Source organism: Ornithodoros turicata, unplaced genomic scaffold (genome assembly GCF_037126465.1).
Source record: "Ornithodoros turicata isolate Travis unplaced genomic scaffold, ASM3712646v1 ctg00001167.1, whole genome shotgun sequence".
NCBI lineage: Eukaryota > Metazoa > Arthropoda > Arachnida > Ixodida > Argasidae > Ornithodoros > Ornithodoros turicata.
Window position 1 is genome coordinate 47,889 of NW_026999485.1, and position 72,089 is coordinate 119,977.

At 43.6% G+C, this 72,089-nt stretch overlaps 1 protein-coding gene and 1 long non-coding RNA gene across 2 annotated transcripts; both read right to left on the minus strand.

Annotated features, from left to right (window-relative positions):
• Positions 1-26,748: 26,748 nt before the first annotated feature.
• LOC135376583 (uncharacterized) lies at positions 26,749-30,901 on the minus strand. The gene is made up of 3 exons (XR_010417754.1): positions 30,859-30,901; positions 28,327-28,389; positions 26,749-26,889 (listed from the first exon to the last, which is right to left on the minus strand). It is a non-coding gene; the product is annotated as an uncharacterized LOC135376583 (long non-coding RNA).
• A 17,374-nt stretch (positions 30,902-48,275) lies between these two features.
• On the minus strand, positions 48,276-52,157 carry LOC135376586 (uncharacterized). The gene is made up of 14 exons (XM_064609117.1): positions 52,025-52,157; positions 51,805-51,963; positions 51,179-51,247; positions 51,004-51,069; positions 50,876-50,944; positions 50,760-50,819; positions 50,600-50,632; positions 50,455-50,499; positions 50,346-50,378; positions 49,321-49,359; positions 49,002-49,198; positions 48,770-48,929; positions 48,468-48,585; positions 48,276-48,403 (listed from the first exon to the last, which is right to left on the minus strand). Exons 1-13 carry the CDS (start codon positions 52,092-52,094, stop codon positions 48,473-48,475), a joined length of 1,113 nt encoding a protein of 370 aa, XP_064465187.1. The 5' UTR covers positions 52,095-52,157; the 3' UTR covers positions 48,276-48,403; positions 48,468-48,472.
• Positions 52,158-72,089: the final 19,932 nt, after the last annotated feature.

Genomic DNA, 72,089 nt, shown 5'->3' on the forward strand with positions numbered 1-72,089 from the left:
CCCCTGCAGGTGATGGATGCAACCATTGGATTAGCATCATCCGATAGGTTTAGATATGACCTTTCATATGATGTAAAGTGACTGGGTTCAAGCGCATGGATGCCAAAAGGATTACTGAAGACCACACCGAGGGTTTAAGGTACCTACGGCTACTGGAAACGAGGGATTTTAGTTGTGCGTTGTTCTGTCGGAAATTTTTGATTCCCACGGTTGCACTGACACAGCTCGTTGAGGGCGAACGTGTTATACTTGAGAGCAGCAACATACTGTCATCACAGCTGTATTACGGGCTTTGTATATAGTACTCGTCGTGGTTTCGAAATAACGCTACGGGGCATAAAACTAATTAAAGGTAGCATGGACAGCTTCGGAACTATCACTTATTGCGCCCAAGCTAAGAGACGGCTGCAACCAGGCGGCCACAAATTTGTATTCTCACGTGTTGTAACTTTCTGTCCCGTGTGGCCGTAGTTCTGCATTCCTAATATTAACTCGCACGACAGCCAAATAGCGTGCGTATGGGCATTGCCTCAAGCACATGTGCGGAAGAATAGTGAATATGCGCACGTGCATACGCACACGTCGTGCGTGCGACTCCCATGAAAGTCGTAATAGCGAGTTCAAGGCGCCTACGAAAGTATTGCCCTGCGTCTTCAAAGGAAAAAATAAACATACGTACCATAAGTGCAACATAAGTACAGAATGCAACGTCTGGGCAATAAATTACAAAGCAAAGACTACAAAGCAAAGCGCGCACGTAAACATACGAGGAGCGCCTTTGTGTGGAAAAATCGCTCCACGGTAACGTAGCCCAGCATCTCAATCACAAAGAGAAAAGATACCTACCTTACCAGCAGCGCAAAGTACAGGCATAATTCTGCCCCTGTGAAATTAATCGTGAAAAATATTCTGGCGTTTTAGAAATAATTAAGATCGAACATGCAAAATTTTCGCGTACCGCTCGTGGTTTTGCGATACTAGGCGGACGAAAAATGCGCTTGAACCTAGTCACTTTAAATCACGTGAAAGGTCCTGTAAAGCTTTCGGATGATACTAATCCAATAGTGGCAGCTATCATCTGCAGGGGTCTCGCAATGGCCACACTTTATGTTTTTCGAAGCTTCCACAACGTTCGTTTACCAATGAAAAGGATGTGAATTTCACACTGCCCAGGGAACTGGCGGCAACCTGAACCAAAAGCTACGATGTTACCATTGGATAAAGATCTTCACGAAGCGCTTCATTTCTTCTCACTACTTTGTCGGTATGTTCGCGGACTGGGGCTTCTCGTCAATGGCGCACAGACAACTCATGTACTCTCCCACGGTTTGAATGAGCCTGACGGAACTGGGATACCATTGGGTAAACGTAAAGTAATGCTCTGGGGATACTACAACAAGCTCACGAAGTGCGGTCATTCATTTCTCCGTCAGCGGGAGACCTGTTGCAAAGAAGAGGTTGAAGGTTGCGTGCTCGTACGTGGGGTGTGCAAGGCTGCAGTCTCGTGGACCATGCCTGACCAAAAAAATCACTGCGCGTCTTTCAGGTAAAAATAAAAGATTGTCTCACTTGGGGTCTAAAGTAGAGACATGACGTTACCTTTTCAAAAATAATGAAGGAAATCGAAGATGGCATTTTTGAGAAAATTGAGATGCAACATTGGCAATTTTCGCCTATCATGTGCGATTCTCAAGCTAATAACACAAAAAACGCTGGACTGAGAAAAATGAACTTTATATAGCACGAAAGTTCTTTCAACGTCCTATCGGATGGCACTAAGCTCGATGTCCTCAGACGTTCCGTCATGAAGCAAATTGTTAACAAAGTTCGGCCTTTTTGAACGTTTACGCCAAGTTTGGCATTTTTTAACAGAAAATCTGTGGTCCTGAGAATTCTGTGGGTGGCTGTCGAGAGTGTCTATGGTGCAGCCTACAACGACAAAAAACATCCAGTTCCTAGGCAAAAAATCAGCGGTGCTAGATCCCGTCAAAGTCGGTCCAGAAGAAAGCGCGCTCAAGCAGCCTCAGACTTTCCTCCTCTCCCACGCGGAAAGTACTCCACGCACGAGCGTCGCACGTGGCGCGATTTGCGCCGTATGAGCTGTCATCTAACATATATTTTTTCTAGGCGAATTAAAAAATACGACTTTCACACGTTGTTCGATTTAAAATGAAACTACCCAATAACGGTTGTAAAGTACGCACATCATGTTGTGCGGGAAACACTGGACATTGTCATATAAACGAAACGTGTTAACGAACAACAGCTACGTGCGGAGTCCATTGGGAGGGCGCCATACCCTAGTAAAACGGTCACATTAACCAGGTTCGTCTGTATTGGTATTGCGGGATATTTGTTTACACTGCTTTTGCATCGATATATCCCATTTCAGGGAATGCAGATGACATCATCTTCAGAGAGAGGGAACCGGGTGACGTGTCATGCCATTTCTGCAAAGACCTCGGATGACAAGAATTCCTTTGTCCTAATTTAGTACTAGGACCCTCACACACTCGCTTGAATGCGTTCTAAACCATGTCCTAACCTGTCTGCACACATTATGAATCACGCAATACTAGGATAATACTGGGTCGGTAATATAATTGCATATACTTGGACAAAATCCTTTCAGACCGTCACATCATCTGGCGGTTGCCTATATTTTGGCGCAAGTAGATCGCATGCTATACACAGCTTTCGGCACCATTTGGACCATTTGTCCGATGAACAGCAATAATAATGGCGTTCATCGTGCTACTATGCCGCTTTGACGCTGCTCTGTGTTACGCAATTAATTGGTTTTGATAAGTACCACTAGCACTAGTAGTATAGCCAGGCTGTCCAGCAGGTTGTCCTCTGATCAAAACAAACGGTCTACTGCAACCCGTTCTCGAAGACGGTGAACAGCACAACGAATAGAAATACTTCTTACACTCCCCATATTGGTGTAATATAGTGGTAACCTTGCCAACCCACATGGGTTCAGTATTGGACCAAGCTGCTTGGGAAGTGACGGTCCTCAATAATGCCAAAAAATGACGCTTAGCTATACAAGAGGGTCGTACCGATACTCTGGTGTTGCAAGTACTATTTCAAGTGGCCCGGCTTGTTAACGGGGCCTTAGCCTCCTACAAACTTCTCTGTATATTTCCGTCTCGTTGATTTCTTCTCATAACCATTCTTATTATTGACGACACTTACGACATACGACCTGTCGCAGGTGTTGTCCCCGAGCCGACAAATGCAGGTAAGTATATTTTTAGAGGCTTTCTTTGATGGCTTTCGCTTCTATGACACTGCTAACGTCTTCATACTTAGGTGCTCCGCTTGTAGCAGAAGAGAACGTAGAACAAGAAAGTACGTATCTCTAATGTAGAATGTATTGTCCTACAACTTGTACCTCGATTTCACGCCTTTAGGTTTCGATTGTGGCTGATGCCTCGAACAGAGACAATAAGCTTGCACCAGAATGCAAAAGGAAGAACGAATCTTGTTTATATTTACGTCACAAAAACCCAATGGTTCTTCACGGATAGTGTGTGCGTATGGGTGTGTGAAAAAGTCGAGAGAAGTATAGATGTCATTGTTGCAGACGGAGTATGGTGCCAGGTGAAACCTAAGTATCTAAAATTTCCATCGAAATATTTACTGGCTCAGTCTCGAAAACATCAAAATAGACATCGAACTGACGAATTTTAAGCAAACAAATTTAGATGCAGAAATGCCATGAATGCTGTTGTGCTTTTTTGTTTTGTTTTTATCAGAAGCAATTTGCGTTTTTTTTTTTCTCCCCGAATGCATGACGGTCTGGTTAGCCGAAGTCTCGCTGCTTTCTGGTTGGCGTATAACGAATGCCTTTTGCTGAGGTTCGTGACTTGGTCGTGTTTTGTTCACCTAAGGTGACAATGGTATACCGGAATACGAATGGAGTCGATTACAAAGAGCTCATTGCCACAGTGGTTGTCACAGGGAAATGAAATACACGCAGTTCGGGTAAACTGTTGCACGTACTAGACAGTTTGACACTTAACAACGTCCCTTTGTAGAGGTAGACGCAATGCACAAAGAAATCTGGATGTCTCGCATCACAATCGTCTCGTGCTCCATGCTTTGTCCTATGACTTTATGCTGAGTCGTTCCACAACATGAGAACAAAAAAGAAAGGAAGAAATAGCGGAAGAGCCACATTTGTAGGGTTAATCAAAGCACGTCTCGACCGCTAGTCTGGGCAGCCATCCCGTCAGAACGGGGAGTCTGGAATAAGACTCCAACAACTACCCATCCAGCCTATAGCTGGAGGGAGTGCACACAACACTGCGCATGCTACCAATGAAATTGCCATATTGGACACACTGTGCCTGTATCCGGCTCCCCAGAAGCTTCCTCGTGTGGATCACCATTCGACCTGTCCTGACTATAATCGACTTGTACTAGCTTTCAAGTCTTCCGCCGTTATTAAATATAAAGGAAAGCGAGCTTCAGCCGAAAGGCATTCATTTCGCGCGGAGTAAAGGAGTAAACATGTCCGAACATCAAGGAAAACGGACGCACCGTTTAATTGCTAATAAGCAGAGTAACTGCTCATCATGAGCATCTTATTTCGCTGTTTGCTCTGCATCATGTATTGCAGCTAAACGCAAAGCGCTTGTGTCGTCCGTAATGCTGTCCTTTTTGTCAGACCTCGAAATCTGACGGCACACGAACGTATCCTTCGCGTTCAAACGCATGGCTCTTAGTATGATATCAATTGCATTGATAAAGAGCACAATATGTGTTGAGCGACTCTAATGCACTCGCGAAACTATTTCTACAATCAGTCTGTCAAGTGTGAAGCCACCAGAAGATTGAACACGAGTGAACGCCCCGCAATTTCGAAAGTACCCCCAAACGACCGAGACGCGGCACGCAGATGCGCGCGGACAAAATTCGATTTCAAAACATGTTTGACCACTAGGGCGCGCACAAGCTCTCGGCCAATGTGGTTGCGACGTGGTGACTGGATGCAGCTGTACATACTCTATTACCGCGACAACGGGTACCTGAGGCGGACTAGCTCGGACAAGCTACAAGAGCGGTGGCCTTGTTCTCTTAGATAACATTGGCAAAATCAGAGTATTGCTTTCCTACGTACTTTATTTTATATATCGTCAGCTACGACGTTTACAAAAGCCGCACCAATGAGAATGTAAAAGCAAGAGGGCGGGGGCGGGGACACAAACGTTTCGACCTTGCCTGTAGGTACTTTGGTGACACTTGATGCATGTTCCAGTTGAAGAAGGGTTTAGGCTTGTGAGGGGTTGAGGCAGTTGAGCTTGGGCACTAGAGTACCTCACTCTGTGTCAAGCATTCGGTCTTTCTTGTACCCAGGCCCAGGCATAGTGCCCGAGAACTGTGAAATCTATCCACCTGCTCTTATGCTGTGCTATCATGTATATCCATCCTATTCTGAGTTTCGTTACCGATTCCAAGTTTTTTCGCTATTTCAGAGACAAAGTAAGTTCCGTGGGATAATATTATCTCATTGAATATTCTCATCCCGTGTCAAAAATTCTGAAACGCTGTTTACTGCTCAGTTACACTCATCGTCATATGTGAAACCCACAGAAACCAATGGGTGCTGATGTAAACTCATAAACTATGTTTCATTTTTACTTTGATGTCCATATATTATATGATATATATTGAACCGTCTGAGATACGAGTGAAATGTCCTCTTAGACTCGTCTCTATCTGCATCCCAGCTCAGTTTTATTTATTATTTATTATTTATTATTAGCTATGTTGGAACACCACTTTAATGTTGCGCAGTTCTCGAATATATATGGTAAGCGTCTTCTGCGACACCAAGGAGTTATCAAGTGGAACTCTCTGCCTCTATATGTTATAATGTCCAACAATTTAAAATTAGCTGTGCGAAGGTTCCTACTGAATAAGTGTTAGTATTACTGTTTCTTGCTATAAGTGTTAGTTGGTATGATTACGTTTTTATGTTTGCTGTCGACTGGATGTCGGTAGCTTGGCACTGACATTTGACTGTTGCTGCTGTTAAACATTGTTACTGTATTTTTTCTCTCTTTACCGGATCGTACTAGCCTTAGGCTATGATCCGTATGGATTATGCAGTTATGTTGTTTAAAGCATGTGTCAAAAAAGTAATAATAAAAAAAAAAATTACAATTGCGGCGGCTGCGTTATGCATCCTATTGATCTCTTCAATCGTCGGACTAGGTAAGAAAAAAAAAAAAGATCAGTCTATTACTAAGTGTGCATCATTTTTGCTCTAAATCCCGTTTGCTTAACGATCTCAGTGACCAGCTGGTCTGCTCTCTGAATCCAGATTCCAGAGAGATAGATAAAAAATAAAAAAAAGAAAAATCGCGCAAAAGGCGTTAGCATGTCCGTTTGAACAAAAGGCCGGGTAACATTTTATGGTTGAGGCGAGAGTAGTGCCTTCTACACTTTGAAAATAAATAACTTTACTCCTCTTGGGGACTAAATAGAGTTCTAATAAATAATTACTTTCATGGGTAAATGCACGAGAGTAAATAAATGTCTCAGCATGGAGACAGCAGTTCACGCTCCGTTCTAACAATACCAGGTGTAGAATTCGTGAGCACGCGTGAAAATACTTTGAATCAAACCGTCAACCATAATATATGGAGTGAAATAAAATCTTGTGACATACAAAGGGAAAGGTACGCTAAGGAATGAAGAGCGAGCTGTGGGTGGAAGATTGCTAAGTTGGCTAAGCGCCTTACGGTATCAAATTGACCAAGAGTGCACATTTACGTCGAGTGTTCCATTCGGAAGGGCATTTGCAAAGTTCCGTGACAATTTACAGTCCTGGGGAGTAAATGTCGGGGCTAGGGTATTAACATGGGGAGCCTAGGGCAGTAGAAACTGCAATTACTCTATATTTTACTTTTTTTTTTTGCTTTTAGTGTATGAGCCCACGTCGGTGTGCGAAACTCTTCCCTTACTGTTGCCTTGTTAGTGGATGAGCCATGTGTGTTCTCTAAACATACTGCCTTGTGCAGACACCAACTGTCTTAGTCAATTCCATCATATTAGAGGAGAGAACTCCACCAACCACGTCATTCTGAGGGGAGGCGTTATGCTGCAGACTTCTATTCTTTATTATGTAGACCTTTTTTAAATAGTACCAGTGCTATGGAAGTTGTCCGAAAAAAAAAGGGACCCAGCGCTACCATTTCCGAGTATTTCGCCTCTTCATATCCTCCCCCCCCCCATCTGCACACGGGAGAAAAATATTCGCGACAATCAGGGTTTTGAGTGTTGTCTACAATTGATACGATCTGCTATCCGACGCGAAAGGGAGATTTTTAGCGTGAAACATCTCGGGGGATTCTGTGGACCTTTTTTAGTGCATGTCTAAATAACAATTAAAACTGTAGAGGACGAGTGGACTTTCAAGTTGAGATGTCTACTAAACGAATTCACCTAAGGGGTCTCCTAGACATCTAGTAGACCCCTTCATGAACATCTAACTCCATAGAGGTCCAGTAGACGTCTACTTTTAGACGTAGTCCTAAAGTGTCAACTTGTCCCTGGGTTAGACGTCTCTTGTCCCACCATGTGCTACACGGAAATTAAACGAATCTTTTTACGAGCGGTGAATCTATTCACTCCGTTCACGCTACTGATTCCATTCACTCTACGTCCATCAATAGTTCACCCTGCTTCGAGCTACACAAGAACTACTTCGTGGCTGATGTTGCTTCTGGTAATTCGTGCCTCAGCTTGTCTATCTGCGATTCGTGAAAGGGTAGGTTGGTTAACACAACTTTTGTGACTGAGCACCTCATTTCAAGTACCTCACTCTCAAGTGTATCAAAGACTTGTCTTTCTTCATGCTGCAATTCATTTAGACTGAAATGGGCCGAGATTCTTTTCTAGATCACCAGAAGAACACGGACTACAGGGACTCATATTGCCTGTTCGTTATGCGATACCCTGTGACATTGAAACGTCTATCAAACAGTCCCCAATAGTCTGCGCATGTGTATGAATGTGTCTACACTGGACAGCAGTTTCCAGGAATGTATTTTCCTAATAAAATCTAGCGTGTTGCTAGATTTCCTTTTGTAAATGTACCTCTTGCTCACGGATACATGTTACTGGGCGTGGAGTGGAGTGTTGTGATGGCTGTCTGCTTATAGGCGTTTTCGTCTTGTTTCATCACGGCGTATACCAGCTCAATACCTTGATTGGTTCATAGATATCCTGTGTTGTAACGCCACACAGTGAGGAAACAGAACACATGGACACATCAGTAAGGACGATGAGTTGGTGCGCCTTGAACTGTGCTGACATTAAGAGCCTCCGCGGAAACCCACAGAAAATGTCGAACGAGGATCTAATGCAGTCTTGACATTGTGTAGCGGCTAGCGAAGTGTGGATTGCTGCACTGCTTGCCCAGAGTCTTACCAATAAGCGTTTTCTGTCGCCTAAAGTAACATTCTGTATCAGTAGAACCGTGAGAAGTAATTACTAAGGGACGGCATCAGATAACGCCACAGGTGAAACATCCTTGCGTCACAAAACCACAGGTTTCACTAGATAGACGCAATTCTCGCAATACGCTGAGCCCTCGTTAGCATAACTCCCGATAATCTGACAACCTCACTTCATGACCGTTTTTCTTGGGAACCGTTCAGCCGCCACGGAAATCTACATTGGTGGTATACACTGGCTTATGTGACTGCGAACGAGGTTTTTGTCAGAAGTAGGGTAAAACGCAGGTATTATCGTCTCGTAACTATGACCGGTCACATGACCCGGAGAGTAGTCCCAGGAATAGGCTGCAGAGGGTAACACGTGAGGAGCGCAAATATGATACTGTTAGCACTGCAATGCATAAAAAGGCCCACTGGACCCGGCTACAGAGTGCCGCTGCTGTCGAGCACGTAAGAATGACTGGGAGAAAGGGGTCACTGTGGTCGGCAGAGGGCGCGTTGGTACGACAATACGTTTTATGACCAAAATATGCGGGAACGGTGGTGGTCATATTATGGCGCCCCGTAGACGACGATGACGACGTGCCTCTGCTGGAACGCGCTGCGGCGCTGGCACGGCAGTTCTACCGACACCGTCCTAGCGTGAGGCCACCCACATCTCCCCGCCGGGACATTCCATCATCGCCGGTCAGGACTCATGTAGAGGAAGACCATCGTCCTCTACATTTGGTGACCCGAACAACGAACACCATGTTCGGCGTAATTCGGCCATGCAACATCCTAAATTTTTCGGCGAACCAGCAGCGAACACCAGCTCTAGCAGTCAAGGCGCTCCGGGATTACTGTTCCACCGGGGACCCGCAGGGAGACCACAGTAAGCTGACTTTCTGGCCTCCACCTGCTTCATGATGGTCCTCCCCGGCACTTCTCTGGCGGCGACCGGCATCATGCTGCCGTACCGGTCGCGGTACTGTCGCACACTCATTACTCAGGAACAATCAACGCTCGGCAGCAATCTCTCAGCAAGCACTCAGCGCAGTCAACAAGGGCTCAACGCACTCAGCAGACAATCAGCAACCACTCAAGCACCCAACTACTCAACCAATCGGCATTCACATCTCATCCCTGGAACCCGCCCGGATCGCAGCACTCTTGTTCCCGCCATCCCGCTGCTGCTGCATCAACAGCCACAAGCACAAGCCGTACGCCCAGCCGTCCACCATCTACGAGCCGTCATCATTCTCCTCTTCGTGGTATCGACGCGAACCTCAACCGCATGCGCCGCTCCGCGTCTGAGGGGGGAGTGATGTGGCGGCCCGTGGACGACGATGACGACGTGCCTCTGCTGCCACGCGATACGGCGCTGGCACGGCAGTTCTACCGGCACCGTCCTAGCATGAGGCCACGCACATCTGCCCGCTGGGACATTCCATCATCGCCGGTCAGGACTCATGTAGAGGAAGACCATCGTCCTCTACAATATTAAAGGGGGTTCACCTTACAGGTAAGGATTACGTGTGATTACTCCACCTAGGGTAGCAAACGTAACCATGGGAGGGCTCACGTGCAGATATACATATTGCATTGTCCATGTATAATCGAAGTATGTAGTTACAGACTGCTTTTTCTTAGACATGCATCGCACAAAGACAGTACAGCTACAACGGGGGCTACGTCCTCTTCGACAGTGACCACAGCGACGTCGAAAACTTACGTCGTGACCCCAATTTTACCGATGGTTTTGCAGACGCGCATTACGTCAACAATTTGTTTGCGCACACATCATTTGGGGACCGCAGTGCGCTTTCAAGGTCTGTGACTACTCTCATATGAGACCGTGGTGTGGTGCTATAAACCATATATGTTATGTACATGTACAGTGTCTTACTCTGTCTTGAGGATGCCCGATTGCCTGAAAAGGAATTATTTTTGTGGACCCTTGTTCGTTTCACGCCTCGCAAGAGAGAATCAGACACAATCTTGATGCCTGCACAGAGCTATTTCGTCTCGAAACCGAACATGGAACAAAAAATATGCTTAGGGGACATTCCTCGAAATAGTTCCACTGATAATAGCTGAGAGCGGCACGTAGCTGGGCCTGTTTGTACATTACATGAAAGGTAACACACCGGCGAGAGACGCGAGACTCACATCGTTTTCTTTTTTTTAATTTACTTACCAGCTTATCAAGACCAAAACGCTGGACAGTCAACAGATTGAATGACAGAACAATTAATGATAAAGCTATATCATACGGCCCTGGATAATAAAAGTAGCGCCAACTCCTCCTTCTCTCAAAGAGAGTTCTCGCCTCCTCGACAGTGGTGCCGCCTGGATGGCTGTACCGTAGCAGACAACAGCCGTGTTATAGCCGTGTTCGCGCGAGCAGAACATTAGTGTTTGTTTTGATTGCTGGGTCTGGATATGTCTCTGTCATATGTCCTCGTGAAATTTAGTTACGCGGGGAAAAAACACGTGTCAAGGGGAAAATAATTAAATACATTAAATAAAGCGCTCACGTGTTTGTGACATTGAATAGATACATTGGAGTGAGGCATCACACGTCTTGTAGGCGATAGCTGCATAAGGACACCCTAATACTCGTTTGCTTTATCTATCTTGCTTCTCAGTTGTTTATCATTTCAGAAAGCATCTACTGTGGAAAAAATCTCCTTCCCATAGTGAAGATATGTCGGTGGCATAGGTATAGATTTGGGAGTAGCTGTCACAAGCCATACCTTAAGCAATTAGGCTCTCATTTATTAAAGATACGATAAGTAATAATTTGGGTTAATTGCAACAATTTCAAAATTCTGGACGGCCGGCCATGTTGTCAAAGCACGTGGAAGCCACTTAGTTCAAACAGCACCCTTGCTTGGTTAAAACGAATTCGTTCAACTCACTTCAGTAAAGTGAAATGGACAGGGACACAAAAAGTAGCTTGCACTAAAGGCATCACACGCAGAGGCGCCAAGACAAATTAGTTGCGGGGGTCGTTGACGCATCACCGCATCTGCCGCACGCTGGAAAAAATCCTTGCGACGCTCATGATCACACGTGAACAGTGATTTCATCAAACGACTTTGTCCTGTGACGTTGACTTACAAACAGGAGAACAGTATACTGTACGGTCATGGAATCTGCACAGTTTTACCTTCTCAACAATGTATGCGGGGTCCATTGACCACATAAGTGCGGCTGATCCGTGTAATGGTATTGTACACAACCAAAAATTCGCACACAGTGGCACAACCGAAAGCAAAACGTGGCTACTCAGTGACGATAAAAGCCGGTAGTATGGCTAAGCGAAGATGAAACCAATAAAGCTGTGTACTAGATAAAACTGGAAGGTGCAGAGATGCACAGGAAAGGGACCCAGAACGTTCTGGCCTTCGCCATATGCGTTCGGCATTGCCCTAACGCAAAGCAACAAAAATTTTTGCACGAAACACTGACAGGGTAACTCAGAAACAAGCGCAGTTGTATGGTTTGCCATTGACACACCCTGTAAGTCTTCCCGCTTTCTGCAGCCCAAATGGCGGACACGAAGGAGACTCAGCACCACGTACCGACCTCGATGGCTCAATCGGTAACGCGCTGGTTCGCTGAGCTCAAGATAGCGGTTTCGACCCCAGCCAAGGGCGGTACTAACGTAAGGGAGGTCAGCATCGCTTCCAGTACCGTGTGCATCTCCTTTCTGGGCACCTCCAAATTATTCGCGGTCCTACCCTACGTCACGTGCAAAATGTCTCTGTGGTGCGCAGACAAACTTTACGCGTAACGTTACGGTACTATTATTGCCATTATTATCACGCACCACGTGATAGCGAAAACTCAATGAAAATGGCAAGAAACCGTAGACTGCCTGGGAGGAGGAAAAAGTGGCGATCCTCAAAGGTTACTTTCATGAAGTATACGGCTTTAGTTTGCAAGGATCCGCAGGGCCACCTGTAGGATGTACGATATAAAAAATCAAGACAAAAAAACGCAGACTATTAATGGTAGGAAGACAAAATTATACAAGCGGTAGAGGCTAGTTATTAGACGCTGCATGAAACAGACATAACCGTATAAGAACGAAACGGCAAGTTGATCAATACGGGCTCAGCCCACTTTTAGATCGTTCCCAGGATTGTCGACAAAGCGTCAAGGGAAGAAAATATGCTTTTCTGAAAGGGTGGTTTCTGTAGAATTTCGACTAGAGGTGGTAACCAACAACTTCAAGGAACATTATCTTATCCCCGAGTTCGTAGATGTGATTTGTGAATGTCTGCGCAAAGACCTCCCAGTAAACCATCTACGTCCAAGGGATGTCAAATGGATATTAGATTCTGGATACCTGGATATCCACTGGAGTATCCTGAGCACCCATCCGACGTCCAGTGAATGTCCATTTTTATGGGATCTCTAGAGGAGGAATTTCTGTCCAAGCGCATAAAGACGCCCATGCTTTAGAAGCGGTTCCTCGACGACATATTCATGGTGTGACCACACTCAGAAGCTGACCTAATTACATTTACCAACGACTTTGACCAAGCACATCCGCCATGATTGAAGCGGTCTGCCTGCCCAGATTGGCGGCACGTTACTCGGGGAAGCGTTGAAAGCAGGTCCTGTTGGCCGAAAAACAGAAATAAATGCATAGAAAACGTAACTTTGAGACCTTGTCTAATGTTTAGTGGCTGCATATAATTTTGTAACATATTACAACCTCGAACCGGTTTCGAACCTCTTTACAGCCTCTGACCTGGATAAATCGAGCAGATGTATGCGAACTTTGGACTCGAACTGGAACTGAACCTTTATGGCCGTATCCGAACCCGAAATAACCGAAAATGCGTTTAGGTTCGACGCTCCGGCGGCGCCTACATGAGCAACGGACCGGAAGCCGTACGTTGCATGAGGTGCTGTTAAGTGATTCCGGAAGCGAATGAACTGTTCACGGAGCACCCACATAACGAAGCCAATGGCGGCACTTATACGAAAACGAAATTCTGTGACTAACTGGATGTGACACACGCTCATTGGTCCTTAGCGAGTGATGCTTTCTCGTTCTTCCAGGCAACGAATTCCGGCTCACTCTCACCATCCGCCGTCTTTTCTTATTATGCATTCTATGGAGTGACAATTAAACTACACCACGATTGTGAGATTTTCAACGCACGAGGAATAACGTGACACTATAGTTTCGAAATCGACGAGAAAGTACCCAGAACGGTGCTTAAGGTACAGTAAGTGTTACTTGGGTACTTGGTAGATTAATCCCATACACTAAAGTGCCTCGCGCGTTGATTAAACGTGCACACGCCGTGAGAAACACAAGAAATACTCCCATACCTCGTCTTTTTCTCTTCTTTATTGGTTGTAACATCACAGTGGTTGCAGTGGAAGACGTCGCTTCAGAGGTCTGAAGCTGATTGACCAGCTCCCGTGGCTCAGTGGTTAGCGTGCCGGCCATGTCGCGTCGAGACTGGGAAGTACCCGGGTTCGAATCCCAGTGCCGGCTGTGCTGTCTGGGGTTTTTCCTGGGTTTTCCTCAGACGCTTTCAGACATATGTTGGCACACTTCCCTTTGAAGTCGGCCCAGGACGCACTCCCCAGGGCGTCAGTCGTGACGTAGCCAATAGTGCTGGGAATTTTGCCAATTGTGATGCCAATCAGGTGAAGGAGAAAAACCCAGCCGAAAATCCTTCACAACCTGTAATAAAGAAACACAACACACATAATAAAGAACATACTTACTCATTACCAATTTCACAGATTCCATATGGATATGACTCAACGACATTAAAGAGGTATCTCTTATCAAAGTGGGCCAACTTCTTTCGTCATTTTTCAATCTGCGCCGATTTTTTTCGCGACTTTTTTCCGTGCGCGACAGGCGGCGCTCGGGTAGAGGGCTGCTGCGGTGGGCGGAGCGTGGACGGAGGGTTGCGTGAACGCTTACTTGCTCACATTTTTCAGCCTGGGCCGACTTCTTTCATCATTTTTCAATCTGTGTCGACTTCAATCACAATTTTTTCCCGCTACAGCAGGTTTGCAGTAGGCGATTTACATGCAAAGGATAGCCATACACAAAAGTACAAGTGAAAATATATCTATTAAAGTCATTAGTGTCAGGAATTATGTTATGACTCCGTGTGAAGGAGAAAAACTCAGTCAAAAAATCTGATGCAATAGCATTGAAGGGGTATTTTATTAGTAATAATCACGCAAGTTTTCAATTAAGCAGAAGGAGTAGCACATTTTTAATCAATATGATTACAATCAAAATTAAAAGTTTTATTATAAAAAGTCTAACATTATTATACGTGACCACCATATTGGAGCTTTAATTACAAGTGCCGATGTATGTATGTGAACAGCAGAGAACCTGGAAGACCATGAGACACGAACACGAGAGGAACTAAAATCTATAACAATACATTGGTTAATCAAAACAACAGAGGAGGAGAATAATCTATCATTTTAACTATCATAAAATCATCCTCGTGACTTCCCCATACAATTTTCATTCTAAGAGACACTACAAACCTTACTTTGTTTTATGAATTCAACACAGAAAATATATTAAAAAATGAACATCAACACATAACACGCTCCTAGCCAACAATCAGCTCTAATAATATCTGCCCTGATTTGTTGAAGACGGAGGCGTACACCTGACAGCTATGAACATTTTCGAGCGCAATAGGGAAGATTATTCCAACAATACACAATTAATCAATTTCTTATTAAGTAAACAGCATAGACATACGGAAATAATGAGAAAAAACGATCAACAGCTAATAGAGAACCAAAACACATCACATAAACAACAGACACATGCAGGAAAATAAATGAAAAAGAATCTATCAAAACGATCAACTTGCATCAACATGAATGAACATGATGAAACAACATGATGAATAATTTAATACAGCACAGAGTTAACGCTGAATCGCAGAGAATCAATCTAAATGGCGCATCTGCCAACGTGTAAACAACAGACAGGAAAATATTACTGAAACAAGATCAACAGCTAAAGAGAGCCAAAATCCAACATGTAAACAAGAGGTACACAAAGGATAAATAGTTGAAGAACAATCTAACAAAACAAGAAACATGCACGGATGAATAGCAGAGAAACACTCTAAACGGTGCATCTACCAACGGTCAACAACAGACACATGCAGGAAAATAATTGAAAAAGAATCAATCAAAACGATAAACATGCACGGATGAATAGCAAAGAAACGCTTTGATCGATGCATCTGCCAACATGTAAACAACACACCGGAAAATAATAGCGAAACAAACTATCAAACATTACAATTTGAAATAATATATCTTTTGAACTATCATAAAATCAACCTTGCGAGCTAACAATATAGAATTTTCATCCTACTCAGGCACTATAAACATTACCTTGACAGAGGTATCCAAACACGCAGCACAACTAAGCTTTCCACTCTACAACCAGACTGGAGCCCGGCGGGGTCACTCTTTCCCTCTATGCAGCCCGGTGGGGTTACTCTCTCCATCTATACAGCCCAAAGTGTGGAACCTGTTGTCAATCTGTGGGGTTGGGGAAATCCTCTCTCTTTTTCAAATTATTTTCTCCAAAGGAAATATTCTTAGGATCGGTGTACAGAGACGAATTTTTTATTGATCGCCCAAATAGACATTGGAATTATTCAACTCTCAAGAACACAATAAGAACTCTATCAAAAACAATAGAACACAAAAAATCTAAGAATAGACTTTCTAAGCAAACGAGAAAATATTATCGGCGCAAACAATACTCAACGAGAAACGTTGCATTTAATGTGTTTCATATCAGACACAACTATTAGGCAATCATTATTCTCAACTTACAAAATATCAATCGAGTGAAAGTCAAGCTTATTCAGTGATAGAAACAATACTAATTCGAAAACGAGAAAGAAATTTAATTACATAATTTATTAATGATAACTTTGCAATACACGCAGAAGCCACAAACAACTCATATGAATTGCAAATTATTGTGTTTGCTAAAGCGGAAATCAACGTACACAACATTCCAATCTAGTAGAATATTTTTATTAATATCAATCGAGTGATCATCTGAAACAAAGTCAAAAGCAGTAATTAATTTAGGCAAACATTTTTCGTAACCACGCAGCGCAAATATACATCACAGAAACACGTCTTTTTCATTTCAGGACCCACTAGTGGAAGCAAAATATCAATCGAGAGAAAGTTAAGTTTACTATGTGATAGAAACAATACTCATTCGAAAACGAGAAACAAATTTAATTACATATTTTTTATGATAACTTTGCAACAATAATTTCTACACGCAGAAGCCACAATCAACTCATCTGAAATGTAAATTATTGTGTTTGCTACAACGAAAATCAACGCACACTGCTAAAAAATACATTCCCAACTAATAGCATATTTTTATTAATATCAATCGAGTGATCATCTGAAACAAAGTCAAAAGCACTAATTAATTTAGGCAAACATTTTTCGTTATCACGCAGCGCAAATATACATCACAGAAACACGTCTTTTTCCTTCAGGACCCACTAGTGTAAACGAAGTGAGAGAGGGAAGCTGAGTTCCCGTACACTTTCGTTAAGTTTACACCCGCAGGGAGTAGGGGAATCCAACAACGGTCTTGGTATACAATGCCATAAACCGACTCCAGCAAGTCAAGTTAGGGAAGGATGGGCTCTAGCGCTGTTTTGTACATAGAATCATTGAAAGCAAACATTTTTTTCCTTACACATCACATTTTTTTTGTAAATTGAATTTCATAATTCTCGCGGCAGGTGGAACATTCTAAACGCGATAATTTTTTTAAATTAAATGTCGAGGCGCACTACAAAACAGAACAGACAATTGCTATACATTGAAGAGATGGACGGATTTTGTACTCGTTACCATACGTCATGGGAGGACCTCATCAAAAGCTGCTTCGAAAAGGAGGAGCCGCGAAACGATTCATTTATCGCTGCATTTCAATACGTCCTAGACATGGTCGTATTCGGAGATATGGCACAAATTATGGAATTCAAGATGCGAGAACTTGTATGTCGAATCTACAATAGTTATAAAAATATTTGCACGTCAACATCGGAAGGATCGTTTGGATTGATGGTGGAGTTTTTGAGGTTTGCTAACGAAGAATTGAAATACACTAGACCAAACGTAATTGTAATCATTGCAATGGGCATTGCATTAATCAAGAAAGCAATCAGATCAAATTATCATATACAAGCAGTCTATATCGCACGATTCATTACGGATTTGTTGAAATTACACCTAACGGTTGAAATGGAAAGTACATAAAAAATCTTATCACGTGGTATATTCCACCCTAGAACCTCTATACATTTATTTTATTCTACCAGTCAAGGATGTCGAATGAACAGAAGTTCAATATTGTCGTGCAAGGTCTGATGTATCAGCACTTATTGAAACTCAACAAACATATCAATTGCGGTTGGCCACCGGACGATTTTCATCTAATACTCTCTTGTACACCATTCAAGAATCTTCATACAAAGAAAGGAAGCATCAATAAGAGACTGTGCAAGTTCATCGCAACAAAGTGCAAGTTGTTGAAGCAATACAAACACGGCGACAACATATCACCTGCGTTAATCAACACTGGATTTAAGCGCCCAATAATCAGAATAAATTACTTGATGTCTTCGGAATTCATCAATCAAGACAACAAACGAAAACTTCGGAGATTGGAATAGAACTGTAATTTATCGAAATAAACAAGTGTATAATTGAAATAATAATTGTATTATTTGTCATCATTGTAATGTATTCTACACAGCGCAACGAAAACAGCTTATGACTAGATTGAAGATTGCTAAGGAGACACTACATACAACGATCTTCGCACGGAATCAGCGCTGGCAATCAAAGAGATTTTTACACGACCACACTCTATACAACACCGACACCCGAAGGAAAGAATTGTAGAAGAATCGATAATAGAAATTTAGAGACATGTTACATCAATCTTTGTTTACAAAGAGGATCACTAATATTTTGCGATAGCTTATTTTACGAATTAAATTGCACAGCGTATATATTTTCTCAAACAATTGGACAGATGACAATACTATATTGAAAGGAATCTATTATCAAATGACGCGATGCAAGTGATGGACATGCATGATGCGCTAGCGGAGTCTACAATTCTAATCATCATAACATGCGGCACTCAATTCCAATAAGATTTGGGGTGAATCAAATCACGCAAAAGTCATCAGAAATGTTTAACCAATATACAATGAAGATGAGCACTATCCATAAGATACATAATTATAATAAGTAAATATTCCTTTTGCAAACTTAACCAAAGCAGCACCCATAAACGGATCTCCAATTCACAGAATGTACCCGAGGTTTTTCATTAGCCATACTGAAAAACTATGAGTCTGTTCATTATGTCACGGCATATGAGGCACTACAAATGGGAAGGGCATACTTTAATTTTAGAAGATTTTATCTGATAATGAAACAAAACGCAAACTCCAACACCAAAGGACCTTGTTTAAATTTTCAAAGTCAAAACTGTATACTCTTTCTTACAATTTTTTAATATATACGTTAAAAATTTCACAGCTTTAGCTGGCTCACTTAGATACGCGAAGGTTTTAAGAACTATTTCACGATGACAAAGAATTTAATCGAGTGTATTGATATTTTCTATATACTCTATAACATAATGTGAATTCTCCATGATGCGAATAGTAAAAGTTACGAATATTTTTCGAATGAAATTTACTTAAAACTCGAAGAAACGGTGATGGTCAAACATGTTATGATGATTAGAATTGTAGACTCCGCTAGCGCATCATGCATGTCCATCACTTGCATCGCGTCATTTGATAATAGATTCCTTTCAATATAGTGTTGTCATCTGTCCAATTGTTTGAGAAAATATATACGCTGTACAATTTAATTCGTAAAATAAGCTATCGCAAAATATTAGTGATCCTCTTTGTAAACAAAGATTGATGTAACATGCCTCTAAATTTCTATTATCGATTCTTCTACAATTATTTCGTTCGGGTGTCGGTGTTGTATAGAGTGTGGTGGTGTAAAAATCTCTTTGATTGCCAGCGCTGATTCCGTGCGAAGATCCTTGTATGTAGTGTCTCCTTAGCAATATTCAATCTAGTCATAAGCTGTTTTCGTTGCACTGTGTAGAATACATTACAATGATGACAAAGAATACAATTATTATTTCAATTATACACTTGTTTATTTCGATAAATTACAGTTCTATTCCAATCTCCGAAGTTTTCGTTTGTTGTCTTGATTGATGAATTCCGAAGACATCAAGTAATTTATTCTGATTATTGGGCGCTTAAATCCAGTGTTGATTAACGCAGGTGATATGTTGTCGCCGTGTTTGTATTGCTTCAACAACTTGCACTTTGTTGCGATGATGAACTTGCACAGTCTCTTATTGATGCTTCCTTTCTTTGTATGAAGATTCTTGAATGGTGTACAAGAGAGTATTACATGAAAATCGTCCGGTGGCCCACCGCAATTGATATGTTTGTTGAGTTTCAATAAGTGCTGATACATCAGACCTTGCACGACAATATTGAACTTCTGTTCATTCGACATCCTTGACTGGTAGAATAAAATAAATGTATAGAGATTCTAGGGTGGAATATACCACGTGATAAGATTTTTTATGTACTTTCCATTTCAACCGTTACGTGTAATTTCAACAAATCCGTAATGAATCGTGCGATATAGACTGCTTGTATATGATAATTTGATTTGATTGCTTTCTTGATTAATGCAATGCCCATTGCAATGATTACAATTACGTTTGGTCTAGTGTATTTCAATTCTTCGTTAGCAAACCTCAAAAACTCCACCATCAATCCAAACGGTCCTTCCGATGTTGACGTGCAAATATTTTTATAACTATTGTAGATTCGACATACAAGTTCTCGCATCTTGAATTCCATAATTTGTGCCATATCTCCGAATACGACCATGTCTAGGACGTATTGAAATGCAGCGATAAATGAATCGTTTCGCGGCTCCTCCTTTTCGAAGCAGCTTTTTATGAGGTCCTCCCATGACGTATGGTAACGAGTACAAAATCCGTCCATTACCTTCAATGTATAGCAATTGTCTGTTCTGTTTTGTAGTGCGCCTCGACATTTAATTAAAAATTTATTATCGCGTTTAGAATGTTCCACCTGCCGTGAGAATTATGAAATTCAATTTACAAAAAGATGTGATGTGTAAGGAAAAAAATGTTTTCTTTCAATGATTCTATGTACAAGACAGCGCTAGAGCCCATCCTTCCCTAACTTGACTTGCTGGAGTCGGTTTATGGCTTTGTATACCAAGGCCGTTGTTGGATTCCCCTACTCCCTGCGGGTGTACCTTAACGAAAGTGTACAGGAACTCGGCTTCCCTCTCTCACTTCGTTTACACTAGTGGGTCCTGAATGAAAAAGACGTGTTTCTGTGATGTATATTTGCGCTGCGTGATTACGAAAAATGTTTGCCTAAATTAATTACTGCTTTTGACTTTGTTTCAGATGATCACTCGATTGATATTAATAAAAATATGCTATTCGTTGGGAATGTATTTTTTAGCAGAGTGCGTTGATTTTCGTTGTAGCAAACACAATAATTTACATTTCAGATGAGTTGATTGTGGCTTCTGCATGTAGAAATTATTGTTGCAAAGTTATCATAAAAAATATGTAATTAAATTTGTTTCTCGTTTTCGAATGAGTATTGTTTCTATCACATAGTAAACTTAACTTTCTCTCGATTGATATTTTGCTTCCACTAGTGGGTCCTGAAATGAAAAAGACGTGTTTCTGTGATGTATATTTGCGCTTCGTGGTTACGAAAAATGTTTGCCTAAATTAATTACTGCTTTTGACTTTGTTTCAGATGATCACTCGATTGATATTAATAAAAATATTCTACTAGATTGGAATGTTGTGTACGTTGATTTCCGCTTTAGCAAACACAATAATTTGCAATTCATATGAGTTGTTTGTGGCTTCTGCGTGTATTGCAAAGTTATCATTAAAAATTATGTAATTAAATTTCTTTCTCGTTTTCGAATTAGTATTGTTTCTATCACTGAATAAACTTGACTTTCACTCGATTGATATTTTGTAAGTTGAGAATAATGATTGCCTAATAGTTGTGTCTGATCTGAAATACATTAAATGCAACGTTTCTCGTTGAGTATTATTTGCGCCGATAATATTTTCTCGTTTGCTTAGAAAGTCTATTCTTAGATTTTTTTGTGTTCTATTGTTTTTGATAGAGTTCTTATTGTGTTCTTGAGAGTTGAATAATTCCAATGTCTATTTGGGCGATCAATAAAAAATTCGTCTCTGTACACCGATCCTAAGAATATTTCCTTTGGAGAAAAGAATTTGAAAAAGAGAGAGGATTTCCCCAACCCCACAGATTGACAACAGGTTCCACACTTTGGGCTGTATAGATGGAGAGAGTGACCCCACCGGGCTGCATAGAGGGAAAGAGTGACCCCGCCGGGCTCCAGCCTGGTTGTACAGTGGAAAGCTTAGTTGTGCTGCGTGTTTGGATACCTCTGTCAAGGTAATGTTTATAGTGGCTGAGTAGGATGAAAATTCTATATTGTTAGCTCGCAAGGTTGATTTTATGATAGTTCAAAAGATATATTATTTCAAATTGTAATGTTTGATAGTTTGTTTCGCTATTATTTTCCGGTGTGTTGTTTACATGTTGGCAGATGCATCGTTCAAAGCGTTTCTCTGGTATTCATCCGTGCATGTTTATCGTTTTGATTGATTCTTTTTCAATTATTTTCCTGCATGTGTCTGTTGTTTACCGTTGGTAGATGCACCGTTTAGAGTGTCTCTCTGCTATTCATCCGTGCATGTTTCTTGTTTTGTCAGATTGTTCTTCAACTATTTATCCTTTGTGTACCTCTTGTTTACGTGTTGGATTTTGGCTCTCTTTAGCTGTTGATCTTGTTTCAGTAATATTTTCCTGTCTGTTGTTTACAGGTTGGCAGATGCGCCATTTAGATTGTTTCTCTGCTATTCAGCGTTAACTCTGTGCTGTATTAAATTATTCATCATGTGCTGTTCAAAGTGTTTCTCTGCCATTCATCCGTGCAAATTGATCGTTTTGATAGATTATTTTTCATTTATTTTCCTGCATGTGTCTGTTGTTTATGTGATGTGTTTTGGTTCTCTATTAGCAGTTGATCGTTTTTCTCATTATTTCCGTATGTCTATGCTGTTTACTTAATAAGAAATTGATTAATTGTGTATTGTTGGAATAATCTTCCCTATTGCGCTCGAAAATGTTCATAACTGTCAGGTGTACGCCTCCGTCTTCAACAAATCAGGGCAGATATTATTAGAGCTGATTGTTGGCTAGGAGCGTGCTATGTGTTGATGTTCATTTTTTAATATATTTTCTGTGTTGAATTCATAAAACAAAGTAAGGTTTGTAGTGTCTCTTAGAATGAAAATTGTATGGGGAAGTCACGAGGATGATTTTATGATAGTTAAAATGATAGATTATTCTCCTCCTCTGTTGTTTTGATTAACCAATGTATTGTTATAGATTTTATTTCCTCTCGTGTTCGTGTCTCATGGTCTTCCAGGTTCTCTGCTGTTCACATACGTATATCGGCACTTGTAATTAAAGCTCAGGTATGGTGGTCACGTATAATAATGTTAGACTTTTTATAATAAAAATTTTAATTTTGATTGTAATCATATTGATTAAAATATCTTCTTTTATTAAAAATGTGCTACTCCTTCTGTTTAATTGAAAACTTGCGTGATTATCACTAATAAAATACCCCTTCAATGCTATTGCATCAGATTTTTTGACTGAGTTTTTTTCCTTCACACGGAGTCATAACATAATTCCTGACACTAATGACTTTAATAAATATATTTTCACTTGTACTTTTGCGTATGGCTATCCTTTGCATGTAAATCGCCTACTGCAAACCTGCTGTAGCGGGAAAAAATTGCGATTGAAGTCGACACAGATTGAAAAATGATGAAAGAAGTCGGGCCAGGCTGAAAAATGTGAGCACGTAAGCGCTCACGCAACCCTCCGGCCACGCTCCGCCTACCGGTAAGAGACTCCACCCGAGCGCCGCCTGTCGCGCACAGGAAAAAGTCGCGAAAGAAGTCGGCGCAGATTGAAAAATGACGAAAGAAGTTAACCCAGGCTGAAAAATGTGAGAGGGTAAACGCGCACGCAGCCCTCCCCTCGCCGATAAGCGCGCGGACAACCCTCCGGACTGGCGCCGCGCAGGGAAAATACGCGACGGTGTCCCAGACGCTGTGGGGTTCGAACCAGACACCCATGTCTCTAACTGGACACCCCTAGAGTTCGGCCAGGCCTCCTACTACTTTCTGCGCGTCCTTTTTTCGAGTGACACTATCGTCTTTCTTGACAATTTATTTCTGCCTGAAGGTGGTGACTAAATATAGCTGCCAATCACTATTGCAGCAACCTTCTTCGTTCACAAATTGTGTTTACTTTCTGTTCTACTCTGATAATTTAATGTCTGAACTGACAAGGCCATCACTAATAAGCAAGGTGGACCGAACAAGATAAACCGACAAAAATATTAAGCTTTTGTCCGCTACGAGGTGCTCTCTGATACGTTAAACTGTCAGCAGAGAGAAAGTGGGAGCTGAAGATAAAGTGGGTAGCGCATTGTACTCAGGCAGAGTTGTATTATTGTGGACGTATTTTAAGTACCCAAGTAGCGTTTCAGTATCAACGTATCGTATCTGGCTCTCCGTAGCCTGGACGTGCAGTCACGAGACTTCCAATTCTCAGCAATAAATGCATCATGGAGCGAACGTCAATTGCCCGAAGCCTGGAAATGCGCACGCGTTGTTCCCTCGCTGAAGCCGGACAAGGTACGTCCCCAAATGACCTCATTTAGGCCGATGAGCCTGGCCACTTGCCTCGGAAACCTCTTGGAGTGCATGATACTCCACAGACTCCAAGGGTGGCTCCTGAAGAGAGATCCTTCCTCCGCCAAGAAATGTCTGGCTTTCGTCGCCATCGCTCACGCTGGGTTCTGTCCACAGCACCGGGAGTGGTGGCTGTCAAAAGGATCGCGGTGGGTCTGTTCCTCGACCGCGAAACGGGTGTATGATACACTCAGTCGAATTTCCATCCTTCATGTGTTTACTTCTGCTTCTTTTTGCATCAATGGGAAAGCGTTGGGTCATCGATTTCCTTTCGCCGTATGACCCTGTTCATCCGCACAGAGGCACCCACCCACAAATGAAGCCCTGACATATTTTCTTCGTAATTACGTCCTCATAATTCAGTTGAACTGTTACCCACCCAAAAGGTGAAGGTGAGAAGGGTATACCGCTGACATTCTTGCTGGACGATGGCTCATCTCCTTTCCTTTCTGTCCGCTCTTTTCCTCGCGAGTAGTCTTCCAACGTAAAACGACGACAAAACCCGAGACACGGAACATAAAAAAAGACGTCACGACACGTTTCTCAAGCACAGCGACCCATTTAATGACGGCCTACACTCCGGATAACCTCCTGACGGGTGGACATTTCATTGTTGACATTACATCGTTGGAATGTCACAATTGTTTCTCGCTTTTCCAAGAGACCAGTGTTTTGAAAAAGGTGCCTGACACGTTTCTCTTAGCTGAGTACAAAGAGATTAAGTCACGAGGCAGCTGTGTTAGTGTTCCCTCTGTTTCCCCTTTTCCACCCACAAGGAGGTTATTGGAAGTGTATGCTGTCGTTAAATGGGTTGACAAGGATGCAACCCGATGCAGGGAATTAAGCAATAGACAAAATTTCCTCAGACACAGCAACACAATTTAATAGCAAAACCAGCTTGTCTGCGCCCTCTCTGTGTTGTCAATTAAATGGGTTGCTGTGTTTGAGAGCGTGTCCTGTCGTGTCTTTTTCCGTTCCGTGTCTCGGGTTTTATCGTCGTTTTACAATGTACCAGCTCGCCAGACCCCTTGCACTTCTACCATTCGTCTTACAACGCCAGACGGAGTGCCGAACACGATGTTCCATCATTACCGACGCATCGTACCTCGCATACCGGGCGCCTCCCACTAACTCCGGTAAGAACTAGACGTATGCCACAACATCCACGGCTACCTGTCGGGCGCCGTCAACCTTATTTGCGACGTCCTGCAGGAACACTCGTGCCTGCTCGACGAGTGCCTCCGCCCCCCCCCCCCCGATACCGTCAGATACATCGTCGCCCACCACCGCGGGCACCCCTCACCTGACGATTCATCAAGCCTCTATCGTTGCATCGTCCACCCCAATCTTTTGTTGAACAATAACACCACCGCCATGCCTCAGGACCTCGCAGAGGTCCTCCCCAAACACCTCCACGCACTGTGAGGGCTTTTGGCTTTCCTTTTTTTTTTCTGACTTTGACCTACTTGCCTGTCCCCAGACCGCATCACGACCTCGAATTCATTGGCTCCCAACAACTGCGACATTCAACCTCACCTCCCAGTGGTGGGAGCTGGCAACGGGTTCGAAAAACCACCGCGAACCCGGCCAACGATGCTCTGAATGCCGCCACCAAGCGCAAAAATGTCATCATCTACATATCTACTTGCAATGGAGCAAAGCATTTGTACATCTATGCTTTTACTGATTAAAGTCACCATTATACTTCTACTGGCCAGCAGCATATTGTCTTTCAACATACTGCAACACTGGAATCCGAGGTCGTCTAATGGAGCTCCGCGTGGTCTGGCATCCATAGTCGCATTCTTCGCCAACCACGTAGGAGCAGAAAATGCAGCTTACCCGCTGCGCAGATATTATAAAAGAAGACTGCGCAGTTGTATTGGGCCGTGGTCCAGGGAAAATTGTCATCGAAAATAGAAAATAGTTGAAGTAATCGAAGTCGTCATCTACGCCCAGAAGGCTCATGCTGGCCAAGTTCGCGAATGGAACGTTCACAAGTGATAACCGTCCTGGCCCTATGGTTACGTAAAGCTGGTAGCTGATTCTTCTGTCGGCAGCGCGCTTCCACGCACCGCCGGATATGTCACAATCGCCGCTCCGGTTAAATTCCGTTAAAAAAAAGTCGCTTTGCATGCGGAAGGTAAAACTCCACTTCTATGCTCAGAAAAATGTATTCTTTGAAAGGGAAACAACAACAAAAAAGATAAAGAAAGAACAATTGCGTAGTCCCTTTAACCTTGATGTCTCTTGAGTGGTCTAACTGAGGTATGTGTTCATATATGTATTCATTCAGATAGGTGTATTCCAGGTCTCCCGTTATCTACTCTAGCGAAAGAATGTAGAACGAAACCAGCGGAGAACAGCCAAGGCAATGTTCCCATCCTGGGGCACGACCTTTTTCTCCACCATGCAGATCTGGAAGAAGAACAACAGGTGAGCCAAGGCTGTGACCCGCTTTTTTTTTAGAATGGGGTATAAAATTTAAGGTAATTGAAGGTATTTAATAATACACTTTTTATATAAGGTATTTTAATTTAATTTTAAGGTATAAATATTGAGCCGCAATAAAAATCACATGACAATTCCCCGCGGGCATATTTGGAAACGCCGCTCACTAGGAAATGCATGGCCCATTGAATTACGGGACGCGAATGAGGTGCTCGCGCACATAATTGAAAAAAAAAAAAAGAAACAGCCGAAAAATAACTATGTTTGGACATGGGCAAAGCCACATCGGCCAAGCATATATCCGGACTCCCGTACAGATCAAGAAATGTAGACTTAACATGTTCCCCTATAAAGTTGTTTTCTCAGGATTTTGTTTTCTCAGCACTGGACATAAGCGAGCTAAGTGCGCTACCTCGACTTCTTGCGCAATCTTTGAGCGTTTACTGAGTCCTTGGGATCTTGCTCATTATACGTGGGACAGTCGCCACTACTGGAGATTCTCGAAGTGAAAAGGTATATAACAATACTTGCGCACAACGATGGCACAAGGTAGATTCTCCCCCTTTGCAGTGATTTTGGCTTATCAGATATGATTTCGAAGATTGTCGGAAAGAAGGAAACAAGAATAGTTTTCTAAGTTTGTGACTATGTAGCTAACGTTTCTATTTACGTATTGATAGAGCTCTAACCAAGAGTTGTGTGCTAACGTAAACATGTACAAAAGGGTAACAAAACAACGTAGTAAATATTTTGTCGTAAATTGTAGTACTGCCTGCCGTTGATCATTCGGTGTTTTGGGCCGCAAAACTAACTGTGTCTATTATGCTGTTTTTTGCAATCCCAGTGGAATTTTGGAATCCCAAAAGGGGGTTATGACAACGGAATGAGGACACAGGTGTCGAGTACAAATGTGACCAGTGGACCGTGAGAACGGTCTCTGGTACACCTTTGTAGTCCACACCTGTGTCGTCATTCCGTTGCCACAACCCCCTTTTTTATCCACAATTCCTAGAACGTCACCTACATGCGTTCTCGTTTTCTGTGTAATACCTTGGACTCGCGTTATGTTGCGCTTCTGATACCCCTGGGTTTGTATTGATGTTATTTTCATTTTTACCTCTTCTTTGCATGCTTTCCATCACCCTGTTACCCTCTCATGCCAAAACTCCCCCGTCAGCTGTATATATGTTCCTGTACCATGTTCATATTTTTTGTCACGTGAAGAAGTGTAGTCTCGTGCACGAAAGTGTTGTTACCAAGTGTAAATAAATAAGTTGCTCCTACCGTTTAATATCACTCTTTGATCTAAAATTCTCACTAAATCTAACAATTACGCATTGTATTGCTCAATGACCAGCTGTTACATTGCAGCTTTGAGGTTGAATGAATAGGATGCGCCCGTACCTCCATCTCACGTATGCCGGTACGGAACTGCTCCCAGGTAATGCCTGCATGTTCAAAATATTTCTGCAAAAGAGAGAAAGAAACCCTTGTATATCACACAGTGTTGTCAAGCCCTGTTCATGTGATGTCAAGACCGTCCTAACAGTACCGTAAGATATCATGGTGTGTCACTGATAGGTACACAGAGTGAACCCCCTTTTAATATGACCCCGGACAATCTGACATACGCGCTTTACGACCATACACTTGGGGAGCAATGCAGTGAAACCTCTGCAAATCCCCCCGTTAATATGACAATTCCGCGTTGTGACCAAAATTTCCGGGAACGACCGTGGTCATAATACCGAGGGTTCACCGTAATGTAAAACCCCGAGATTAGGGAGCACGAAGAAGTTCGTGTTCCGTCTGTCCCTTCGTCAGTAAACCCTCGTTATTATCACGATGGTCGTTCCCGAAAATTTTGGTTATAACGCGGAATTGTAAAATTAACGGGGGGATTTGCAGGGGTTTCACTGCGTTGTCCCCACTCGCGCCTGGAGCACCCGCTTCAGTTCCACCGGCGCGGCCATGGAGATAGGCCACAGTCACTGCTTCTCCGTGGAATACCATCATCGCCGGTCGGAACTTGTGTAGAGAAGGACCATCGCCCTCTACAGTTCCTCAATTCAGTGTTTGTGTGTGTGTGTGTATAATCAAATTAAACTTGGACATCTGAACCTTCGTTACGACTGGAATGCGAGCACGACTATCGAATTTGCAGACGCTCACAAGGCAGACAATGTATAGAGTACGAAAATCCAAAAAGGTCTGCCAGGTCTCCCCCTCCCCAGTCACAACTTTTTTTTTTCTCTCTCTCTGTTTTGCTCTTGAGGAAATGCCTTTCTAACTGAACGTTGGGTTCGTCATCCCATCGATGTGATGTTTCAAATTTATCTCCAAATTTAAGCGCCTATATGGGTATCATCCATATCCATCCTTATTCCTGCATCAGACCGTATATTGGCTTATATTATATATATATTATATATTGGATATTGGAGTATATATATATTGGAATATAGCACCAGTTCATAATAGCTTTATTGGATCACTCTCAATGCATACGATATTGTGAGGTACATCCTCCTCCGGAGGAACTTCGTAGGTACTCCGTCTCCACAATGACCACTCCCTGCTTTCAACATAGAGCCTTTCGAGTGGTGCTGTGCGGAAAGCGTCAGTTATCAAAGGGAGAGCCTGATGATGTTACGGATCAAGAATTTTTAGAACAGAGTGGCGGTGAGATTCATAGAGAATGGAAGCATAATCCAGTCTATAGACCGTACTGTGGAAACATATATCTTGTGCACTTTGTCTCGATCTGCTCTGCAGTTTCTCTGACACAGTGTCTTTAGTAGATTCACGGATTCCGTGCATTTAGTTTTAAGATGTTTAATGTGCAGTAAAAGGGTAAGCTTGCTGTGAAAGGTGGGCCCCAAGAAACTTGTGTTCGGATTTGATCTGGACCTCGCGACCGCCCAGACTTAGAGACGGTGGTGGGACTATTCCTCTCACCCTCGAAAACAGGACCATCGCGTAGCGCAGATGACACGCTTCACACTGGCTTCATACCTAAGGCCGTCACGCCGCCGAACGCCCCCTGGCCTCTGACTGTGCTACCCATCTTCGCACGTCTTACTGACATCCAGGACCGCAGAGATCAGGTTGCCCCCCCAAGACCCTCAAGCCCATTTTTATTCTCTCGTAGACGCGAAGTTTTCTACTTTTGCCGTCGCATAGACCTATGGCGTATCTTAAAATGGCAAGTATGCGTCGGCATCCGTCACCCCCTCTGAAGCGGTAGTTGAAGGACATCGCCTTTGGCATCATACCTCATCCACAGCTGTGGAACTCTACGCCATACTTTTCTTTCTGCAGCACATTATCCACTTTACCCCACAGAATTGGGTCGTCTTCACTGACTCAACATCAGCGCTGCAAGCAATTGAATATTATGGCATACGAGGCTCCTTTGCACCATTGCTTACGGATGTGTTAATGGCTTACGTTAGCTATGCTACGAAAACTCCCCTAGACATTAAGGATACTGTGAGATGTCCACTAGGCATGTCACTTGCCTACATTTAGAAGTCCATTAGACATTTACTATCCCATCTTTCGCTAAATGTGTCGGGGTGCCTAGATAAAGTCAGAAAAGCCCTACAAGCAGATAGAAAAACTAGATACTGGTGATAAACCGGAATCGTAGTCGCACCTCTCGATTTCCGATGAAGTGTCAGAAATGCTGACAGGTTATCAGTACGGGCGGGTTCAGTTGCTGATGATGTCTCTCTCTTTTTGACAGCTACGACGTTTCGACATTCCAACCACGTTGATGCTTGCACTGGTAAATCCATTGATACAGTGAACATTGTTCTAATGCAATAACCATGACGAAATCGAGGAGTTGAAGTATACATTACAACCTCCAAGATGTACAAGAAGGTCTCAGTTATCATAATTTATACTTTGCCTGCCGGGCGCGAAACTCACCTCACCCATGCTTGCCAACGTGTACATATTGTTCCGTATGCAGCTAGTTAACTGCTCCATAGCTTCAACTGTGGCCTAGAAAGTAAGAATACGAGTGTTAGTATAACAATGTCGCACGTTCACTGGTCGTCGTTTATTTCCACGTAAATTCGCTACGTTGTACAAGTAAGAGTGTTTGAGACTCATCGTATGGGCCTGTTGCTTTTGGCCCTGGTGGCGCGAGTGAGCAGCAACATCAGCGCCCCAAATCATGCAACACTCCCCAGTTTAGCAGACGACGCGGCACTTTCAAGTACACGGTTTCGAGTTGTTCGCTGTTCGAGTTGTTTTTCAAGAAGCACCGCTTTTTCTGTTGAGTTCTTACAGGTTTTGTAGCTTCCTTGGCACCATACCGTTTGACACACCATGCAAAACCCGCTGATGGAACTCCTTACTGTTGGGATCCGCGGCCGTTTGGGCCCGAAATGGCGCTGTGCAAACTTCAGTGCAACAGCCCTGTAGGAAATTCCTGGAACGCTGAACTGCGATTTCGCTCGCTTCTTGCTGGAGGCACATGAAACGTAGCATGCGAAGTCGAAATTTCCCCGGGCTCTAACCTGGTCGACCGCCATTAACGTACGTCGAGTATCCTGAGCGACTCGCCGCTTTACATGTCATCAACAAAATCTTCACCATCAAGCCGTCCACAAAGCCGATCCTGAGGCCGAACGATAAAAAATGTATTGCTTTATCACCTATTAAAGTTGAACGCACGTGTCACAAGTTGCGTGGGAGCTATCGTCCTGGTTGCAGGTAACATTTTGCAACATCAGTTGAAAACGCACGTCACGTGAGCCCCACAGAGTATAGGGATACCTTGTGCTCAGTACCAGACAGGGTCGGTAAGCACTTCATTTTTTGGGACATCGTATCGGGGCCCAGATAATTCGGCCATTGCCTGATAAGGTCCATGCCATTCAAGATTTTCTCCGCCCTCCCGTGCGTCTCAATTACAGGAATTTGTTAGGTCTCGTCTTTTTGCCTGCCGGTGCTCGTGTTCGGACACCATCCTTCGCCTTCTGGCTGACTCCCGCGGCCTCTCCGCACCATTGCAACGGACCTCCGAGGCGTATGATGCTTTCCAACACGCAAAGCAAGCTAGCGGATGCTGTGCTCCTGGCTTACCCCGTTCCCGAAGCCAAGACATGTCTCGTCGAAGATGCGACCGCCGCCGCGGTAGGCGGAGCGTTCCATCAGCTCGGCAATCACAGCGACTTGGTTCCGATTGTGTTCTCTTCCAGGAAGCTTCTTGAGCAACGTAGCTCAACTTCCGGAGCAACGCTACGGCACCTTCCTGCGCGAACACTTGACCGCTTACCCGGCAGTAAAACACTTCCATCACTACTTGGAATATCGCCAATTCGTATTTTATGCCATCAGTCCACTACCACGAATCATTCACCAAGAAAGATTTCTCACTCGACGTGCATAAGCGAGTTAACCACTGACATCTGCCATATCGTCGGCCCGGGCACCGCTGCGGCGAATGCCTTACCTCGCATTGACATCAAGCTGGGCTCAGCAGTCGTACCTGCCTCTTTCCATTATGCAGCGCTCGCTCAAACTTAATCCAGCGACCCTCAACCGTCTGCTTTGTGGCAAATCCATCCCAGCTTGCGGTTTCAACTGGCGTCGCTTCCTATGACTTCGCACCCGCTCGTTCGCGATATCTCCACTGGGTCACCGAGGCCCTACGTCCCCGAGGCGTTTCGGAGGTTGTCTATCACATTCTACACGAGCTGAGCCATCATGGCGTCCGCACAACCCAACGCCTCATCATGACAATTGGCCCTGAGTGCACGCCGATGTCCGTCGGTGGTCGCGTTGCTGTGTGAAGTGCCAGAAGTCCAAAGTGCGTAAGCGTACGCTTACCTCGCTTGAGAAGTATCCCTCCCCTGACGCCCGTTTCCGGAAGGTTCACCTAGACATCGCTACGGCCTCTATTCGGTCACTCTATCCTCTTCACCTGTGTCGATCGCTTCACACAGTGAGCCGAAGTCCTCCCCATCATCGACATCACCACCGATAGAACATGCATGACATTCCTCTCGACCTGGGACGCCAGGCCCTCATCTCTAGCTGTTACCGCTGACTGCGCTACTGACAGGGGGCGACAATTCACATCCCGAGTTTCTCAACGTCTGTGTCACTTCGTCCGTTCTCGGCACTTCCACACTACCGCGTACCACCCTTCCGCCAATGGGATGGTCGAACGACTACATCGCCAGCCCAAGGCTGCAATATGTGCCGAGCAAGACCCGACGCGTTGGGGTGATCACTTACCACTCGTTATCCTCGGTCTCCGCATGACGCTCAAGATTGACAGCGGTTGTTGTGCGGCGGAGATTTTTATGGTAGGCGCATAGGCATGTCTGGAGTGTTCTTCGAGTCCGCCAATCTCGCTGACCCCTTTACCGGCCAAGTGAGTTTCGCTGTACCCTGAGACCTCTTGCACCTCGCTCATTCCCTTCCCGTCCCGTCTTCATTGATCCCGCCCTCTATATCTCAGCTGATGTCTTCGTGCTGCGTGATGCCTCACGAAAACCTTTGAAACGGCCCTATGACGGCCCTTATCACGTTCTTGACCGCCAGCCAAACTACTATAAGCTTCGCATGCATGACCGATATGAAACAATACCCCTTGACCGACTTAAGCCAGCCCATTTCGACACACCTTGAGCGCCGGATCCGTCTCTCGTATACGGATTTCTACGTGCACGACCTCGTACTGACTCGATAATCCCCCGGCCATTGTTCCGACGTCGTGCCCAGTGGTCACCTCAGTTGTGTGGGATGGACCTGTACCACATACTGAGCGCCCTGCGCTCAGTTTCTAAGGGAGGGGTAGTGTAGTGCATTGAGGAAGATGAGGAGCCAGCCGGTTGCCTGCCCGTTATTTTGAATACCCACGCGATACTCGTTACTCTTTTCTTGGACCTTCGGCCAAGTGGTCACCTGGAATAAATGCACCTTTCTTAGCCGGCCCTGCCTCATCAACAATATGTCCTGTTAGTACCGTTGCAGAAGTGGCGTAGTAATGATGCGTCTGTCTCGCCACCTGGAGTAACGAAGAAAGTAAAGGTGTTCCTTCGCGATTTTTTGCGGACGATCTAGCGAACGGATTTTTGTTCTGAAAACGGCTACACTATCAGGTCATCGAAAGGAACAGATGTTCTCATTGGGACAACTTCGAAGCTGTACATATATATATATCTTGAAAAGTTGGAGTTGGATCGGACGGCTACGTAATTATAGTTGAAATAAATGGGAGACAGAAGACGAAAGTAGGGGAAGTAACAAAAAATGGGTTTATTAAAACTTAAAAATCATAAAAGTTAGGGAGGATGTCTACGTTACGGCGGAAGCTCCGCCTTCTTCGGGACAAAAGAGCTAAAAGAGCTCTTTTGTCCCGAAGAAGGCGGAGCTTCCGCCGTAACGTAGACATCCTCCCTAATTTTTAGGATTTTTAAGTTTTAATAAACCCCTTTTTGTTACTTCCCCTACTTTCGTCTTCTGTCTCCCATTTATTTCAACTATATATATATATATATATATATACATGTATATATCTATACTTAGTGAATGGGGTTCGGACGACCGTGAATATATGTAGCTGAAATGAAAATTGAAACACAGACTACGAAGGTACGGGAAGTAAGAAAAAAGGGATAATTTATTTACATTTAAGCTACTTGGAATGCTAAAAGAGGTGACAACCCTTTTAGCATTCCAAGTATCTTAAATGTAAATAAATTATCCCTTTTTTTCTTACTTCCCGTACCTTCGTAGTCTGTGTTTCAATTTTCATTTCAGCTACATGTATATATTTATATATACATGTAGTTCGCACAGAACACCACCAAAGGAATATTTTGAGATGACTTCATTTAATCCATTTTGAAATTACACAGACGCTACGTTTCGAACGGTGGACCGTTTTTTTCAAGTGAAAAGATATAATGAGTTGGTCAGACAGAAAACACTCACTTTCGTGTGCTTCAACAGCGGTGGGGGAAGGGAAATCTTTGTTGATGTTTTTCATCGTGGACAGCGATCCCGGGTGTTCGTTTAGATCGAGAGGACCCTAATCGACCTCCTTGATAACAAAAAAATCACACCTGATACGCATAGTCACCTCCTCCCACAATCTCTGAAACCTGGTCGCTTTAATCTGTTACCCAAGAGCGACATTATCGTGAAGTTATTTAAGAGCGACAGAGATCGTGAAATGAACGAATCATGTTTAATACATAAATTCAATCCGGCCCTAAACAAACATCCCGGATTGCTGTCCACTGTGAAAAACATGGAAGAAATAATAACGCCTACAACACAACAAGAAGCTACACCCGTTTACGCGACGCAAACGAGACTATTCCACACAAATGTGTCTTACGGAAAGACCCCCCCCCCAGAATCCCCACCCTTGTGCGAAACACACTTACAGGACCCCGCACACAGAATTTATGAGCCCCCTTCGGCAACCTCAACGCACTGCGATTTCCATTCCTCCACCACTGTCGACACACACCAAAGTGAGTGTTTTCTGTTTGACCAACTCATTATATCTTTTCACTTGAAGAAGAACGGTCCACCGTTCAAAACGTTGTGTCTGAGTAATTTCAAAATGAATTAAATGAAGTCATCTCAAAATATTCTTTTGGTGGTGCTCTGGGCGAACTTATTTCTTCTGTGTATTAATATGGCGCCGTCTGAATCTTCAAGACCTTCAAGAGTTTATTAACACATATTAACACATATATCAACATATATATATTATATATATGTTATATATATTAATACATAATATACATAATATAATAATACATAATAATACATAATAATACATAATATATATTAACACATATATCAAGGGGAGTTTATTAACACATATAGGGATAGGGGTCGACGTTTCGGCAGTCAGCGCTGGCTGTTCAGCAGTCAGCGCTGGATGTTCCGCGCCCGGCGCGGAACATCCAAGACAGACTAGTAAATGCCAAAATTAACAAACTTCCAGAAAATAACATTGGTTGCCACCCTTGTAATGCAACTAGATGCCAAATTTGTAAATCAATGCAAGCCGCTAACTCTGCAGATAGTACCAATTCTAATTATCGGGTCAACATTAATGGCGACTTTAACTGTACTGCTTCCAATGTTGTCTATCTTCTTCAATGTAATGAATACAACGCCCAATATATCGGACAGACAGCTACTTCATTTAGAACGCGATTCAATAACCACAAATCTGACGTCGCGAAGAAACCTAATCTGCCAGTGTCGCGCCATTTCAGTAAACCAGGACACTCAATCACCAATATATCTATTTTCATCCTGCAGTCAGGCTTTTTTTCCCAGCGGCTCAGGGAACAGCGCGAGTCTTATCTCATTCATAAATTCCAGTGTCAGATAAACGAAGATCCAGGAATCCTTTGTACTATTCGCAACCTGCATTCCTAATCCAGCACAATACATACACTCTTTTGTCTCTTTTTCAGGCTCACGGGTATTTCCTCAAGGTCCTGCTGCACAGACCCGGTCATTCCCCTTTCACTTAGTCACCAACCTATGTTAGTCATGACAAAAGCGCATGCGCTGCTCTCTTTCCCTTGTACATAACCCTCTCCCATATATAAAGCTTGTTCTTGTCACCAAACCCCAGTCCCGTCGAAGGCAGCGCTGACTGCCGAAACGTCGACCCCTATCCCTATATGTGTTAATAAACTCCCCTTTGTGTTTTCCTGTAAGCTCTGTGTCGTCTTCTGATTTTTCCTGCTTATTTCATTCTCGTGGTCAACCGCCCTCCTAAGCTTCTAATCTATATATATATATATATATATACATATACGATAGGGATAACTAACGTCATGTTCAGTCTAGCGGTGATACAACGGTTGTAACCAAAGCCGCTATCGAAGCCGGTGTGTGTGTGATCGTGCAGCACCAAAATCTGAACTCACGCTTACTTTGATTGGATACTTGTGGTAACAAAAACGGAGCGAGACGCATCCAATGTGAAGTCCCTAAAAAAAGAAAACATATCGTTACACGGACCGACTGTCTGACGGTCGCTGCAATGCATCTGCTAAACGATGCATGTGGCAATGAAGAGAAGAATGGTGTTACTTGCAAAGCGTCGGCTCGCACCACATATAAAAATACATGGTAGATCCATTGGTGGATCCGACGTACATGCGTTGGCATTAAAACTCGAAAATCATTTGGGAAGTCTCCTTTACAACTGGACACTAGCATTCACACGACCTTACACAACGCTGTGGCATGGTCCTTTTGACCCTTTGGTCTTCCGCTGCTGCTCCTCCGCACGGATTTCATAGCACATGCCGCGCCCTCTTTGACGCGCCTCAACCTCTAGACCAACTGCACTTGCCGTCCTCCGCTCCTCGTCACCTACTTCAGTGCGCTCTGCACATGTACTCTCTCTCTCTCCGCAACATACACTCCTTCTATCACCCCGGAGTGCCTCACTCCACTTCCGTAGCTACAGACAGACTACATCACTATTCTTTCGTAAGGAGGACACTAACGCTGCCATATTAACAGCAATGTGCACACACGTAGAGAGTTTGTGCAAAACAACCTATGTTGCATTTGAGTGTCCTGACTGTGTAGTTGTGGAACGTACAACCAGGTGGCGAAAAGTCAAGCATTAGGTGTGCTAAACCTGCCAAAACAATAGCAAATTAAACACAGGTAGAACAAAGTAAATAGAGTGATGCCACCATTGGCTCATCAAAGTCTTCATAGTGGTCCGGAATGAGATGTCTGCATGTGCAGCTACAGTAGCGTGGGTCTTGCACTCCATTTCGATTTCTGGGGTGGCATGTGTTAAAAAGGAGACGAAGGAGTCTGAACATGAGGAGGAGGCTAAGAAATAGACTCGACCTGTCAGCCAAACTTTGGCGTATTTCTTTGGTTGCCGTTCTCCATGGAGACCGCTATGACAACAAAATTTCTCCAGAATGGAGGATGGTGCTTGGAACGATGAAGTGGAGATTTCGTGAAAAAGTTCTACTTCTAGACTACTAGATTCATACAGACTACTATAATTTCACAGTCTGAGTATATTTCATCATGTACGCATCAGCAAAATTAGCTTTAACTTTAGCTCCGTTATAACTGTTTACGCTAAAATGAATTGTTTCGCCAGCAACATTAGGTCTAGTTATGGTCCCAACAAAACAACAAGAAACATGCTACTGACATGCAAGCAATATAGCATTGAATATTATTTACACATATATCTTGCACATTTTTTATTCTATCTGCTTATGTTATGTGACTTAAAAGTTTATAGGTGCTGCCGTCTGCTGCGAAGAAGCTGTTGTACGGCTCTCCTAGCCTAATCACTCCTGCCAGTAACCATTTCTAGAATTCTGAGGTCTCGCAGCATCCCTCTTTCCGTGCAGGTGGGCTTTCTAGAGGTGGGCAGACAATACATCGTTTTCGTCTGTCGACGACACTATCCGTTACAATCCAATCTATCGATTTCCTCCAAATGACGGCAACCAATAAAAAAGGGTGAAGTATAAGCACTGGATGGCTTGTAATAATACGAAACTGTATTTTGACCTGTCATTGGCTAGGTACATCAAAAAGTAGGTGGAGCTTCAGGTATATGCAGGTCGCATTTATGACCCGACTCACATTTAATACACAACACTGGATTTCTGGAGCTTAGGACTTCTGGGCCTTTCTTCTGGCCCCTGGCGGTAGATACATACGATTGCCCAGAATATTAAAATCGGATAGCCTATTCTAATGTACGACAACTGGAAGCTTCAGCGGGTGTATTTATTTTTTGACGCCCAGTTTAGTTTATATGGCTTTTTTGTACATTTGGCATGTTTGTTTTACTTTTTGTTTTTTCTGTCGCTTGGTTCGTTTTCACATTGTGTGACTTCCAAGCAGCCGTGGGCCTACTAGTAATACTCTTATTTTCAATATTTGTATTATACAGGGTGTTCAAAATTAAGCCTTCACTATAAATAGGCGAACAAAAGAAAACTGGAGCTATTTTTTCTGTTCCTTGAGTAAGAAACAGGTGCTACATAATTAGCAGCACCTGTTTCTTACACAAGTAGCGTAAGGTTATCATCCGGTTTCCTGTCATCGCTGTGTTTGCGTAGCGCTCGTGAAAGCTTAATTTTGAACACCCTGTATATTATAATACTCATTTTCCAAATGTATTTCTATCTGTATTATAACATACATAACCGAGGTATTACTGGTATTGTGATACTTTTGTTGATGTAAAGCTTTCCCAATGCTCTTCCCTGCTGAGCCTTATCAGTGATTCCATGTGCTCCCACCAATATTTGCACAAGAACAATGCCACTATTATTCCCCTGCCCCAAATTATCCAAAGGAAGCTACTTCAGGCCCAGAGGTTACTGGAGACATTACTTCCAGTTTGGCATCCCGACGGTTGAGTCATCCCATTGCAAGCCCTTTGTCGGATGAAAGAGTGCATCCAGTCAAAGTCACCTTTCCATGCGGTTGCCCTATGGGCAGCCCCGCTTTTGAGCAGCCACATTTTATTGTCCAGATTCGATGAAATCAAGACCGTGCCACACTGAGACCAAGGTATTCCCTGTGTTGAAATCGATTTGTGTTGTCTCCTTCTTTTTACCTTCATGAAAGTGGGTTACCTGATTGGAGGTTGGGCTACCTCTGCCTTGGGTGGTTAGGCATAAGCTGCAGCCCGTCGGTGGGGGGTGCCGCGGTGTCGCCTGTCTTGCGTCCCTGTTCTGTTTGAATGTTTAGGTCATTTCTAAAAATGATTATTGGGGGTTCTATGCCTTAGTGGTGAGGTGAGATGGGAGTCCTGCTCCATCTTTGTATCTCTAATTGGGCTGGTACTAGATGCCTCGGTGTCCCTGGTCCGTGGCCGCTCATTGGTTGTCTTTTGGCGACGCCACGCCTTCCCTGCTGTACTTTGTGCCATTACTTAACATGTTACTTGACTTTTGCTCCTACTACTGGTCACTTTTCCCTGGGTTCTGCTACTACTTTGAAGGGTAGTGGTGTACTACTACTACTACTACTGGTGCATTACTATTTTTTTCTCTTTTTCTCTAAATTGGTTACCTAGGATTTGTTTTTGTGTTTATTTTGAAATTATTCCTTGTTCGATTTTTTTTCTCTCATGATATGTTTTAGTCGTTACAGGTTTTGATAGCTACTAGCTGTGTGCATCGTCATTCGGCATCTTTGGACATTTTGGGCACGGAGGCTGGTGCTAGTGCTGCATGCTGCTTCGTGTTTTTCTTTTTGTTTGTGTTTATAAACGGAGGACAACCCCAAGAGGTCCATGAAGAAGATGTCGATTGCCTTAAACTGTACTTTCCATTTTTGCTTTTTGATTATTAATAAATATTCGGTTTGCCTTGTCTGTTCCCCTGGCTGCGCCCCGCTTAGTTGCCCTATTGAAAAATACTTCAGAAAATCTCATAGAAGCATAGCATTCTCTCAGAATTCCTTACAGAAGCGCCTTCTTATCTGAGAATTTCCTACAGAGGATGCAGATTCGTATACAAATCCTCACAGGCACACCGATGAGAAAATATCCTGTGGTATAATTCAGGGTCTGGCCTTGAGATTTCTATGAGAAAACAGCGTGATTCATGCAAGACTGACTTTCTCACGAACTTCTCTTAAGTATTAAGAGAAATTTTGAACGATATTTTCCCTGTCGGATCAACATGAAGCAAGAACTGACGGGCAGCAGAGAGTGGTATGTCGTCCGTGTTGGAAAATAGTTCGTGCGATTTCGTATATTTGTGAATAATCCCTCTTAGGTAGATGTGTCATGGTTGCTCCGCTTTGTTGTTCCTATTGAAATTAATAGGAATAATAATAATATGAATAATTACATAACCTCTTATGACATGCTATCGTACATTAGTGGAGGCCAGCAAGGTAGTTAGCCTGCTTCGAAACGAGGAAGCGCATGGACGCAGATACGCATCTCAAGCAAATATCGCCTGGTATTGTGAATAATCCCTCTTAGGTAGATGTGTCATGGTTGCTCCGCTTTGTCGTTCCTATTGAAATTAATAGGAATAATAATAATATGAATAATTATATAACCTTTTATGACATGCTATCGTACATTAGTGGAGGCCAGCAAGGTAGTTAGTCTGCTTCGAAACGAGGAAGCGCATGGACGCAGATACGCATCTCAAGCAAATATCGCCTGGTATTCAGGAATTTCGTCGCGTTTGAGGTATATAGCACGTGTGCGTGTGGTACATAATCGTCCGTGCTATGCATTCCCATTCTTTATTGGATCCGAGTTCGTGGCCGTAACCCATTCTCGTCTCGAGAAAGTTGGATGGTGCTTTTACGCAAGAAAGCGTACGCGTTCCCAAGGTGCAAAACAAAAACATGGCATAATCACATGAATAAATTTTTTGGTCGTCGCATTGGACATTTCAAGTACGTGTACAATGCGTTGGGTCATGCCTTTCTGAATTTGGAACCCGAGACCATCTGCATGGAAAATCGCAACTGCAATACCCCTCCTAAAACCAGGGAAGGAAGCTTCAAATCCAGCCAGTTACCGTCCTATTGCTCTCACGAGCTGCATAGGTAAAACCTTTGAGCGAATGGTAAACAACCGACTGATCCACCTCCTAGAAACAAATAATTGTATATCTGAATTCCAGTGCGGTTTCCGAATGGGGTGTTCCACAGTGGATCACCTCATTCTTCTAGAAACAACTATTCGTGAAGCTTTTGTCCGAAGGCAACACTGTTTGTCAGTTTTCTTTGATATGGAAAAAGTGTATGACACCGCATGGCGATACGGTATCCTGTAGGACCTCTATTCCATTGGTGTAAGAGGTCGCCTTTTTAAATGCATTGCTGATTTCCTTCAGCACAGAACATTTAGAGTATAGCTTGGAGCTACTTTATCCCGTTCATTTGTGCAAGAGAATGGTGTCCCGCAGGGATCCGTTCTTAGTGTGACATTATTCTTGATTAAAATTAACTCTATAGCAAGTGTCATTCCACCTTCCATATCGTACTCTTTGTATCTGGATGACGTCCAAATATCATGTTGTTCGGGAAGCTTGTCAAGATGTGAACTACAGATGCAGCTGTGTATAAATAAAATGGCCAAATGGTCTTCAGTGAACGGGTTTAAATTCTCCACAGAGAAAACAGTGTGTGTCCACTTTGTGAGAATGAGAGGAGCATTTCCACCACCCACGCTCAAACTTCATGGGCAAGATATACCTGTAAAATCGGAGAGCAAATTTCTTGGTGTCATATTCGACTCTAAGCTCTCCTTCAAGTCTCATATTCAAAACTTGAAGGTGAAGTGCCTCAAGTCGATGAATTTAGTGAAAATCCTCTCTCACAGATCCTGGGGTGCTGACCGGGAAACACTCCGCCGTGTGTATACATCTTGCATTCGCTCGAAGATAGATTATGGGTCCGTCGTCTATGGCTCTGCCCGTCAGTCTGTGTTGCAATCCTTAGATACTATTCATCACCAGGGACTCAGGCTCGTTCTCGGTGCTTTCCGAACCTCACCGGTCCAAAGCCTGTATGTCGAATCTCATGAATATTCCTTAAAAAGACGGCAATTTTACCTCGCAGCATCATATGCACTAAGAATAAGAACTTTTCCGCAACATCCAGCACTCACTTCTGTCACAAGTACGCGGTTTAAGCAACTCTTTATAAACAGACCCTCGGTAGTCCCTCCTTTTTCTATGCGCATTGAGGGGGATGTTCTGGATCACGAATTTTCTTGCTATAACACCCCAGTTTTGGACTGTGGTAAAAGGCTCCCACCTTGGGAACCACCTCCAAGGTCCGATACTACATAGACAAAGTACAGGAAACAGGAAACTGCTACATCAACACTACAACAGGAATTCGAACACTTGAAAGAAAGTTTTGGAAACCATGTTGAAATTTATACTGATGGGTCAAAGTCTAGCGCAGGAGTGACTTGTGCCATGATTTCTGGAACATGCACAAGGTCACATCGTATAAAAAATATAGCTTCCATTTTTACTGCAGAGGTGTATGCCATTATCCTTGTACTGAGCTACATTCTTCAAGGTTGCATAAAATCAGCCATCATATACAGTGATTCCTTGAGCTCCATTAATGCCATTTGTCGCAGACAGAAACAAAAGAATTTCCTTGTGCAACGCGCACAATCCTTGGCCAGCTCTGCACAGAAGAGGGGTTATTCTGTTATCCTGCGCTGGGTGCCGAGCCACACTGGCATATTGGGTAATGATTTAGCAGACCAGGCTGCTGCAGCTGCAACTTCCAGTGACATTACCCCATTTGAAATCCCCATCCAAGATATTAGGTCAACACTCAAGAAATCAATTTACGCTAAGTGGCAGAGCTTCTGGGATACACAGACATGCAACAAACTCCACTTGATCAAACCTCACATTCAAAGTCATGGAGAGTACCTGGAAGATCGTCTGTGTAGTCTGTTACAATCAAGGTTACGGATAGGTCATACATACATTACACACAAGTTTTTACTTCAGAGAAAGGAGCCACCTCAATGCACGCATTGTGGTGAGCTTCTTTCTGTTATGCACATACTCATGACATGTCCACATCACGAAACTCATCGTCATCGTCATTTTAAGGAATTTTATATATATTTCTTACCTCTTCACCCAGCACTATTGCTCGGTGATGAGGCTATCATCCCTTTTAGTCGAGTTTTCAGTTTTTTTAAAAGACATTGGAATTGTGAACCTTTTGTAGTTTTAGGCTTGCTTTTTATCAGTTGTTTCTCTCTTTTTTAAACATCGCACCTATTTTTAACTAGTCACATTTTAATCACAGTGTTGGCGCATTATGACCTGTGTTGTCGCTGCGCCACAAAACCCCCAATCATCATCATCACCAAGTTATGTATCAATATATTACTAGTATTACAGCTATTTATAAGCCCCACATGTCAGCACACCAGGACTGGACAGCTGTTCTGGCCTTATTGGGCCATCGTCAGCAGTACATAGGTAGGCGTTGTTTTTGCGAATTTTGGCATCGGAAGGTCACGTGGAACGTGACCTCCTGTTATCAGGCTGAGAGACTCACCTCTCACATTGACGGGAGGACATCACGCTCTCAGTGTCAGTAACCAGAGAGGGATGGGTTCGCCGAGTTTCCGTCAACTGCCCTCTTTCAGGTCATTGTTTGCACTTCGGTTTGCTTAAATATGGTGATTTCCATTATTTTTTCCTTTACACCCCTCAGCTTACGTTGCTAACTAAGACACATTTGTTCAAAGGGACCAGTTCGTACTTGCCTTTTGTATGCTGTAGGCTTCCAAGCTGTAGCGAAGCATGAGATCCTTCATACATTTTTCAAATAGCCTGGTTGCTAAGACAGTGGCCTTTGCATTCGTGATGACGCCTGCAAGGAGAACGCAGAGTTCAGTCTTCCAGTAGTAGAAACTCATTAAGGATCGTGATTGAAGCGCATGCCTATTAGTTAAGAACCGTCGATATTAATAAACACGGGTCTCCTATTGTGCAAGGATATCATCAATGGCAGCGTGCGCTATGACAACTAAGCAAATAACAGGATCTTCTTGCGCTGCGGGCTGTGACCACAATGAGTGTTTCTTAGGTGAAACTCTAGGATAGAAACAGTTATTGCAATGATTTTACTGTACTAGTCGGAAACGGACATTAATAATTTTCAGAGTATAGAAAGTCTACTTCAAAGGTGGAACAATCGTACCATTTGCGAAGTACAATTATGTGCTTGTGGTTCAATAGCTATGCTAAAGACGTAGCTGCACTCCACACAGTGGACGCTTCCCACACGTCCCGTACACAGGCGCACACACACACACACACACACACACAAATAGAGAGATTTCTTTTCTGCTTTTATTATCACCATGCTTAAAATACACGCAAATTTTTACCGAAACGGCAGGCTGTGTCTAACACTGCAAGGGAATAGCGCAATATGGATTTCAGTGTAGATGAAAGGTCATGTAACAGTCATTATTAAAAATGAAAAAGGAAACAAACGGAAACCATTTTCAAATATACGCATGTACGAAAATTTGCAACAAGCTCGAAAGTTGTCATGCATGAAGAGATAGATGAAGAATAAAAACAAGAATAGACAACGAATAAGCTTTCAATCAATATTGTACGCTACGAATCTAAGCAGAAAACACCTGATTGTGTTTTCAAATGGTCTACCGTGTGAGATAGAAGTAATGGTATGGTAATAATGTGTAAACGAAGATCATAACGACCTTAGCCATGAAAGAAAAACACAACAACACGGAAAAAATGAACGGAATTGTGCGTCAGTGAGCAAAATCGCACATACTAAGGCTCTTGCCTCAGAGGATAGGGTCCCACACAACCACCATAAGTTGCGCTGACGTCGACGGCATGTGCGACACGGATATAGCAAAGCTCTCCAGTACGTCCGTAAAAGGCCACGCGCCGTGGAGTCGACATGGCGATGAAGAACGAAATCATGCCAAAACCACGACCTACTCGATTCTAACGACCACGTCATAGGAACCCCTTTCCAGCGCTACATTTAAAAGGTAGCGGTGGCGCTACTCATCGGCACGGCTATTGTTTACTCAATATCTGCAATACTTTGTACTTCAGCTCACTTTAGTACTTTTCATAAGCGGTGGCTGTCCCACAGGAGATGCTTCTTTCTAAAGTTGATTATCATCATCATTCCACGCGGTTTCATAGGAGCTGTTGCTGTTATCTGCTAGTGTAGTCAGGCGTCCGCTTGTGGGCATTCAAAATTCAAAAATTTTCATTGTCCAATCATGATAGAGGCCTCGCGGACCGCTGAAAAACGCCCCTAGCGGATCGTGAGGACGGGCTCCTCATAGGGGTTGCCGATTCTGACATGTTCGCTGTAATCTTGTAGGTCGTGGTCAAAACTACTTATTTTATCCCGGACTATGCGTCGATCACGTCCGCCACCGGACGTCCTCGTAGTGAGGAGGCCCGTCTCTTTCCATTTTCTGTTCCTTTGTCATAGGGGTGACAAAAAGCCCGCCATCGTTGTGAATATGCTCAATATACACTCAATACGCTCAAGGAGCTTTTAGCAAAACTGCCACCTTGTCCTGGTCGCACGTCATAGAAGACATCATTTTAAGGTCATGTGACTCTGTTTACAAGTCGTGTTGCCGCTTACCGGTAACTTCCCGTCGTCAAAAAGGCAAGAGATGAACGTATTTTGTCTGCGTAAACTTTGTGGTGCTTCTTCCGCAACATGGTGGCCCATTATTCCTTAGTTTAATTACATCGCATCGGCGCTGTGAGTCTTAACGCGCGGCCGTCTCACATCTTTGGAAGTCGTCAACAGCACGAGTCGTTATGTGCAAAACAGCTCGTGTTAACGCGAGATTATCGGATAAAAATAATTACCGGGATCGAAAGACATCCAGAACGTCGCGTAGAAAGAACAAACGCATTGTTTACAAACGGTCTTGCCGCAGATCACGGGCGTCGCAATGTGCCTTCACGTTTGTTCAGACGTACGATCAGGACCTGTCCGGGATGCGTATTTCCAAACCCGCTCGTGTACAACGGATGGGCCGCCGCCGCTTCCAGTTAGCGCGGCGGCGGCGGCAGAAAACCTTGAAGATGGCGGCTGCTCTGCTATGTTGCTATGTTTCACTGTTTGTGGTCGGAGCGTGTGGACGGCTAGACAGTTAATGAGTAAAAAGTGAATGACAAATGCGTTTAGGTGTCTTTGGATGACGATAAGCAATGTACAAGTTCTTCGAACATTTATGTGCCTTGTTTTTGGGAACGTGAGACCATGGATAGTCAACGTTTTGAGTGAAAGTGACGATGTGCTGCTGCTTCGTGTCTCTAGTTTGCGATGGCATGAATGCCCATGTCGTTCAAATTATTTTTAGAAACGAAGTTCGAAGAGTGAAAAATCAAATAGGCCAAAGCTTTGTTTCGTGTTACCTTCGATGGAGTGTAGCAGTATGAAAAATAACGCTTGCCAATCCCGTCGTAACGTTGTTTACTGCAATTCATAGCGACCCCAGTAAACCATATACGTCCCAGTGACGTCTGCGAGATATCCCAATTTGGACATTAGGATATCCCAGGGAGCACCCTGCAGATCCCCAGGATATCCAGGGGAGATCCTGAAGACCAGGATTTCGGCACCTTTTGTAGATCCCAGGAACGTCCCCACGACGTCGCCATGAGACTTTTGAACGAATATGGGATGTTACTTGCAATTGCTTTTCAAATGTAATAAATTTCATTCTAGTTTCCGTGCCACACTCAAGGAGTCAGTTACAAGGCATTTAGAACCAGGCATATAGTTTATTCTCTAAAATACAGTGTGATATGCACAGAAATGTCTCTGCGCTGAACATAACGTATATAAATATTATAATGTAAACTGCACAATGTAAATCTGCAGCTGGGGCTTCCTGCAGTGAATACAAAGCATGTAGGAATACACGTTCTACCGCTTTAATAAATGTCTCTATATATGTATATATATACAAGGTGCATCATTAAAACTGACCAGAATTTTTTAAAATATACAGATTAATTGTGCTCAGTTAGAATAAACGGTGGTGTAATGTATGGCGTGGGGGCCATCCTTGAAAGGTACCGGTGGCCAGTTAGGACGTTGTCTTAATTACTTTCAGTAATTAACTTTTTCATAAAACATCGAGTTCGCTACAATGACAACACTGGGAGTGTTCCATGCAGTGATGACACTGCAGTTTTTTTTTTTCAAAAGAAGAACCTGCCTAGGGGGAGTCAATTCAAAAAAGTATACCAAAGATACGTCTTTTCTTCATTATTTTGTTTATTCGACAACCTCTATAGTCCTTTTTGGCGCACGTCTTGCCCTCATCCTCGAATATGAGAGAAGGAAGAAAGCAAATGCCCCTGACGGCAAGGAGCTTAAGAGTTGTGACATACCCAGCAGCGGAAAGGTTACTTTTGAAATAAGCAAAGTATTGCAGTAAATAAGCAGTCGCGGGAAAACAGTCTATCTTCTAGCCGGCGCACGCAGTTTCATCTGCTCTTCCTACTATCATATTCTCGTAGGATGAGAGCAAGACGTACGCCAGAGAGGATTACAGGTGCACTAATCAACAAAATGAAGAAAAGACGCAAAAACATGCATCTTTGAGTTTTTTTCAACGACTCCTCCTAGACGGATTACTTTTTCTGAAAACGACAATGGCATCAGGGCATGGAAAGTTACCAAGAATTCATTGAAGCGAAGTTCTATGTCTTATATAATTACAAAGTTAACTGGTACCTCCCAAAGATGGCCCCATTGTCTTACATTACATCACTGTTTATTCTAATTGAGAAAAATTAATGTTTCTAGTTTTAAAAATTCTGGTCAGTTTTTAATTACGCACCCAATATATATGGTACAGTTAATGTATGACTAGGGGCTCCCTGCAACGAATGAAGCATGTGTGAGTCTTGCACTGAAAACAAGATGAACAACTAGTTAGTCACAAAGGCAGTTGTCCATTTGGACCATTAAGTTACCTGGCTCACTGTTTTGACCGCTCCACTCTTTCGCGTGCATGGCGCAGCCATTCCTTTATGACGTGCTCGACCTCGTGTTGTGTGCTTCGAGAAAGTTTCTTCTGGATGTGAACGGCGCCTTGAAAATGGACACAAAATGCACACATTGAGTTTGCGTCAACCGCACAGGCAAGCAAGCGGATTCCGAGAAAACAAGGTATAATGCATTGACACATGAAGATAGTAATACGCAACTGAACAACATCAACAGGCAGAAATCTATTCAAGACAAATCTGAGTATCAAACGAAATGGATTGCTTACGAAGGATTAATCCTGGCAGGCGGAGGTCCCTAAAAGGAAGCTTTCCCTTCTTTCCCTCCCAGCTGTACTGTCTCCCAAGTTCATCAGTAATCACGTAGGATAACATCCTCCGCACAGCAACCTTTGTATTGTGGCCGCCAAGCAGTGAAAGCTCTAGAACCTATGTAGTCGGAAATATGGGCGTACTAAGACTGATATATTGATTGTACTTGTACATGCAGCCGTCACTTACAAAGTGTTTCTCTTGTTGCTTTGTAAGCCCCTCTTCAAATTGTTGAAGTTGATCGGTAGATTCCAATGGGCCCTCAAGCAGCTTTACAGCTTCTGTTAACGAAGGCTGAGGAGGAATAAGGCTGGACAACAGCTCCCCTTGTTGCTGGAGAACGAGTCTTATTATATTCAAGTTCTTCAGCACTACGTGTTGAAAATCTGAAAAGAAAAACAGAAAAAAACTCATTTTTCTCATAGCGCAAAAATCAATGGAGTCAGGAAACACATATACATATTTTGTGACATTTTGTTTCAAAGGCGCGTGTATATATTGTACATACCATAGTCTGGCATCCCCTGACGTCTCTGGCCTCTTAGTTCTGAAAAAGATGTCTACACTAATCAGCATGTCTCTACTGATATTGCTCTAATGCATATACAGGGTGTCCCCGAAAACGTGTCATTGAATTATAATAATAAAACTACGCCACCTAGAATCATGCGGTCCACGGCATTTGTTCTTATTAAGTTTTTGCCACCTCCTGATGTGAATGTCATGTATCGCAAGTTTAATTATGTAAATATTTGCGAACTGAACTCAAAAACCTGCAAAGTGAAAGTCACTTTTTTACCCCACCAATATGAAGAGCGTGCCGAATTCACTGAAATCAATTCAATTGACTGCGATATTCACGGGCTATGCCATCGGAAAAAATAGCCGAACATCATGCTCTTCAGAGCAACGAACCATAACGCACGATGACGTTTTTGAGAGCAATTGCACTGAGTCCGACAAAAGGAGGCTCCAAAGCCAGCCCACAGAGTGATAGTAGAAAAAGTAATAATTCCTAGAGTTGGGAGAGGGTAAGCATTATCCCAGCCAAAGTCGGACGCGATAAGCCATGCCTGTGTTATCTCTTTCTGCGATGCCGGGGTGAGCTGGGTTTCCAACCTCCTTTCGTGGGACAGACAAAGATAGCGCTGAAAAATTCATCGCGTGCTATCCTGTGGGAGGCCCGTAAAGCATGATGTTCGGCTATTTTTTCCGATGGGATAGCTCCTGAACATCCTTGTCAACTATCATTAATTTGAGTAAACTAGACACGCTCTTCACATTGGTGGAGTAGAAAAAGTGAGCTCTACTTGGCAAATTTCCGACTTAAGCTCGCAAAAATTTACATAATTACTTACGTTACACGACATTCACGTCAGGAGGTGGCAAAAACCTAGCAAGAACAAATGCCATTGACCACATTACTCTACGTGGTGTAGCTTTTTTATTATAATTCAATGACACGTTTTCTGGGACACCCTGTATGTACACGAATGCCGTGCGAATTATTGCAAAATTAAAGATTCGTATTACGTGCTCCGGCTGCCACTGACTCTTGGGAATGTACTAGAAGAGACATGTAAGCAACAGGCAATGTGAGAAACAAAATTTCGCTTTAATGAACATCGTTTTTTGTTCTTACCACTCTCGAAGTCTGTCGTGTCGTCAACAGCCTCAGAGAGCCCTCCTGTGAGGCAATACAGTAATATAAGTGAGAACATAATGCATACCAGGATGCTACAAAGGAAATCTCTTTTTCGGAACTATGCATAAAGTTGGTCATGTACCCTCAATGGAAAGGAAATCCAGCTGTGGATCATCTGCATGAAAAAAAAAAGAAAGATAAGAAAAAGTGAAAGGTGTCCGTGTAGAGGACCGGGCATGAAATTCACTTGTGACATATCATAGCTCCCGAGTCTCACACATCGAGGTACTAGATGACCATACCTATTGCTTGTTCAGTGACATTCGCAGTTTGCTGGCTTCCAGTGCGCTCACCAGTCTGACCTTTTTCAAGTATACCCAAATTAGCGTTACAGGTATATTATACCGAGCATGCCTACCTGAAAGCAATGGCGCAAGAGACTTTTGGTGGCATTGCGTGTGTCGTTCGTTCCTTGGAATACTTTGGACTGCAACACAAATATGCATACAAATTCAGTGTTCAGTGAGCGGCTCGTCATGTTATTACCTGAACACGACTCTTGTGACAGAGAGTGGCATGGGTCAGCTGCTGAACGTCTTGCAGGGGGCTTCTCTGCAATAAGCATGCACTCAAAAACAGCAATTTCATGCAATAGCCTCACACATAACCACACACTTTGTCATCACATGCTGCATGTCGGCCAATCACGTTACCAAATTACCTGCATTTGATACAGTCTTCTCAGATGGAAGCACTGGTGCCTGTGAAGGTGGCCGACCTTCTGAGCTTGCTGCAATATATTATTTCAAGGATCATGTGAACTTACGCAAATCTACAGCGCATGAGCGTCACACAAGTAAACATTATACAGGTGATCGAAATTAAACTTTCGGGATTAAAAAAAATAGGTATATAATTTTTTCCCCAAGACGAAACTGGTTGTAATATAGTATATATCAAAAGGTACCAGCAAAATTCTGCGAACAAAATAAATAAATGAAGAAAATAAACAAATGGTTTTCCTTCCAAATTTTTTTGCGGATCAGCTACCGAACGTATTTTGTTCTGAAAATGGCAACGGTATCGGGGTACCCAAAGTATCAGATCTTCTCATTCGAACAACCTCGTAGCTTTTATAATTAAAAAGTTAATTATCGAAAGTTTTTAAGACGTTGCTTTAGGAGTTTGCTGGTGCCCTTGTAAGGGATGCCCTTTGTGATATACTATATCACAGTCAGTTTCACATCGGATAGTGATATACCTATTTTTAGAAAGGCATGAAAGCTTACATTTGATCACTTTGCATATCAATTATAGCGAAAAAATTATATCTCCAAGCATGAGTACCTCTTGCAAGAAAAGAGTGCGGGACAGCAGGGTAGTTGTCATCCTCATCGTCACTAAAGACCCTTGGACGCCTTATTCTTTTAGGGGGCAAGGCTGCTTCATTCAGGTCAGACTGGTATTCTGCGAGAGGAAGCATTTTTCTAGCTTCTGTCCAGCTCACTGAAAATGAAATAAGAGTGATAAGGTACACATTTTTGCGTGGGTTCAAGCTCAAGCTTACCGAATACTCCTTTAACTTGAACGTCCAGCAGTTCATAGTTTTCACCAGGAGAGAGAGCTTTTTTGACCATTTTGTCTACTGTGTGGGCAGGACGCCTGGGCCATTTGCACTGGTTGCCCTCTAGCCACGTGCATGGTACAACTCCAACTTCGTCTTTTAGAATAAAGTTGACAATGGCATATGGTGTCTAAAATACAGATTAGGTCCTTGTATATATGATCACGCTTCTGAATACACACATGTACTACATGTACTACTGTGTACACAAACACACACAAAAAAGTATTGCTTCACGGTGATGGTGCTATACATTAGTGCAAGTGGAGCATCGGGACTGCCACCATATCCCTTTTGTATGGTAATACAACGATCTTGGCTACGCCAGACAGGGGCCATATGTTGCAGTTAGTTGCTTTGGACACAATGTGAATTCCAACCAAGGACGATGGAAAGGGTTTGCAAAACAGGTCCTGTTTATGCACTAGCTCGCGCCCAATGATGCAAGGCTCCCCTGTACCATGCATTGTAGCAAAGTTCTGTATTTCAATGATATGTCCCTGCACTATGCAACAGTTGTCAGGTGAGGTTGTTCTCAGAGTGAAAGAATTTCCTACAAAAACATCATACTGTGGCGAGGTACAGGCGGGAAGAAGGGGGCCCCTGTTGTGTGGATTTTGTAGTCCCATTTTCTTTGGCACTAAAGAGGCGTTGATGCAAGCTAGCTGCTTCTCACGGAATCTATTGTACAGTTGTGCAAGGGTGAACGCAGGCCTCTTCAGCACCCTTTTTAGGGCCTGCATATTATTTTCAAAGTCGAACGCACTAAAGGAATCTAAGGGGCCATGATTCCTTGCATCCTCTGCCAGATGTAAGAGGCCGTGCACATTGTAGGAGACAAGGTGATGACCGTACAAGTCGGCAAACTTCTCTACAAAATGTGACATGAGTAGCCCAGCATAGTCATTTTCAGTAAGATACAGCTTGTGGTGTGAGAGGATGGTGCATGCACAGTGCAGAGTTAGAAAATGATGAAACAGTTGCTGAGGAAGTATGCCGTCGAGGACAACTGGGCCTGTGTAGAGGAGGAAGAGACGAAGTTCTGTGGCCTTCCATCTTTCTAACTCGTCGAGACCCCTTGGCTTCCTCGAAAACTCTCTAGGAATATGTCCCTTCAGAGCCAGGCTCTTTGCAGCAAAGGCGTTCCTCTCCGATGGACCCAGTCGCACAGAAAGTGGACCAGACGCCCAAAGCAGTAATAGCTTTCTGACCACACCGAGACATACAAGATGCATATAGTCTAACGGTGAGGTCTTCACAATGTCGATTGGCAGCTCGGTCAGTATGGAAAGGCCACGGTGGTGGTCAGAGTCTTCCTGATTACGAAAAGTTTCGTCTGTTCTTAATGTTGACACTTCTGTCGCGTAGTACACCCTATTGACATCATATTTTCCTTCATCTGTACATTTAGCGCAGCCTGAAAAACCAGTGTGCCCCTTGGTGCAGTAAATATAGGCACGTGCTGGTGCATCACATATCATTTTGTCAAACACTATTACTTTTGCTGAACCATTAACTATGATTGGATCAGAGAGGAGGTCAACAAGCTCATCAACAAGCTTACGGAGGTAGTCGTTAGGCGACGAAGGCTTTGAAGCTCCAACATAGGCACCGACAACAAATGGTGGCACGTTAGAGAGTTCCTTGACTTTACACTGCACTGGCCACAGCTCCATTTTAGAGCTTTTCGATAGCGGGAGCCCGTCAATGTTAAAAATGAGGTGAATCTGTTCTGGAGTGTTGACAGCATTTTCAAGAATATACTGAATGCAATTTTTGAGTCCAAAGTGACAGTACTCCCCTGGGGGAAGAGTTGTTACGTATCTAGAGCTGAGTCGAGGCGTCTGCAGAAGTGTCCGACAGTCACTTGGAAGTTCACGCAAGGAATCATGCTGCCGAAGAATTTTTAGAAGCGACGATACTGCAGTTTGAGTGATGTTGTGACTGATCGCCCATGTTCTTAAATGAGCACATACTTCACTGCAGCTGAGGCCAGCACTGTCAGAACATTCACTAATTGTGCCTGATGAACTGTCACCATTGTTCTCGGTAACTGTAGCCTCGAAAACTTCCGACGTGTTCTCTGCATCCAAGAGTCTCGTATTTACGCAGCGGACGTGCTCATTATTGGTCGTCGATGTCGACTGCTGAAAAAATGTTTGAGACGAGCTTTCTCCAGCCAACGGTCCAGGATCTATGCAAAGCATGTGTTCACTATGACTCGTAGATGTCGATGGTTTACAACTTGTTACGGTTGTCCTAGACAAATGCTCCGTACTTATGTGGTCATCAGCGCTCTTAGAAGTCGACTGCTGACATGTTAAGGGGCATGAACTAGAGGATGAACCTCTTGACTCCCTCTTTGAACTTCCTGGCACTTCGCGGAAAGCTATTATCTCACTACGAGCTTGTTCCGAAGCCTTGCTACGCAAGTACTTTAAGTTGTCACGTTGTTTCGGCATAACGAAAACGCGTCGCCGTGCACAGTTCACAAACGAGACAAATACAACAACTATTCAATTAGAAATCCCTATCGCCTGTAGAACACGAACAAAATTATATTTACGTTGCCTTTCGCTTGCTCCATCACACCGCAAATGACAATTAAGAACTCGACGCTCGGCCACGCAAAACAACCGACGCCGCCACACCGCCAAAATGCCGCCAAGAAAATTTAACTGAACCAGTGGCGGTGCCTGACGGATGAAATAGGCGAAAGACAACATGCAATCACGAACGGTTAATTTAAGACCGTTTCAAAAAGCAATAAGGTAATATAAATTAAATAAATCGATCAGAAGGCATTTAACGTTGGTCTTATTTCTAAAACTATCGTATACATTTTTCGTGGCATTACTCAGCCGAATTTTGTCAGTAGCAGCCGTATCACTAGTGTCATCACTATTTACATTCGGCCACCATCAACAAGATGCGTAACGCGAAGGGTTCGGTAGAAATATACCACCGATGCGGTGGTTGCATGAATGTCTACAGACGTTATGTGGACAAATACATGTTTTTAGTGACATGCGTAGCGAGAATGATTCGGTAGGAAGAGGCCACTGATGCGGTACGTGGTTGAATCAATGTCTACAAATCCATTATGTGCGCAAATAAATGTTTTTATGCCTTCTGTAGCTGATCGATTGGTGCAATAGCTTGTTCGCGTCAGCAGATGCTAGGATGCTTCTGGAACAACATAAGACGACAAAAGGACAGTAAAAAACAAAGCGCATCTCAATGTCTCGTTCTCTACATCTATTTGATGTCCCTGTGATGTCCAAAATGCGACAAACTTTTTCGTCAATTTTTGGACATCTATGTGACGTCTGCCGGACGTCCAGACCTATGCGACATTTGCTACTTTATGGGGACATCCCTAGGAGATTTGTGGTTTACTGGGACCACTCGCACTGAAGCTGTTTACGAGGAACTTTGGAATTAAGTCATTAAAGAAATAAACCGTCGTCAAACTACGACATGGTCATGGCGTATCTCAAAAACAGACGCACTGTATGCACTGGAGTCTGTACATAGTACATGCACAAGAGATAACACTTCTGTGTGTATGGACACCTGTGCGTCATAACTTTTCAGGTTCGTGGGATGTGTGATTCGGGTTGTATTTTCCAACTTATAATTCGCTGTGAAACGAAGTCCTGTTAATATATTCAGATGATGTCGTTTTCTTTCTGCTCAGACTTCTTTTGATGATGATAATTTGGGTTTATTGGCGCAAAGGCTACCAAGGCTTCAGACTTCTTTGCTGATACTTGTTGGCCTCTTTCATGTTGATATAAAAATAATGTACACTAGTTATAAGTGGAGACACTGCACTATCTTTACATAACTATTAGTTTTGAACAACTGTACGGTGTACTACAACAAAGAATCTACTTCCTGATCAGTGTTTTTATTCAGTACTTCTCACTCCAAGCAGGTAATTGTGGCAATGAACAGGAAAAATAGCATGCATAATATGCACAAACATTGGTATGTCCAAATACAGCAAGTGTACCAAATAGCAACAAAATAAAACGGAATGAAAGGCTACCAGCAGAAACAAAACCCATATAACGAGGTAACATTTCCTGGAGTTTGAAGAACACACAATACGAAGAGGACAACACAAGACTATAGGTACATATCACGATGACATCATGAAACATGCTGCGTTACCTCACAGTGAGGAATGCCATTCATATTTGTTGTTTGGAGAGATATGTTAATTGTTTTTTTTTTATCAATCCATTATTGCGTAGTTAGAAAAGACATTACTTGATTTTCTGACTGAGTGCATGGTCCCACTCCACATTCCACGATGAATATTCAAAGATACAATTTAATCGCCATTTGTGATGTTAACTACAGTCAGTCAATTAGATTTTCGCTTCGTACCTCTTGCATCTTTAATTTCAGATCTGCCTGTATATCTTCTCAGCGTCATTTCCACTGCACATTCCACAGTCAGCCCTTTGGCACTCTCCATGTGAACCTGCATGCCCCTTTGCATGCATTTCACGTAAATTAATTCTGCTGAGCTTCCCTCTTGATTTTCCTTCTGATATCCAACTCTCAGTAGCAAGGAATTCATGAAACACCGAGAAGTGCCTGCGTTTAGTGCATTACGTCATGTTGTACTTTGTCTCTCTGGTTGCTTTGGTCAAATTACGAGCATCCCTTGTGCTGTCAGTTCCGAATCATGCAGGAAATACAATACAAGACAGGGATTTGCTGGATTTTCTTCTTGTGGAATGTTGGGGCTCAAAAGCAACGTGGAACTTACCCCAAGTTACATTGACAAAATAACCTAAAAAAGAAACAAGTTCTTCAAGAAGTTACCGGAACTCAAAAGCAACGAGTTGGGTTTAAAAGTATACAAGGGTCCCGCAATGTAGTCAGCTTCTTGTCAGTTCCCTGAAGAAAGAAAGGTATCTTTACAATAATGAGTTACCCGAACACTGATCCTTGTTGTTATTATTAGAACGTGAATCAATGTGCACTAAACACTGCAAAAATATGCATGCAACTATACACTGAAAATCTTCGAAAAATGCAGTAAGAATCCTTAATACGTGCACTGTTTTGCATTGTTTGTGGTACAAAACTAATGCACAAAAATCCTATTTTTTTTAAAGTGAGTATTTTGTTAGGGATAATATGGTAAAATAAAGCCGCATTCATTCTGCAGAACACAGCAAATGATACTTGCGCCACAGATACAAATCATGGAGCTAAGGCGTTTGTGATTGATAAACTAGCGTAAACGCAGTCTAGGTGATGGACGAAACCCATGACTAAACAAGTTTGAGCATGAGCAACATGAACATACGTACATGTTCATGTAAATCCGTGCTCAGGTTATTATTATCCAGCAATGAAGTGATACAGTGGGCAAACAAACCTCTAGGTCCACATGTTTAGTGGTCAAGGCATACGGGGAGGGGGTTTACAAAGGAAATAGATACGAAATGTTAGCCAGGCAAAGGGCCGGCTTGCTATGCCAAAAAAAAGGCAAAGAAAAAGAAGGAAAGAGACACTAGAACAACGTCACATGCAGGTCACGAGCCCTGAGACTCGGAGAAAACCGAGGAGAGCAGCAGTGACAGCCCACTGCATGGGGTGCAAGACAAGGCCAAGGAGAGCGGCCAACGAAAAGTCGTTACAGCCAATCTAGAGCAGACGGCAACGAAGGCTGTTCCTATGGTGAAAGTGTTGCTAACAATGTAGTCTTAGTCAACATGTACGTCATAGTTTCGGCCCGGAACTGCAGAGCAGATGTGGCGCACCGACAGCGAATATGTAGACGGCGTAGGGGTTAACTAAAAAAATATCCAATACCGGTGTTCGCACACTCACTCGACCTCATCTTCATCATACTCGAACCATCATGTCACTACTTGCTTACATCACGTACACGTATACATGTAAATTGAGGTTTAAGTGCCACAGGATGCTGTGTTTGCAATTCCAAGAGCACTGCAGCCCTGTAAAAAAACAGCATACGCTACCGTGCTATGAAAAAAAGGCATACCTTATTCATGTCAGATGAGTAACGTGTCATCTCTGTTCATTTCGTATGTTCCCTGTCTTTGTCACTTCACTATGTTTCCTAACGTATCCCAGCTTCCATAATCTAAAGTGCTGACAGACTGCTACTGTAATGTTGCACAGCTGTGTCCTTTCCATGAAATCACTATATGTTGCAGAGTGAATTACTTGCTTGGTTTACATGCATATCATAGTATCTGCACATTTGTTTTGGTACGCAAACCTTCTCATTTATTGCACACACCCTCCAACGCTTGAACAGCCCTCACTCTATTTTGCCACTATAGTAGCTTTTTATTATCTCAGTATGACGGGACAACACGGCACATTAATGGTAGGATCGCAGGACTAGGGATACGGCTTGGGTTTTATCCGATAGGCTCTGAAAACACCCACCAGTGATTTTTAAAACGAAGTTTTGTACAAAATATTGAGACTATTCTCAGCCACAATGCCAAGCTTGCCCTGCCAATAGTCATGTGTTGGCTTGTCGTAAAAGGCCACAAAAGGACCGTGATGAATTCGTACAACATTATGGCCTTCAGCAAATTATCCTGCCAGGGAGCTTCAGGACATCTAATGGGAGCAGGCCATTGTTGCAAGAGCAAGCATGAATATCAAATGTTGTCCAGTGTCCGATGCTAATATTAGGCATTTACCAAACTGAGATAATCAAATATAAGTACAAGTATCAGATTACCAACTAATAACTAACTTGTTTAGTACATACTGCACTTCAGTATAAATGGGTATTTTGCATATTGTGCTGCCAACGTGCACACGAAAAAGTTGCACGCCGCATTAGAGAAGTGTGGTGCATACACTGATTTTTTTGTTTAATATTTGCTTGTGATTTACCTGATGAACTTCAGCAATTGCGTCCGTTTGCCCCGCTTCCTGGAACCTCTGAACAAGTGGATTTTCTAATGTCAGCCACTCTCATGTAACCAAATTATTGTGTTTTGTGTATATCAGGGCACTAAAGATAATCTGCAGGCTGTTCGAAACGTATCCGTATACACTTCACTGTTGTGTTTACGTCACTACGTACAGAGGGGGGGGATTTATTGGCAGAAAAAAAAACGAAAAATCTGAGCGTATATTGATCTTTCGCCTTTTACGTACCGACTTCAGTGTATGCACTACGTCTTGCTGTTTTTGCAGGTACGCCACGACCACGTCATAATTCGACGACGGTTTAATAATTGAATTCCAACGTTCCTCATCAACTCCACAGAGAACGTTACGACGCGATTGACACACGCACGCACTTATTTATTTATTTATTTATTTATTTATTTATTTATTTTACCCTCAAGCTACATAGCTACATTGCTACATAGTCCATCGAAGGTGCTTAAACACAACAAAGCTTTAACCTAAATTCGGTTTTTCAGTGTTTACGTTATGTTTCTCAAAATAATTTGAACGACAATGGGCATTCATGCATTCGCAAACCCGAGACACGAAGCAGCAGCACAACGTCACTATCACTGAAAACGTTGACTATCCGTGGTCTCACGTTCTCCAAAGCAAGGCACATAAATGTTCGAACAACTTGTACATTGCTTATCGTCATCCAAAGAAAACTAAACACATCTATCATTTACTTCTCACTCATTAGCCGTCCTGTCAGTGACACGCACCGAAAACAGATATAGCGGCCGCCATGACATTTCAGGGTTTTCTGCCGCCGCCGGAGCACGCAGTACACCGCCGCCGGCGCGTTACTGGGGGCAGCGGCGGCGATCTGTTGTACAGGAGCGGGTTTGGAAATACGCGTCCGGGATGCACCGCGTTCGCCCAAGACTCTTTCCCCTGTGGTTTTTGTCTCCTGCCCGGGTAGGGTCTGTGCGTCTCCTGGCCTGTTGCCAGGTGCGGTCATCTCTGCTGCGCACACGTTTCTGTATCCACGCGTTTCTGTCTCCACGCTGTGTTTAAACGAGATGACCCTGCGGTTGTCTTCCAACCGTTTGACAGCGCAGGTTTTTCCGTGACAGTTACTTCGCGAGAAGTATCGTGTGACTATGTGTGCTCTCCTACCACTGCAAGACAATAGCAGGGACATCGTATTTAAAAACGGCATCCATGCCGAAATCCATTCAGCTTTGAAATTCCTCCTCTCGCACACGAGTTTACAGACTGTGAACGAAACTTCAAGGGTAAACGTAAGGCGGTCATTTGCTTAGAATCTTCATGTCATTAACTAAGAAACATGCACAATAGCGCACTATATACGCCTATCGAATGAGGGATACGTTTGAAAACGAGAAGACAAGCTGGCATGAGTAGGGATACTGGCATACTGAACAAGCTCAAAAAATAACACACCAATAAAATGCTATATGTAATAAAGTTAGATTTTGTGCGTGTTCCCATATAATTAAAATCAATAGCACTCGCTACCCCAATAGACCTCTACCCGAGGAACGTCATCATGACGATGGTAGACGGACTGAAACCGCAACAAATCGAAAGGGGAGAGCTGGTTCCACGAATGAGTACGTGTTCGCTGCCTCCTATTGAAAAAAAGTAGGACCGAGGATCGCGTCACTTTCAGGGACCATCGTAATCCCCCCAAGACCACGACTTTGGGCGTGACCTTGTTCGCCCCTACCTTTCAGCGTAGTTCAACTCTACCACATTGGTGGCGCTGCCGAACACTATGACGTCTGTTGTAACCTAAAAACGATGAAGAGGAGGAGTGATCTGAAACCACGCCCCCCTCGCTCTGTGTGTTCACGCGAATAAATTATTCTTGTCTCTACGTCTCCTTGTTCATCAACAACGTCATTTGTTTGCAAACAGGGAGAGGTCTATTGCCGAGTGGATGATCATGAAACAAGGAGAGTCTGTAGCAAGGAAGAGCCCACGAACTCCACATATGTATTTTTTTCCTATTCAACTCTGCTTTAAGTTCTTATTACATTATGTTGAATTCGGTTTCGTGTAACGCTGAGGAAGTTTCATTAGAAAAGTTACTTACATCCCATTACGTAGACGCCGCTGCGGTAGATACTTCTATAAAGGTATTTTTTAGATATGACAGTAATGTTTCCCGTAAGCATCTGACGCGGAGGAGTGTTGTTACAGCAACTGCCTTGGATATTATTGTCCAAGTGAAGGTCAACTGCACCTTTGATATTGTTATATTTCATTTTAATTCAGCTGAGGGTTTTGCTTAGTTTTAAAACAAAATCCTATGTGCAGCAAGTATATCCCTGATAACCGAAATCAAGCCACTGGTGTTCTGAATACGGCCAAAAAAACTTTCGTCACCTAGAAAACACTGATACAAAAGTAGAGAAACAGTAATACAAGTTACGCTTACGATTCGTTGTTCAGTTATTCGATGTGTTCACTCAAAGTTAGCGAAGTCAGCTTAAATTCTGGTGTCTGACTCTGTGCCAAGACAGAGACTTGATTCAGACAAAAATGAAAAATATCAGAAGACTACTGCATTCACTCTTAAATGAGGGCGCGAAATTTGCGACACTTATTAACCCCTCGCAAATGCACCAGGTGCGATTTTACGCGGCTTGTACTATGCAATACGTTGTCCCTAGAAAGTTGAATTGTTGAATGACAGCTCAAATAAAACTTTTGAAATTGAATTTCAATGCTAATGAATTCATCGGAGTTCTTTACTTCCTATTTCGTACAAGTACAGGAGGAGAATCTTCTACGTTCCAATGCATAGGAAGGCACTGACTGCACCCCAAGAAAGAAAAAGGAAGAATTTTCTACCCATCTCGTTTGAGCTTAATTGCAACCACTTTTCTACACAAACCAATTTTGCCTTGTGGGTATAACTGCAGGATAGAAACAAACTACAAAGTAGAAACACTTGTTCTACAAGCTTAGATATGAAATTCTACCATTTTTTTCTTCGATCAAACCTGAGAGAGAGGAGCAAGGGAAAGGGACTGTGCCGCTTATACCCGCGGAGGAGAAGGCGCCCGTGGATTGACCCGAAATGGTAGAAGTATTGTACTTCGACCAGCTTGAGTAGGAAATTTATTAAAGTGCGCTCTTCATAATATGCACGGGGCATATCATTATGCACTTGTTTTCAGAAGAACATGTCAGTTTCGATCAACCGCGCTCTGAATACTCACGAATACTCTGTCGAGCACAAGAGCAAGTTGATGCTCTCCCCACTCTTCACCTCAAAATAAAGTTGTTGTTGTTGTTGTTGTTTGATGATCAGGGAATCTTGAAAACGATGAAATTCGCTGGATTGTCGTAACGTCTCCACTGCGCGAGCAGGCTCCGCCTTGCACGCATGCGCACACTATGAAGGTCACGGGTTTCGAAAGGTTTCCGCGACCTCCACCTACGGAGCGGCGGGAGGCCGCGCGCGCGTCGTTCATCCCCTGTACGTTCACTAGGGTGCCTTGCCGTACTTTTCAGACATTGCGAAGCGCGTCTGTCTGCTGTACGTACACGGGGCACCTTTGCCGTACTTTTGAGGTAGAAGGGTCTGAGCAGGGTATGACAATGTCAAATCGAGACTGGAAGGCACCCGGGTTCAAATCCCGATGCCTGCTCTGCCTTCTCGACTTTTCCAGTTCCCTTACAAGTCAGCTCTGGACCGACATTCCACCGGGGCGTTAGGGGTAACGTTGCCCACCTCTGTGAGGTCGACAACCGCGAGACCTTACACCACCATCGCCACCAGGGTCGCAATATCGACATCGGCCTGTGATCTGTGCGTGGAGACCTAACAGTTAACTACGAAAGAAGTAAATGTCTCTCTGTACAACTGTATAACAAGTGCGGAGAGTACCAATCCGGAAGCCAGTATACTGTCTCCCTTGAAGCGCCTGTCACTGGGAAGGGAGTTGCCTCAGGACAGAAACCGCCGATATTTCGAACAGAGACTGTTCTTCTTCTGGGCACCGTCCTCATCATTGGCATGGTATTTAAAGGGTTAGGTGTGACGTGTTTAAAGGTTCATGCGAATTGTGGGTCAACAGCCCGGAGGGAAGAAAGGTTCCGTACGGGCTTCAACGGCCGGAGTGAATGGCTGCTTTGTTAGAGTGTGGAGGGGATTATGTGAACGTAGTGATCTAGGCTACAGACCGGTTACAGAAAAATGGAAGGTTCACGAACACGTGGACGAAACGGGACAACAGGCAGGAATTGGCAAGCATAGCGAAAGATCTCTTTATCTTTCGAACCTCCTTCGAACCTCCTTATCTTTCGCTATGCTTGCCAATTCTTGCCTGTTGTCCCGTTTCGTCCACGTGTTCGTGAACCTTCCATTTTTATGTAACCGGCCTGTAACCTTTTTCATCAGCTGTTTGAGGAGAGAGAGCTTCGGCTGTTCTCATTGGTGCAGCTGAGCACGTCACATCTCCCGCGGCCGCCTAATTGGCTGGGATGCCGACTGGAATGCCACAGCGTAATGAATTGGTACCAGCTCACGTGGTTGAGTAGTTAGCGTGCTGGCCATGTCACGTCGAGGCTGCGAGGTACCCGGGTTCGAGCCCTGGTGCCGACATTGCTGTCAGGGTTTTTTTCCTGTGTTTTCCTTACACGCTGTCAGACATATGTCGCCATAGTCCCCCTTAGAAGTCGGTCCAGGACGCACATTCCGCAAGGGCGTCCATCGTGACGTTGCCTATCTCTGTGATGCCGTCATTGGCGAGCCCTTTCACCATCACCACCACCACAACTAATGGGTTGCTATGCGTCTATTCTTCCCTGCCTGACTATAAATCCTCTCTTTTGGAGGAAACGATGACACCTGTCGAACTGTAGCACATTCTGCGAGATGCAAAAGAAAACAAGAAGACATTTTAAAGAAAGGCGACATCATGACTTCATGGCAACTCTTGTGACCTCGTTTCAGCGAGGTTCGTTCTTATTGTAGTCTTTGTTCTATTAAATATACTTCACCATGTATTGACAACCTCAAAATCAGCCGAAATCTCCCGAAACTGACGGTGAAGAGTTCAAGCCCATCCTTTAAGTCTTTTACGTATGCAGCCATTCTAGCATGAGTTTTATGTGTTATAGGTATACATCCATACATTCATGGAGTTATCTATCTTGAACGATTATCAGGGCTGGCTTAATACCATCACGAACGGGTATGGAGAGAATGATTAACCCCAGAGAAAATTAAGGCAGGGACGATCACAAACAGAGTGTGTACAACAACTTGATTACGGCATGGTGGCTGGGGAGTTTCACCGCCGGGGACGATAATTTACACAATTATTGCTGGTGATGCGGGGAATGAAATAATAAGCCCTCTCACAATAAGGATCGGAGTCCCGTGATGTCCAGAAAGGTGACAGCAGAGCGTTGGTGTGCTGGATGTGGCCAGGGACCAAGCAATTTTGTGTGAGAGGGGGAGTGAGTCGAGATCGTTGAGGGATGGAAACTCACGAACGCATAGTTTCTGTACAGTGTAATCATGTACATGCATACCTCAACGAAGAGACAGGCTTTCTAATATACAGACATCCATATACTATGTGTGTATCCTAGCGGATTTTCGAAACGGTTATTATGCCGGTATTTCCCTTCACAGATGTGTACGGCAACAACTTTTAGACATCGTATCAGGTGTAAAGCTCAGTACCCGGTCTCAACGTATACTTTTATACATCACCAGTACGATTTGCTGGATAGGTGGTCGCTACCATGGAGCGCATCTTAGGAGCCCGGAAATGCAGAAACGCCATACTGCTTCGATATATGTATGTACTTACTGAACCTTCCCCCGCAAATGTGGAACTGCTCTGCGTCTGGCTTCGCGCACTCTCCCGGTCTACCGTAGTCAAGGAACAGAAGAAAATACGGAAACACGGTCATACTGATTGCGAGATAAGCGCAGTAGTGAAGAACGCAGTGGCAAAAATCTACTCCTACACCTCTACGTGAATATTATCGACTAGTAGCTCTGTTTAAACATCTGCGAGCGATGATGGCCGATTTTGCCCCTGGTTTCCACCATCAGTGATGCACCTTCTACCGAACAAATATATAGGAAGGATACTGGATACAGCTAATGATTAATGCCTCTCGGAGCTTACACAGACACTATAGGTCCATATATGATGCCCTTGGCGCACTGTCAACAAGAAGGAGGAAGGAGGAAACGGGTTCAGCAGTAGCGCAGCACGCAACCGGGAGGCCGCGTTTGCGTTGTATGGGATACATTTAAGCAAGTTCTGTCAGCTCAGATTGCCCTGGCACAAATCGATCATTCCAATTCTGGGCTGACTCTTCAAACCCAATGAAACACATCCAAGCGCTGTGTTTTGACATTTAACATATGCCATTTGACGTATGAAGCTGATACGGTAATGATCAATCACCTCTTCATAATCAACAGGACCAAGTTCCTCTCCCGAAAACGGCTTACATATGAAATGAAAAAGTTTTAAAGAATTACACTCTTTCTGTAGCGAACATCATGAACACGTAAAGTAGGTAATAACTCGTGCGTACAGCTATTGAGCTAAAGGGGTTATCGCATCTGGGAACGCATGAGGCCGATACGGTAATGATGGTCACCTCTTCACTGTCAAATTGACCAAGTTTCGCTTGCGAAAAGAGCGTATACAGGGTGTTCAAAATTAAGCTTTCGCGAGCGCTACGCAAACACAGCGATGACAGGAAACCGGATGATAACTTTACGCTACTTGTGTAACAAACAGGTGCTGCTAATTATGTAGCACCTGTTTCTTACTCAAGGAACAGAAAAATAGCACCAGGTTTTCTTTTGTTCGCCTATTTATAAAGTGCTAGTGAAAGCTTAATTTTGAACACCCTGTATATTCAATGAGCAAGTTTTAAAGATTTGAGCTCTATAGAGCGGACGATACGCTGGAAATATTATTCACATTTTTTTACGTTGCGAGACAACTGAGATCATGAGCGACGCTACAGCGGTCGGTCTGTTGATTGCTTTTGTCCACCTGAGGGTTCTTTAACGTGCGATGATAGCTCATCACACGGCACCCTGTATTTAACGTCCCTCGCGGAAGACGGCGTGTGTAAGCAACTTGTACCCTGCCACCAAGTTGCTGGCGTCCTCGGCCGGGTTCGAACCCGCGATCTCGGGATCAGATGGCGAACACGCTACCGACTGAACCACCGAGGCCGATTTATTCACAATTATTTACCTGCAATGACGCACAGAAGACTCTGATTCCCACTGCACCTAACACAAAGACAAAAATAGGTTTTCGCGCAAACATTTTATATCCACGTCCACTCCCTCTGGCGGTGAAGTTTTTGAATCTAGAAAGAATTCAAAAGTGTAGCTATTGGAATTACATATACCAATCAATATATCGAGAATAAATAAAATATGTTGCTCCAGAATGTTTGTCTTGTATCGTTTTATTGTCTTGTTTTTCAAACACTTCCATGCGATGTGAGGATGACTTACGGAGGCCATCAGTGGAGAGAAGGAGGGGAAAAAAGAAATAAAAAAGGATTTAAAAGAACGATGACGGAAAGGGTTAATCACGTATAAACACCTTATTTTGTAAAGATCTGAAAATATGGAAATGCGCTGTGGGCGTACGTGGCAACATCCCTTTTAACTTGCATGCTTTTGTCTGTGAATTCGATGAGTGAAAGCTGGACGCCATCATGAACCCACCGCATATGTACTCCTAAGTGAAGCGAACAAAACATACCCAAACTGCACTGATGAGGTCGCACCTCCAACCACTGCTTAATGCATACGTGCAATATAACCAGGTTATAACAAGCTACCAACGTTAGCGACGTTGTGAAAGCTTTCTGTGTTACGTGGTTTTTGGATCTTTCCACCAACCCGACCGCGTTGACTCCTCTCCTCACCAGCAAAACACATGCCTCTATTTACCAAGCATTATTTTCTTACTTGTTGTTTCGTGAACAATTCTAAACCACTATGTTGAACTGACTCTTGCATCTGTACTCGAACGACCCCTTTCCGCGCCATTGAGAATGGCAATGTTTTGGGAAATCACTGGTTCCATTCACAAGCCTTAAAGGTTTGTTTGCACCCTACTCTATAGCTAACGGCAGTGAACATACCTCTATACATCGCACATGGACAACCATTCTCCGATAGGTCAGTGTATGATCAAATTAACAATCGATTAGTTTCTTTAACGAGATTATCTAAAGCAAAATGTGAAGTTGCAATACCTGCACATACCTCTTCCGATTACAGATTATATATCCGATTCACAGACGCTGGTTGCGCACGACGAACTGCGATAAAGCATGGTTCACACTAGTGCGTTCTGGTGCGTGCAGATGCGCGCGGGCGCTGGTTACCGTAGCAACAGATACATGCGCGGCGTCACGCAGCAAAACGCGAGGAGTTCGCCCGAGCCCAACTTTTTCCGACGCACGCAGCAGCCCGCAAGCGGAGAACGAATCGCGAGGCCGCCTTTCGAGTGTGCACAGTTTTCAACATGGCCACCGGAGTGGGAGGCGTTGAAAATCCCGCTCGGCGCTCATTGGCTTACGGTTTGGTGACGCACGCTTTCGGACCGAGTATTTGAACAGCTGAATGGATTGCTTACAACGGACGCATACACACGCAGGCGCCCGCACGCAGCAGAACGCACTAGTGTGAACCATGCTTAAGAGCCACATCCCTCATCTCGTGTCTCGCAGCCTTACCTTGTTGCGCGCGGCTTGCTCATGCCGTTGATATCACGAAACATTTCATGGAGATAACAGGTGTTGTTAACCGCAATTACAGGAGGTGATGGCAGGCATAAACTAGTATTCGCGTAGGGACAACATGCGAATCGGCAACAATACCAAGACAGGAAGACGACAGCACATCGAAATGGGGAATGAAATATGATGCCATTTTCTGTTTTGTCTTGTTCGTCCTCCAAGGGCAGTACGTCCAAGGGACACAGGTTCTACAGTCTGTCGAAGCTCATGAACCGCCAATCGTTGCAGGAATACGATAATAGAAATCGAAGGCGACTACAAGTGTGCTCAATATGGCGTATGTGATTCTGCCCAGAGATGACTCATGCACCTTTTGAGCTAGGTGTTTGGGCAATTGATTACAAGGAACTGGTTACCGAAGCTTGGTTTCCTTTCTTTGTTTTACAGCGAATGTTGTAACCAGTGAAGAAATGTTAAAGGTGTTGTGACAGTTGGTTTCCAGCTTTCCCAGATAAATACGGAAAACTATTCTATCATCCGACAGCATCCGATATTCAAGTTTTCAGGTCCATCACGAGCAGGTACGGAGAAAAAAGGCCCCGAAGAAGAGACATCGGTGACGTCACACAGGAGCACCGAGGGAAGACGCGCGTCTCTCAAGCCAAATGGGGGAGAAGGGTCCGTGAGGTCACACTTTTTATCATCGTTTTGTGGCTACGCCTATTTTCCGGACCGATCTAGCGAGAGGAAAAAAAAAATTCCACGGTGTTCTCATAATGAGTACGATGCATATATATTATGCTTCAACACATCAGAGGAAGTCTCCCAACACCTTCAAGGAAAGTGCCTCAGGGCATGACAGTAACAGATAAATACACTTGTCATTCCGGCTGTTCTTCGACCACACCATGGGAAATATCTATTTCCGAGTGCGTGTTAGCGCAGCGAAGCGGTTGTGGCTATAAGCGACGTACAGATGCCAACAGGTGACGAGAGAGAATGGGAAAGAGTGGTGGATAGAAAGGGAGGTAGTATGCGTCATGGGCCAGCTGAAAGGAATGTCACAATAATTCTACTAGGCGCAGCACTGACCTTTTAAACAGGCAGCTCTTTGTTGCATTACGTTCAGGTAGTTTCTGTTAAGTTTAAAATAAATAAATGTGCAAAGGATGCATGTATGAACGTCTGCGCCAACATTTTTGCGACCGACAGAAAGCTGCAAGAGTACTGATGCAAGCGGGTTGGTGTGGATCAAACGTTAACGTGATGCTGAAAGAACACAGGACGCTAGACAGACACTCGCTCTGTATGCTGTGTGAGCTTAACATTGATAATTAACGCATACATCTCTTTCTCTACTCGGCGTGTGCCCAGTATGGTCGCAGAGTCACTTTCCTCATTTCACTGTGCAAATGCAACCGTTCAACCTCCCCGCTTTGGAAGTGTCTGTGTCTGAAATCATTTCGGAAGACATAGCGAGACATTGCGGCCGGGGTTGCATTATGAACCACCTGTCATTCGCGTTCCTATATACATATAATGCATAAGGAGGACAGAAAAGTGTGATCTTAATTGAGCAAATTTCCGAATTTCATTTGTAAAAACAGTGATCACGCAGCTGGGACGACAAAGGAAACAGAACAGATGTCATAAAAGAATCCGGGCATAACGTGCGCGCGAAAAGAGCCGCATCAAATGGCGGTTTCCTAACTCCAGCGCTATCCTAGGCGGTGCAATCCAAAAGCGAATATTCATCCACCTATCCACAGCACATACGCTGACGTGTGGTCTCCTCACAGTGCGCTGACACAACTGCCTAGCCAACGCAACGTCGTAAACGTATAGCCTAACGTAACCTTAAACATACAGGGTGTTACCTTATAAAAGTCTACCAGCGCCGGCATGCCGTGGTTTGCAAATACTCAATGCACGCGCAACATTCTGTTGTCTACGTGTAAACCTTTTAAGGTCATTCAACCGTGCTAAATTTCCGCGCGATTGAGCTGCGCTGTGTGAAGTTATAACGCGAAATGTGCGATTCCCGTAGTCAGAACAACAAAGATGGCGATGTTGCGAACATCACTTCGGATGTTGCCAACGCTAGTAGTATATGATCAGCTCAACTGGCTCATAACTCACACAGTGGCCTGGACGCCATTAATGATCAATTAGAGCAATTTGGGACCCCCCACAGTAATTAGGATAATTCAGGGAGTCATTACACTAATTGGGGAGCATCTAGGACGTGTCCAGACCACTGTGTCAGTTGTGGGCCAGTTGAGCTGCTAAAAAATAAAAAATTGGTAGAAAATAAAATAAATAGATAGAAATAGAGTGGAGAGACACAATTTATTCAAAAATCAACGATGCCGCGGCGAAGAAACCGCTCCGGGGTGACCAGCGTCCGCCATGTTGGTAGTTGGCACCCAGCAGTTGCAGAGATCGATGACAGTTGGCCAATTAGTTGCCAGGCATCACACCAGATGGCTACCAGACCAAATCCACCAAAATCCACCTGCATTGTCGAACACCATTCACCAGTGACGAACCACACATCCACACCCCATCAGAGGCAGACAGAACCCCAGCGAAACTAAGCTCTTCCACTGACGGCCAACGCAATTGCTAGGAGCAGAATTAACGTGTCCAGACCCGCCACTGTCCAAGAGAAAAGTGAATCCTTGCGCCCCCTGCAGGCCGTTCTCATTGGTCGTGACGTCACCCTATTATCTCACGGCTACACTGTTTTTTTCCACTAATGCTCCTCTAGTGAAGGTCAACCTGAAACAATAGTGTTGCGGTATGACGTCATCATGCAGGTGCGTGGCTCAAGGACGCTTACGCTCTAGGCAGGGGACCTGTTATTTATTGAATCACTATCCCTAGATTATTTCCTTTATTCTACTATGATTGCATAGAGAACTATTGCAGAAAAATGCCATAGATAAGAGGAGATTGTAGCATTTCATTCCCAAAGTCTTACTGTACAGGAAAAAACAAAATAATGGTTCAGCAAGACATGTCCATCCCAGCCAAGAGCCATGCACCTAACTGAATAATGACGCTTTGTTCCTCCTGAATAAAGTCACACACCTGTCCCCCTAGCGGTTACTCTCTGAACTAAATGAATCACAAAATTATTAAGAATAGCTCTACGCCCATTCAAGGCAGCACTATCGTCATCGTCAAGAATATTCCTTGTACAAAAAGAAAAAAAAACTACATGTAGAAGGAAAGCATGTCAGAGCAAGGTCAGAGCATGTCAGCGCATGTTTGTCAGACAACAAGGGGGAAAAAGGCAAAAAGAAACAAAGAAGAAAACCAGCATCAAACTATTTCTAAGCACACGCACTCCTCTTATTCAAAAACAGTGCTCATCATAAATCCGTCCAGGACAATACACACCATTTTTCTATTGCTACACTTTTTTCCAGTAATGGTCAATGCATTGCTACAGACTGCGTGACGTCATCACATCCTGTCTGAAGAAGACAGCGGCAAAGACAAAGACTCCTATTATTTTTTGAATCGCAAGATTATTTCCATTGTCCTACTTTTAATGACATTCATTCTCTCATTAAAATTCAACAAAAAAGCACAGTGCATATTAACGATTTTCACCCCAAAGGCTCATCATGGTCATTAGAATTACAGTAAACTACCACTGCTTTTTAAATAATAAGTGAGTCTACTCAACATCACCTCCAGGCTTATGGAATACATGACCCTTTCTATGCTCATACATTCATTGTCTGAGGCTACACCTGCGAGCAAAAAGGCGCGAAAGCCGGGGGGCAAAGTTCCATTCGCGCATTGCAAGCAAAAAGGCGTGAAAGCCGGGGAGCAAAGTTCCATTCGCACACGCCAAAGCACAAGACAGAACGCCTTTACGGGAACATGATGGCATTCCCACCATATTAATGGTTTTCTACCTTGCATTGCAGTTTAGAAAAACTACTACAAAACTATAATTTTAGGAGCCCATTAAAATTCTACTTTCTATGAAAACTCTAATTGCCCTATTACTTGCATCGCTATGAATGAAGCGCTCTATTTTTTTCTCTCTTCCCATTTCAGCCTTGTCATGCAGTGAAGCAGATTCACATCCAAAATAATTAATTTACACTGAGGGTGACGTGCTTCAGGAATTCCTATCCTGCGCTCAGATGCAAGCATTTCTTCATGGATACCTTTAACAGCTGACTTCCTCAACATACCGAGCTCCTAACAACATCCAACAAACAATCAGCGAAACCCTCTTCTCAGCTGCACCATGCGACTTTCTTCTGCGTAAAATCGGTGATTT

Excerpts from the sequence above, each read along its gene's own strand:
- LOC135376586 (XM_064609117.1), bottom strand. The coding sequence starts at position 52,094 with ATGGTCAAAAAAGCTCTCTCTCCTGGTGAAAACTATGAACTGCTGGAC. Across the intron at positions 49,360-50,345 it reads GTCAGTGGCAGCCGGAGCAC|AACTAAGAGGCCAGAGACGT; the intron begins GTAATACGAATC and ends CATCTTTTTCAG. Across the intron at positions 48,930-49,001 it reads AGCAACAAGAGAAACACTTT|GTTCTAGAGCTTTCACTGCT; the intron begins GTAAGTGACGGC and ends CCGACTACATAG.